Source organism: Pangasianodon hypophthalmus, chromosome 23 (assembly GCF_027358585.1).
Source record: "Pangasianodon hypophthalmus isolate fPanHyp1 chromosome 23, fPanHyp1.pri, whole genome shotgun sequence".
Classification (NCBI taxonomy): domain Eukaryota; kingdom Metazoa; phylum Chordata; class Actinopteri; order Siluriformes; family Pangasiidae; genus Pangasianodon; species Pangasianodon hypophthalmus.
Window position 1 is genome coordinate 8118450 of NC_069732.1, and position 72089 is coordinate 8190538.

Below are 72089 nucleotides of genomic sequence, written 5' to 3' on the forward strand. Positions count from 1 at the left end.
TGTAGAGGGTAGAATTGCCGTCTCCCAGCTCCACTGTCCCCAGTTTGATCCTGAGCTCGGGTTACACACCCAGAGTTCCCGGCTCCAGCACGACCCTGGCCAGGACAGAGTGATTACTGAACTTAAATAATGAATACAGCAACAGAGTGAGAAGTAAGAATTCTTTTGTTTATTCTGTTTCCATTTTGAACCTTATTATTTTTACCCCATAAAGTATAGTGATTGTGGATGGTCATCATGGTCCTGGCTATTATCTTACTACTCAGGGAAATCTCTAGCTGGTCTAGTGGTGAAAAATAATGACCATTCTAAGCCTACATCTCAAAGATTACCCACAATCCTTTTCAGCTGTCTGAATATCTTTCATCTATACAATATGGATTTAAAGAAGATTTGGGTCCCAGAGCAATATTCTTTCAGTGGACACAGAATTCCCAGCTACACCCCGTCTCCTCGTACTCTCCTGCTGTTTTCCTATCTTATACCTTACATCCAGGAACCGAGATGTGAGAAGATTTATGAGAAATGATCTCCGAATGCAATATGGCATTAGAGGAGACGTTCTTACTTACTCTCTACCCCACCTATATGTGCACAACTAGGTCAGCTTTCATCAGGCATGAGCTGGAGCAAATATAATAAGGGCTGCTCTAGAACTTTGGCTAATGCTATCTAATAGATGGGGAAGATGAACAAAACATATTGTTTACTTCATAAATAGGTTTCTTTTGATGGCTGATGACATCCTGTTTCATCATTGCACATACTCATTTGTCCTCATTTTAATGCTTTTTTCCCCTCCTAACATATGTAACAAAGCTATAGGGAATAAATTGCATCATGTGCTCTCTATGTGCTTTGTGCCCTTGGTGTTAGCTTTTTAAGGGACATGAAGAGCGTGCTTACTAAGGGCCGTGTCTGCCATCTGCACTCAGGCTGTTTTTAATTCACAGCAGTCAGCAGACCGTCTGAACCAGCCACACTTACACTCACACTTGCAAGGACACTCGTCTTTAAATCATCAGCATCCAACTAATTATGCAACCAAAACTGCATCCATGCTATTTCCTAGTGAACATGACTTCATTTCCTTAATGAAGACTTCATTAAACAGCAGTGTGGCATACAGTACAGTCTGTGTACTATTTCTTGGCAATCTGTGATGCAGGACCAAACTTAAACCTGTAATCCTTTAATACTCCTGATGTAAGGTATATAGGATACTTGCCATGTTACAGACACAACCCAAATGAATGGTAAGGGATGCTGGTACGTGGTTGTAAATACACAGAAAATATATCATTGGTAACTGGTAATAAACCTCACTACCAAATATCAGGTAGCCTTGAGTTTGTAAGTAGGAATTCCAAGTTGAGGGGGTATTGTCTTTGTCTTTTTTCCCCAAAGAAGTTGTCAAAAAGAATTGAGTTTTAGCTCAATGCAGCAAGACTCTGGATCCACCTTACTGAAGATGAATGTATTTCCATCCCTCCCTCCTTCTTTACATACACATATTCATTTAAGATAATGTCTTAGAATTTTATAAAACCTATTCTGTCCAAATAATAAAACACTCCAGCAAATATTTTTGTAGTACACATTGTAGCAAAGAGAAGGGGAGAAGTAATGGATTTTTTTTTTATTGCTATAAATGCATTATGGATAAATAAGTGTTTTTAAAAGTTGTGTGTTTATAAATGTAGTATTCCTGGCTAAAAATCTCTCGTTCTAAAAATTACTTGCATTCAAAATTCAACTTTTTGAAATGTGGATGCCAGCACAGCATTCAACCAGTTCTAAGCTGTGTCATCACGTGTGGTGTGCAGATCGGACAGAAACCTAACCAGCATGAACATGTACAAGGGCAAGTGACAATCAAGCAAGCTGCTTGGGACTTACTCCTTCACACTCTTTGACTCAGGAATAAGAGTCGTAAACACCTACTAAAAGTCATATGACGGGTTATATAAAAATGTTCCAGGAATAAGAAGAGGTGTTAATCCAGGCAAGTAATACATGGGGTGTAGTTCTCGTCTCCTTAATCCTGCTTACTCCACCTGTGAACCAGAACCTTCAAGCGTGCATCCACTCTTCAACTACAACCACACAGAGCCATATGAGCGGTCAGGTGATGTTACACTTTTACAGGTATTGTTACAGACACAGTATTATTTTAATAAGGTTAGTCCAGTGTGTATTCACTGTTCTATTCTGTTAAACCAAATGTCTTCAAATAAGGGATTTTACTTTTACCGCTGTTGAGTGACACTTCTGTGTGATGTCTCCTTTGGAAAACATTTCTTTTCCTTGCTTTCTTCAGAGTGAGGAGCCAAGGAGCGATGAGGGGCAATTAAAGCACCCATGGAAGAATCATTAACTATATGTGTATAATGAGTGCAAATAAACACCAAAACATGACCATTTTAACCACATTTATTTATAACAACTTTCAGGAAAAATGGCTCTACTTCTCGCCCTGCTGTTGGTCCGGCATGCTTCTGATGATGTCTGAATCGCCTGTGAAGAGAAGATGCAGATCAAAACTTAGTTAAATCTTTGGACTTAGATTCGACTTTGAGTGAACATTACCTAACAGTAACTACTAAAAGCAAGTACCACGTAGTTGTGACTGGTCACTGAAAAAACTATGACCAACAGGGAGTGGGTTAGGAATAGGCTCCCTACAAAATTACTGCGCCAAACTGTAGATGCTGCTGCTGCAGCTGAAAACAAGTGTTTCAGATTACTGTGAATGAGGTGACATTTACGTACCGGGGTCAATGATGGCCAGCGTGCACACCCTGTAGTATTTACCACAGGCTGTGCCAAGCTCAATGTTGTTTCCACTGTAGTGGTGGACACCAGTCTTGGCCAACATGGCGTAGTATTCGATTTCTGATTTCCTGTAAGAAAAAAAACCAAAAAGACAGTTAATCTCAACTCCAAACTGATACTCTGACTTTAAACTTGTACTGAACTCAGAGGCCATATTGTCTACAGCTACTTATTCCACACATGTACAACAATCTAAAATACAACTACAACGCCAAAATCATCTGCAACTTGCATATCCTGTTGACACTACCAATTTCTCAGCCAACTGAAAGCTAGAGGCATGACCCATAAAACACAAAAAAAAATTAAATGCACTTATTTAAATTTCCTGAATTTCCTGAAATGAAGTTTCCTGAAACTTCTTTATTCCAACGTCAATTCACATGACACAAATTCTAGGTAGTCTGATTACTGTTAGTGTTCATTCATATATATATATGAATAAACACTAACAGTAATCAGACTACCTAGAATTTGTGGCATATATGCATATATATATATATATATATATATATATATATATATATATATATATATATATATATATATATATATATATATATATATATATATATAAAAAACTAGCTTTTCCGAGCCATCTTCAAACTCGGGAGTTTATATAAACATGTTAGCTGCATGAATACAACTACAAAAGGGTTTTAACGTGAAAGCTGGTGGTGAGATTGTAACACCTGGTTTAGTCTCGTATCTGATCTTTAGTCCTGGCTTTCATTTATTAAATCCAATCATAACCTGAATCATTCAAGACAGAGGAACACTCAAATCAAATAATACCCAGACTAGTAGCCTGATACTTTAAATCTTCCTATGTACACAAATACATGACACTGTGTGTCTGTGTGTGTTTGACCAGCGGACAGGGGGAAGATGTCTAAGTAGTAGTTCCTATCCTGCAAATCCTTATTTCATAAGATATTTTATCTTTCCTTTCATGATTTTAAAAAGGAAACATCAGGAATAAAGATACTGATATTTCAGGTTAAGATCAAATTGGCTGAGATTAGGCCACACGTAATCTATAGTCACACAGCACAACAAATCACTTTCACTCAGGGAAAAGCTTTAACTAAGTCACAATAGACAAATTCGCTGCCAGAAACGGTTCAGATGTGTGAATTCTGCATTCATGATCGTCTGTAGGCTAACTTCATCCAAACCCTGGAAAATTTCACCATGTCTCATCGAGTGTATTGCAAAAATAGAGAACTACAGTGATGAATCTGTTCGTGTGTACACTTAATTTAATCAGGGTCTATCAATATCCAGGCTATGTTTTCACATCTAATCAATTTCCAGGTTAGATTTCAGACATTATGGTCTAAGACTGTGTTGTGCTCCGAATTTGCTGTCAGTACATCAGTGTGTCACAAGTGCCTTAACTGATTGACAGTTGGTCATCCACATTGCTAAAATAATGGTGTAGGAACCATTCATATGACTATGACTTGGTAAAGTACACACACCGTGTATGTGTGAAAAAAAAAGGTAGAGTACGAAGTGTGAGTGTATTTGGAGACGTGATGCCACTTTGATACTTGTTTCTCAATATAGTTTTACTTTGCAACCTCTGATCTACAGCAGGCATTCTCAAAATAAATCTCCACAGTACAGATTTATATTTTTATTTTAAAAATAAACCCACATCGACATCTCTGATGAATAATGTGTGTAGGTACCTCAGAGCAGGGCAGTTGTTGGCCAGGATGACCAGCTTGGCTTTGCCCTGGCGAATCATCTTCTGTGACTGTTTGTATCCCAGGACATATTTACCACTCTTCATCACCAGCTGCAGTCTGGAGTTGATGGACTCCAAGGACTTTTTCTGTGGTGGAATTAACAGGGCGCGTTACGATGACTGACACACACACACACACACACACACACACACACACACACACAGAGCCATCCTCATCCTGTAGAACACAGATTCCCAAACCCTGGTCCTGCACATTTCCTTAATCAAACTCAGGAAGGGTTGTTGATACATTTGAGCAGGGAAAAAAACTACAATGTGTAGGACCAGGGTTGGAAATCTGTGCTGTGGAGGATTTATTCACATCAACAACACAATAAAGGTTCATTCAAAATGACTATCCATGTAACTAAAGTTAATCTGATTAAAGAACCTGACACGTTAGTCTGTACCACACACAACTGACTCACTACTTAAAACTGAAATGTGGCTTTTTAAAAAGTGTATAAGTTATTCATTTTAACATTGACTGGAGCACAAAGCCGGGCTGATCAGCGACTAAACCTGACCATCAGTCTCAAACTCGCACATAAGCTAGCGCTGTATCCACACTGCTAGCTGGTTTACTGCTGTTTTCAGCAGTTTTAATTTAACCAAGTTTAAATTTTACTGCAAAACATACATAATTTCATGTCTCACTCATCCCCCTAAAGCTTATAATAACGCTAAAGTGTTTTTAAACGCTGTAAATACAGCTCAAGGCCTCGGCGTGTCACTTCCACGTGAAACCAGGCGCCATGCACTAGCGGCTCTCCGACTCACCGTCTTCTTTGCGGCCACCATTTTAGCTCCAGTCCGTTCCGGGAGACCTGTACACAAAAATACCACTAATAAACTCTTTCCTTTTCGAAATATAATAAAAACAAGTCACAACGCGCGCCTCAAAATGGATTATTTTCTCAATTTGAAGTAGAGCCACACTTACTACCTAGTTAACTCCAAGATGGCCTCGTAGAAAAAGGATTTCCCAGAGTGCACCGCGCTCGTAAACCACACGCCCTCATCGCGAGAATACTGCTAACATCAGGTCGAAGCCCAAATAACTCACTACGCCCTCTTTCAGTGCACTATGTAGAATAAAGGATGCTGGCGTCTGCTTCGTCCTATGTAGCCAAATAAGCGGCATTTGGGATTGAGTTCAATGTGCTTTACAGGCGAGAATACTAGATACAAGATACTCCCTACTGCAGTGAGAATGTGAGCTGAAATGATGTACCCTCTGTAGTGCACTACATATCATTATATTAGGAAACCTAGTATAATTAATAAAATGTAATTGCAGTCATGTATGCAGAGTAGTCTATCTGACATCCTCTACAGCAGCAGTTCTCAAAAAAGCACAGAATTGTTTTATGAACATATTTTATTCAATTATTAGTCTTTTTATTTTTAAATGTGTACATTAATATTTTTGGCTTTTTATTAGAGTCACCTAGAGCTTTTTATTCATGAACTTTCCACTCAAGATGGGAAGTTTAGCCTCAAGGTGCCATTATTTATAGTTTAGAGGTCTATTTGTTTTTGTGTTAAGGGATCCGTCAAACAGGTTAATGACTAGAAGAGCTCAGTGAGTAGAATAACTTTGGTGCCTTGTGATTTTCACCACTGTAACAAAATTCAAAAACAAAATGCAGGATTTCTGCAAATAATTCAGGGTTTGTGTACGAAATGGTGCCCTACTGCCTATTCCCTACTCCCTGCTACTTATTCCCTATTCCCTATTCCCTATTGCCTATTCCCTACTCCCTATTCCCTACTCCCTGCTACTTATTCCCTATTCCCTATTCCCTATTGCCTATTCCCTACTCCCTATTCCCTACTCCCTGCTCCTTATTCCCTACTCCCTATTCCCCATTCCCTATTCCCTACTCCCTATTCCCCATTCCCTATTCCCTACTCCCTATTCCCCATTCCCTATTCCCTACTGCCTATTCCCCATTCCCTACTCCCTACTCTCTATTCCCTACATACAACAACAAACTGAATTGTGCACTATATATTAAATAGGACACGGTTTCAGAAACACCTCCTGAATTAAACAGAGCATGCATTAGAAAAGGTACCTAATGACTGAAATGACTAAAATAAAATGATTAAAATGAAGAATTGATGACGGTGTCTAATAAACAGCCATCTTCCTGAAATGCTCGGTATTTTCTAGAAATGGCCTCCAGAGGTCGCTGTTTTAAAGGCAGCTTGCGCCCCCTGCTGGACAATCACTGCCTCTTTTCATGAACCAACCCTCAGAACCTCCATTTGGGGCTATCTTCAGTTAGTACATATCTCCGTTTAGTACATCTCTCCATACAGCTGTTTCAAGTCCTTTCACACAGCTCGGATCCTACATGAGCGTATCGTGTACACCTGTCTGTGTGTTTGGAGCTCGTGCTGTCGTGCTGATGGAGACACACACACACACGCTTCACTGCTGAGGCGAATTCCGCCTCTGTTCAGTGAGTCACACAAGTGAGTCGACTCTTTCGGCTCCCAAATGCCTCGTTACCATTTTACTTCTAAACCGGACAGAATTTGTGATATTATTGTTTATCTTTGCTTAACTAAAGCTGAATTGTTTCATACAATCTTATGCTACCTTCTAATGAACAAAATAACATGCATTGCGTTTTATAACATTTATTTAAATAACTGTAGCATAAACATGGTACTGTAAAGAAGCATCCCTGCATTGTTATTGCTCCTGTTTCTGAGCTTCATGTAGAAGATTCATTTACTTTTCTTTTAGTAACTGATCTCTTTCCCCTACACTACATACAGTAGCCTTCAACACTCAGCAGGAGCAGATGGAGAATTCTGATTAAATTACACTGCAAGAGAAGTCAAAGAAAAAAAAAAAAAAAGAAAGAAAAGAAAGAAAGAAAAAGAAAAACATCAAACCGCTCATATATGGGAGTCGACTCTTAAGGTTCGCTTAAAAGAGCCGACTCAAAGAGCCGACTCGTCGGGGATCGACACATCACTCTTTTAAATCTCACCTACAGAGTCCGTGTGTGTTTCTGAGTTAGAAAGGCAGGATGGGATGCAACTCCAGCACACACACCACGGCACAAGACACAACACAGTCAAACTCCAAATCAGACTCCAATGGAGCCAGTACAGTTGGTGAGTGTTTTATCTTATAATCTGAATGCAGAGTAATTTACTGTCATATTTGTTGTGGTTTTAACTATTTTAGCTCCTACTCATGGCCATACCCTGTAAACTTTCTATCTTGGATAAAGAGTTAATAGTTATTAATCTTTGTGGAAGATTATAGTCAGTCACTGAATAGTTACCTGTATGTACACATTGTGTACTAGATGGCTGAAGTGTCAGGTCTGAATTACTTCTTTAGGATTAAAAAAAATCCCATTACATTGCTTTCTCATTCTTAGCTTTGTAAAGTGGGTCTGCTTGGAAGCCTGTCTGAAAGGTGAAACACTTTGTTGTAGAGTTCTACATAGGGTTCCCCCAGAGACACAACCAAAAACCCCTTAATGGTTTGAGATTTCACCCTTTTTTAAATAAAAAAAGAATGTAGTTGTTTTAAAATACTCTGTTGACCAGAGTATTTTAAAACACCTACAGAGAGCCACCACTGAGCCCCTGAGAAAAACCTGTAAGCCTTCACAAAACCCTTAATAATCCTTGAAGAACACTTTTTGTTAAAAAAAAAAAAAAAAAGTATATTTAAATTGCATTGTGCCTGACTTGCACATCATATCACTTCACTTTGGATTAAAATTCTCTTCCAGCTGAATAGCAGGATTATCTTCTTCTCAGGACCTCCCTATTTGCACTTTCGAAGGCTCTTTGCTTGTTATCCGGATATAAAAGAGTCAATACTTCTACATCCATGAAAGTAAAATGTGGTCTCAGGATGGTATTTCATGCAAATATTGTAGATATAAGTAGGTGAGGTGCCATGTTACCGCATCATCAGGTTTTCATCTAGAAAGAGCTAGAAAGTTTTTCTCACCAGGTTGATGTAAAAAAAAAAAAAAAGGAGAGCTTATAAAATACAGTCTAAAATAAACTAAAAAGTCATTTTGACTTAGTATCATCCTGTGATCTTTCCTGACAGCCATGATTTGTCTAACCATAAATATTTTTAGTTCAGCTGTGTCAGATACACTTTTTGGACTGAAATGCTGATCACTCAGCACTGTGTCTATGATTTTGTTAGAAGTTAGTGTATCACCAAGAACCTGCAATGTCCTTTAATCATTAACAAAGACCTCCAACAAAGTATGCTATAGTAACCATCAACACATTATGTTTGTTATGAATGAGGAAACTGTTAGTGGTGTTAAAAGGCTTCTTGCTACACTGTATATATAAAATTATTCACTGTCTTATTTTGTGGAAAGGATATGCCAAATTGAGAAGGTGGAAAAAACTTAGGCTACAATTTTCACTGGAAAGAGAGTATAGCCTTCAATTTCACCTCCTGTTGCTGAGGTTTCCTGATTCATGCTTTACCAATTCACTGACTTCCTGTTTGTATTTAACTTTAGCCACCTCTCTGTGTTGCTGAGGTGAAAAACATTCATACTTTGTTACTAAATTTAAATCTGATTTTAGAGGGTTTATACTTTACCAGAATATATATGAAAATGAATACTTGTGCTCTTTACTCTTAATTTATACCTTCAAAGTACTTTTTTTTCCTGCCCCATACCAATCCAGTCAGTTACGCTTCTGTACATTTTCATTTTATTTATTGAGTACATTTAAAATATATTAAAAAAAAATTCAGACCAGTTTGTTTGGATACCACAATCATCTAGCAACTTCCACTTAAAAAGTTTGACTCAATATAGTCCATACTTCTACTAAAATAACAAATTTTTCTCTACCATTGCCTCAGTAAATGTCATAAACCTTTAAAAAATCATTTATAAAAGTATATAAGTATCTTGAAATCATGTTTTCTAATCTCAATGTTTAAAGGAACAGCTGTAGAAAAGGCAGAGAATGATCTGGATATTGATTGTGGCGCAGAAGCAGGTGAGAGCTCGGAGGCTCCAGAGGCCAAGTCCGAGTCCAACACACTACACACTGCGACAGAACCAACACCAGCGGAAGACCAAGGTACATGACACACAGTCCTCTACTCATACTCATGCAAATACACCTGCCAATTAAAAATCTCCACATGTAAAACAAGTCACATTTATCATTTAGTGGCCTTGCAGTAGTAGAAATGATCTACAGGTTTACATAAGCCTGAGTACACAACCATAGCTCTCTGCCATGCTAGAGATTACAAATGTAAATGCTGATTTGGTCACTAATGCAAATGTGTGCTTTGGACATGTGAATAAACCAGAAAGCATGACAAGAAGTGATAAAAAGATCAACTTTAATAGCTAGTAAACATTGGATAACTTTACTGTATCATACATCCACTTGCGAAGGTTTGCATCTCCCATGCCCTGTGGGAATACTTCTACTTTACAATTTATGTGCAAAACATATAATTCTAAGAAGCAAAAAAATATCCAAAAAGTCTACAGGAAAAATGAGGTTTTGCCACAGCGCTCTTGGACTTTTGGCCTCATTTGAAAAAGTAAGTGTACGACATTTGGCAGAGTTTTAACAGATATAACAGGAGGAAATTATGCTAACATGCTGTAGGGAATGTACTGTGCATTCAACTTATCTTTAGGAAGTAATGCTTTTGGCATAATACTCCTAATTATTACCATTATTAGAGTGAAACTGGACATATTTCTTCCATTCAGTTAGAGTGGGTTAGTGGAATTTTATGAACGAGTATAAACCAGTAAACACATGTCATTTTTCATCCTTCAGCAGCTGAAGCTCCAGCAGCAGGCCAGCCTGAAGAAACTGGACTAGAGGAGGCACCGGGTCAGTGAGATTTCTGCAGGCGAATCAAATGCATTATTTCTGATCTTGTTTCCATTGGTAACTCCTGTCTTTCATATTCAGGCCCTAGAAATGAACTCTGAAGCTCACAGACAGCATAGCTTTATTATTGGAAAACCTGGAAAATGTCACATTCACTACACACAGGCAAACTAAAATATTGTAGCTGTATGTATTTAAGCAAAATGCCAAGAGAATGGAAAATTGTTTGTAAATCTCCCTACACCTTTATATGTAAGGAATAAAATACTTGGGGGGTGTGCTGTTATAGGAAAATAATCACTGATGGGGGTGTGTGATGTGGCCTGATGCTTGGATTGGATTATTACCATTACCATCCTGATAACAACATATCCCAAAGTGTTTTATTCCTTCTATACAACAATGATTACATCTGTGCAACAGGTTCCTATTATCACCTGTTATAGCCGCTATAAACAGCTGTTCCTTCACCTGCCTCTTTTTTTTAATCTCTTGAAGTTAATAAGACAAAAAAAAAAAAAAACGCAGCTTGTCATGTTACCAAGAAACCAGAAAGTCCTTTCCCATGGCGGAAAACTGTTACAAAGTGCGGAGACTCCTTGCTGGGACTGGAGACTCCTTACATAAATGTTTAGTAAACTTTTCTGTACAAAAAGCTTAATAAACGATGTTGCTTGTATATGCTTGTGTTTGTTAAATAATGTTTTTGGTTCATTTATTATTAGGTTTAACTTACATGGAGTGTTTGCCACACAAGTCTCTGTGAATGAGCTGTTATTATGGAAATGATAACGTATTAGAATAAATCACATTAACCGGTGATTTCAATGGCAGCCTACTACTGTGAGAGCTGCTGTTAAAGAAAAGTAGTTCAGACCTTCTGACCAATCAGATTGGAGAATTTAACAGAGCTTTGGTGTAAATGACCATCAGAGTTGCCACACTGGATTGATTTTTTTTTTCCCCCAATATAATCACAATATAAAACTTTTCCAGTGGACTACAAACCATCTCCCACTATGGTCAAAATTTTTCTAAATTACATCCATCACCACAGGACTATGTAATTTATTTCCTGAATAATAGGTTTGAGAATAGCCCAATTTGGGAGGCACAATCTGGCAACCCTGGTGGCCATGTAAATCCCCATTAAAAAACTAACCATTTTCTGTTCACATTTAAAAAAAGCAACAGTTTCAAAATAGGGTTTTACAATTTATTTATGTGTTAGTACTGTAGTGTGAGAAACAATGAGAAATACAGATCACTTAGTGACACTGTTGATTTAAAAAAAATTATATTTTAGCAAGACAGTAATACTTTATTGTAAAGCAAATTTAATTAGAACTATAAACCCACATTACTCTGTATTATGGAATAGATGAAGTTGATGTAGTGATGCAAAGCCAAATCATGGAAAGTACAAACAGGAAAAAAACATCCAACAGTAATTTGGAAAGTGCACAATGAAATATAAAGTCAATAGAATATTGCATTATTGCTGTGTATAAACTATTAAGGCATGTCAGGATGAAGGCTGGCAGTGATCTGGTTCCAATCATATTCTAGCTTTACAGTTTGTGCATGTTTGCAGCGGTTAGTCAGGATGCGTCTGTTATGGGTCCTAACACAGCAACTGCCTCAATCTCAACAAGGCCATCCTTTAGAGAGAAGAATATATACAAAATTAAAATAAGAAACAAATTGAGGCTGTGCAAAACATTTCAAACAGCTTAAACTGTGCTTGTGCCTAAACTTTAGCAGGAACATTTATGTATTAAGGTAGAAGCAATGCAAAATGTACCAGTAGAAATTACAGTAGTGTTCTTTAAGGTCCTGTTATGTGTCTTTATGATGTTATTTGTCTACATTAATGTTCCTCAAACTACAGGTGCAAAAGACATCCTTTGGCTGCCATCCCAGTGACATGTTTGTCTTTTAAATCCCTGGTTCAGTATAAATGTGAAGACTATAAAGGGAACTGAACTGTCACATTTCATTTACAATGCAAATGATCTTGTCTTGAGACAGGATACATGGCTGACAGTTCCCTTGGTCTAAAACCTGCTCTTGTGTCGTGTTGATGAAAAAAGGGAAGTGAGCAGTTCTATTAAACAAGTATTAAACAAGTATTCAGGTATGTATGGCCAAGGATTTAAAGAAAATGGCATAGTAAATTATATATTCACCATTGTCATAAACCAGTGTACTTACTCGGGGCAGGGCAGCAACTTGATAAGCAGCTCTAGCTGGGAAGTTGCTACTGAAGACTATTGAAGGAAAAAGAGATGAATACATGTATATAATTAATAATTTAATAACTAAACCCATGGTTGTAGGTAAAGTGATGGCACAAGCTCATGTTGGTAAAACAGCGCCACCGTGTGTGCCTCTGAGAAAGCCACACAAACTTTCTGTAGCTGGCAGTTGTGTACTTACATTGCTTATAAACATCATTGACATTGTTGAAGTCCTTCATGTCTGCCAAGAGTACAGTTGTCTTAACAACTGCCAAAAGAGACAACATTATGCATGATTTATGAATAATAGTAAATCAAATACAAGACACCTCTCTATTTACTTCCATAGGGTGGTCTTTTTAGAGAAAATGATTAATATGCATGAATATGATTACATTCACATTTCACTATTTTCTGCTGTTTACAAAGTTTGAAATGTGCAAAATTAAAATTACATTACAATTCTAACATCAAATGCTTAACAAAAGTAATTAAAAACACATATATAATATACATTATACTATATATATAAAATGTTCCATTAACATTTATCTTTACTATAGAGTTAATACCATATTAATATATAAGTTTTAAAAAAAAATTGCCAGAGTATTGCATTTCTATTTTATGTCTTTGACCCATGTCATTGACCTACCATTTTCATATCCACATCCAGCTGCTTTCAGAATCTCTCCCATGTTAATAAGGGCCTTTGAATTAAGAACAAAATGTAATAAAATAACACATGTTAAAAAAAAAAAAAAAAATATATATATATATATATCTATATATATATATATATATATATAGATATATATATATATACACACACAGATAGAGATATATAGATATGTGTGTGTGTGTGTGTGTGTGTGTGTGTGTGTGTGTGCAAACATATATAAATATATAAAAAAAAACATTCAAATATGTTTAATATTTAACAGTGTCTTAGAACTGAGCTCAGTGGGACACTGAATTTCTATACTTAACTAAAAGGGCTTTTATCCATCGCTCTCTGTCTCACCTGTTTGGCCTGGGCCTGGACGCCTCCTGCAACTAACTGTCCTGTTGCTGCGTCCATTCCCAGCTGCCCAGAGATGTACATAGTGCGATCCACCACCACGGCCTGGCTGAATTAATAAGCAATATTCATTCATTTAATAATCAAAGATATGCCAAGGGTTTTGCATATGCAGTAATGTGACAGTAGAGAATTCCATGACTAGACTTTGTACTTTCTCACCTCCTGTTGTTGTCAGGCTGAATGTACTATTATATGCACCTACACTGCATTTATTTCTGCTACTGTAGATCATCTTAAGTATTAAGATTCAGATAATCTTTATAAATAATAATCCAATTGAAAAACACAAAAATGTAGGAAGGTGCTAAGTAGGAAAAAAAAATAGAACAAATTCCAAAAGTCACATAAAACCTGATGGCCGCCCTTACTGTCTATTGGCTGAGACGGTGCCGCCCCCAAATGCCAACCATGACAGTGTCCAGAATAAACCACAATTCCACATTTCATTTAAAGTGATCACAGATAGCTTTCAAGGAGGAAGTTAATGTGTGTTGCAAGAAATAGTAATGGTGGTGTTATGAATCCTGCTGTGAAATCTTAACACAAGAATAAAAAGTGTCCTTGCATTTTTAGGGACATGTGCACCTGTTTATCTAAAAAAAAAAAAAAAAAAAAACACTCAGAGGCAAATTCATCTCCAATATGCCATGAATGTGTCACCTACCTGTATATGCCCTGTCTGATTGGGGCTTTAGGTGTATAAGGTATATGTCTTGTAACTGAATCCATCTTCTGAGGAAAGAGAAGGAATCTCCCCACAGCTGCAGTGCTGTATATCTACACTCTCTACAGACCCGCCCCTGAACAAACACCTTACTGATAATTAACTAGAGCTGATCATGACGGACAGGTAGAGATGCGTGTGCGATTAAGTGTCCTAATTAACAGATATGATTTTTAATAATGGAGGAGATTCTCTGTCCACTTGCATGATGATTCAAACCCGGTATAAATACTGTACTTTTTCTGACCTGTAAGGTCCGATTGCAGCCGGAGCAGCAGCAGTGTTGATAATCCTCCGAATTACTGCAGACATTTTGTCCGAGGCTCCGATGAAAACTTTCAGTGGAGTATGACAGAAGGACTCACGCTGGAGCTTGTAGTTATGGCCACTGTCAGATTACCCGGTGCGCATGCGCAGCATTTTACTAGGCCCAGAAACGTGAGCGTGTTACGCATGCACAGTACAAATCGAGCAACGGCGCCGGATATGACGTTTTATTTATGTTTTAATAATTTTTTTTTAAATGCAACAACTGTACAAAAGTTATAAATAGCAGAAAAACGAGGTATGACAAATACATTCTATAAACTAATTAAAACAAATGTCTTAATTATACATTTTAACAGTTTTAATGTTTTTTTTATTAGCCTAATTATGTTATTTTCTATTTTATTGATCTAAAAAAGATTTGCCTATCAAGCTTATAATATTCACAGTGTACTCAATCATTATACTCACTAGTGAGTATCTGATGCCCTTGAAAAGGTTTATTGCATTTTAATTTTTCTAAAATAAAATGCACTGACCACATTTAATAAAACACATTTAATCCCAAATCCTTCCCAGCTGTGTGGGGATATTCATTTCACTCCCTGGACAGAGCTACGTGACAAAATGTTTCCTTTAGTGACAGTTAGTGAAAATAAAAGTTTCATTTATGGTCACAAAAGGTTTATGTGAAACATTTCATTTAAAGCTACTTTAATACAGATTAAAAAGATAAAAAAAAGATAGCTGAGGTTGATTGGTTGTAACAGTTTAACTGCAATTGCCATTAGTCTCACAGGCCTCTAAAATGTTTTATTATTTTTTTTTTTAAAAAGCTACTTTAATAAACAAGTCTATGGTCATTTTGTGTATTAGCCATGGTTTAGTGAAAGTGAAGTGACGTGTGGCCAAGTATAGTGACCCATACTTGGAATTCGTGCTCTGCATTTAACCCATCCAAGTGCACACACACACATAGTAGTGAACACACACCCGGAGCAGTGGGCAGCCTTTTTTGCTGCGGCACCCGGGAAACAGTTGGGGGTTCAGTGCCTTGCTCAAGGATCTCACCTCAGTCGTGGTATTGTGGGTGGAAGAGAGCGCTGGTCATTCACTCCCCCCACCTACAATCTCTGCCGGACCTGAGACTCGAACCCACAACCTTCGGGTTACAAGTCCAACTCTCTAACCCTTAGGCTTTCTTTATTAAGTTGATATACTATAGATATTTAAAATATATAATAACCCAATAATCACCATTTTACAGCTTTTCTGAAACTGGAAAAACTGAATTGACCCTAAGAGTAACATCGGCACTTTATTACACAGCAGTATCTTCTGGATTGCACCACTCAGGGTTTTGTCTGTAATCCTCCTTGAGACGACATTAGGAAGGGACTCGAAATGGAAGCCCCCCTCATATGGGCACCATCAGATAGTGGGATTATAAATCAGCTGTAGAAGAGTCAAACAGTATCAAGTGTGCTGAAAGGATGTTCAGTGTGAGCATACTGTCAGTACGAGTTCTGGGATGAGCACAGGACAGTCTTTATGATTTACATCAGCAGTTCTTAGATACAAGTCTACATTATCCAGGTGAGATTATCCACTGAAGAAAGGGTGAGACTTGGGCATAAACAGGTCCATCCCAATGCTGTTCATGTTGTTCTTTGCATTTATTACATACTATTGTTCCCTGTACTGTCCTCTGTATTTATCTTAGTGCCCTGTACTTTTTTCCCCTTTTTGTATTGTCTTCAGTGTTCCAGGATGCAAGCTATTTCGTCCCATTATAAATGTGGGTATTGATGGGACAACAGTTCTGAGGAGTTACACACTGCTGGATGAATCAATTTTGGTATAAACGATAAAAAAAAAATTTAAGTGACAAGAAAGTGACTTTTATTAAAGACTTCACTCTCGGAGGAGAGAGTGACAAACTTCTACCGCAAGAAAACCTTTCTCCAAAATATCAATATCAATATTTTCAGGTGAGATGAAAACTAGAAAACATCACTTTGTTTTTAACCATTCACAGATGTGATGCATGTGGGGAATTCAAAAACTTTCAAACTATGTTATGTTTAAGAAAGGTTTTCATGCAACAGCAGCTATAAATGGATATAAAAATGCACAATAAATTAGAATAGAGTGGAATTTTATAATACATGTCAGAAAGTATGAAATTGATATAACTGATCAAAGACAAAAGTAAGGCATTTTAAGCACAACCAAACGCATTTCATAAGCAAGTTCTTGTAAAATCAATTCACCAAACAAGCTATGTGTCACATAATTTTAAGACAATATTAGCAAAATGTCCACAACAGGCCTCAAACTGGTAATGATTATAAAGATCCATGTACTACATCGCATAGCTGTACTATATCACTGCCTTGTATGTAACAGTTTCCTCCTCTATGACAATATTGTTATAGCCATTTTTTTCAGAGTATGTTTGTGGTATTGCTTAAGTACCAGTAACAGACAGACCAAATAATAATGCTGGTCCCACAGACACAGAGGTCAGACATCAGAAATGTCATTTCAAAACAATCAATTCAATCAAGACAAAGTACTGTTCATCAACCCCTGAGATAAAGTGACAGTCCGAGGGTGTGTGATTTGCACTTCTTTACAGGAGTGTTTACAGAGCTTAGGATTCAAAATGGAAATATCAATGTGAAAAAAAGACAATTTCAAAAACAAGAAAGATGACATTCAATATAGGAATCAAACATGAAACTTAAATACTCCATGCATATTTACAGAGATAGGGTGGTGTCCATAAGCAAAAGCTTAACTGTAAGGAGTACAATTATAATAACTGCTTCAATTACTACTACAAAGAGGATATTTCAAGCTTCATTCAAATCCACAGTCTACTAAAACCTGGTCCCACAGCAGTAGAAACCTCACTCAGAGCAATTCCAGACGAAGTAAGGGAAGCCCTTTTAAGACTGCAAGTTTGGGCTGACTAATGAAAGCTCTCTTTGATGTTCCACTACTTTGATTGTCTTTGGTTTACTTTAATAAGTCCAACCATATCTCATGTGGTAATTCATCCAAATAGTCACATGATTACAGAGGCAGAGGTGCCAATATCTATAGTTTAGACCAGGCGTTCCCAAAATTTTTAGGCGAACAATCCCAAATGAATTTTATGAATTCCAAACCTTGACCACTCTACATTTTGTTTTTAAATTCTAGATTTATATAGGACTACTGCAACATTTGAACATTTTATGATGTTAGTAACATAAGTATGTGTAATGTAAGTGACTAAAAAAAAACAAAACAAAAAAACAAAACAAAAAAAAAAACAAAAAAAAACTAAGGAATATTCCTTGCACTGATTTACCGGTCAGTTCTGTTGTTACAGGAAATCAATCCAATGTGAAGCACAGGAGTCTGGTTTATACTTGACCCAAGATTTTGTGTGTACGTGCAGAAGCAGTGGTAATGCAAGCAGCATTATTATTCACACACCCGGTGTGTATATTATGCACATCTGGAAGATTTAAATGCAACATTCTCTAGATGGCACATCAGAGCCAAAACACCCATGTCCATCAGGTTTCCAAATTGAACTGTAAAATATTTAGTGATTTTATACACAGTGATGTTAAACACACTGATCAGCTCTGTCTCTTTTTAAAACTTTCCACTGTCATCATGATTATTGTCATGGGCTGTATCTTAAATCGAAAACTCTGACCTTACACTGAAAAGTATTTACTGATCTAGAAAAATCCTGAAAACTGGTACACAAAACAGAGCTTTCAGTAGATCTGAAGGTGAGGTTTTTAAAATTCAAACACTAAGAGTAACAGGAAAACTGGTTAGTGTTAGTCTAGAACAGTACACAAGTATGTGATTTGAGACATAATGCTAGTTTGTTTCATAGAAGCAGATGGACGGGGAAATTTGCTCATTTTTATTGCTGAACTACGCTAATGCAGCATGTCATTATAGTGAAAAAGACTAAAATAACATGTACCTTGTTAATGTAAATGTGCCTCCTCTTCGATATTTCTGACATTAATTTGTAAAATAAACAAATGAAACAAAAGAGGAGGTTGTGAGTTTCTCTTGTGACCCCGTTGGTAAATCAAGTGATCCCCATGTGGAGTTGTGACACCTTGTTTGGGAATGCCTGGTTCAGACATAGCATTTTCAGTTTGTGACTCCTTGCTATGGTGATATGAGAGTTACCTGGAAACTACGTTGTTCTGCTTTTACAGATAAAGCAGTGGTCTGACCAAACGTGAGTAAAATTCACCCAGCAGAAAAACCAATTTACTGAAGGGAAAGGACTTGGGATGTGAAATGTTGAAGATACACATTTGCTTCTGGTGGTGGATACTTTCTCATTGGACCAGCATTACCTAGGTGAACTCTGACCTGTGAATTCACAACCCTTGGACTTAGAAAACAAATCGGTGACATTGTCTCGTTTGTTGTTTAAGATGAAGCAGCTGTTTATTTTTAAGTAGCTGCTCCACCAGCTGTTTTCTTACTGTTGCTCGTTTCACTTCTGAAATTAAAAAGTTTCATGTTAGAAATGTTGGCACCTCTGCAGAGGTTTTAGTCGTGTTTTAATCATGTTTCAAACCTAATCTAACACTCCTGCTCCAGATAAAAACCGATTAGTTATCCTGTACCAGATTGGGTCTGCTGTTTGGTTTAACCTATTGGAGTGCACTGTAGTTTACAATGAGCATAATGACTATTTTCTGCTATTGGTTTAGACAAGAGCAAAACACCTAAATCAGTGCACTACATAGTGAACAAGATGTGATTTCAGTCATAAGGTTGATGATCATGACTCCAGACGGCAGCCATGCTGAGAAACAGTGTGGCATTACATGATGTCATGGCTAAAGAAATATGTGAGGAAAGAGGACATTAACACCTCCTGTCCTCATTCAGATTTGAATAAGTGTACAGATTTGTAGATCAATTAGATTTGAGTCTGCTAAATGAAAACCTTCACTACCTTACACAGAAATTTCAGCTCACTGGTCCTTGTGAATGTTTCATCCTATCAAATGACTATCCTGATTTGCTGCCATTTCTTCCCCTTTACACTTTTATCTTAAATGTTGCTGTACTTGTGTTAGTGTACACAGAGCAACCTTTGAAAACAAGGCTCAGGCCTCAGATAAATTCCCTAGAAATAAAGTAAAACAGCATTCTAATACTTAGCCAGATGCTCCTGTGGCTAATCAGCAGCTGAGTGCTTACAGTAAGAGGCTCAGCGTCAGGAGTGAAACTGAATATAAGACTATAAGAGGGGAAATAATCTGGCCTGCCAGTTCTTTTTTTCTGAATTTACTTGCTTTCTTTCTGGGGTCAGTCTTAGAAGTTTTGTTGCCGGCGCTTCTTGGCATCCATGGCATCGAGAATGGGCTGCCTCTTGGCTGTGTAGCGCTGCCGCAGCTCCTCGATTTCCCGCTCCATCATGGGGTCCAGAGCACTGAGGCGCATCTGCAGCTCCTCAAAGTCGAGGTTTTTCAGCTGCACACACAAACATACCGAGTGAGCATGCAAAAAAAAAAAAAAAACACTATAAAAGAAAATCTTAACAAACAATTACTAGCGATGAGCATGAGTAATCATCAAGTATTGCACATAAAACAGGTACTAACGGCTCCCCTGCTAAACACGATGATCTTTATTGGGCATGTACTACATAATGTGAGTTCTACAACTCTGTCACATTATATCTTATACAGTAAACACATATATAGTGAATAGGACAGTATTTGAGTCCTTGACTACAAAACTACTCAAAATGCCCATCACTATTTCACTTCTACTCACAAAATCGAAGTCTCCATCTTGTGGTACTTTCCAGTTGTCTGGGAAAGCAGTCTTGGGCATATGGTAAGGGTCCTGCTGGTTGTGATTGTAACTCTCCTGTGCTTTGTTTGAGTCCTGCTTATCAAAGTAATCCATGAAAGATGGGCGCTGTGCTTGTGGCACTGTTGGGTTTCCTATACATGGAATGGAAAAAAAGACACATTTTATAATGAATGCAGTAAATAGCAAATCAGGCTGTAAATCTTTCATGACAGTTTAACACCCACTCCTCATTGAGCCCACATCTTCATCTTCGTCTTCCTCATCGCTGTTGATGACCATGGTGCCCAGGTCTGACTCCAGCATGGTGCTGCCGTGCTCGATCATGGTCTGAGCGCCGTCACTCATAGTGCCTGTTGCTCTCATGGTGCCAGCGCTTTCTGAGCCAGACTTCACCATGGTGTGTGAGTCCACCTCCACCTCCTCCTCCTGTAACACACAGACAAACAACACAGACCTGAACATCCACAGCATGGGCTATATAATAAAGGGTAAGAACAGTCAAAGCAAAGTACAGAAATAGAAACACTAAACCTACCGAGTTGTCATCCTCCTCTTCCAGCTCACGCTGCTGCTCCTGTTGTCTTTTTGCCTTCATCTCCATCGCTTCTGTGATCAGGTCCCTCAGAATGGTCACCGGTTTAGCACTCGTTATGAAGGGATGCTATAAAACCAAACAGAATGAAAAAAGCTTCAAAATAAGATTCCATGTAATTATAATTAATGTAATTATGACACATTCATCTGAAGGTGGTGATCTGACAGCATTGGATTTTGAATGGAACCGATTGTAATATAATTTAATAAAGTAAGTGCTCATTTTTAAAATTCTGCAGAATTCTAGCAAATCAGCACTAAAAGCGGTTTTTGAACCCAAAGGCCAATTTCTGGTCCACTTTAGCCTGATTGTTGGTTCTCTTCAAGTTTAATGTTACAATTTGCTTCAAGTTTAAATGTTCACATGATGTGTGAAAGCAAACTGTCTCCAGAGCAGGCCACAGAATAACGTGATTGGTTGAACTTATCACACTACTTCCTGTTTCATGTTTCAGTGACTGGGGAAAAAGGCATAGTGCTCTACAGATGAAACAGAAGGCCTTTTCTGAGCTTTGACTGATAGGCTTTACCTGAAATGTTGATTTGTGTCAAACAAAAGTAAAGTAACATTACTGAAACAAATCTCAAATCAAATGAACAAAAACAGGACTATTAAAAACGATTAAAAAGAACCATAAAAGTAATGTATTTCATCTCTTAAAAAAAGGGCTTATTATTATCTAAATTCCACAACTGTGTAAACTGTTCCACAAGTCACATTCATGTATTCATTTTTCTGAATCATAATACAATAAATTGTTTCCTAAAGTATTGTGATCAAATTGTTGTGAGGGCAGAGATCCACTTAATAGTTTAATCAATTAATAGTTTTAATATTTTTTATTATTATATTACCTATGGCACTACAGATTAAATGTATTTTTCTAATTTAAGCACTTGTTAACAAAAAGGGCTTTTGAAAAGCTAAATTCCTTTCAAGCACCTTGTAAAAGCACTGAACTACAGCCAGGAAATATAACAGAAATATATCAGACCTAGATATGTGTAGATAACAAGCCTTCAAAAAGCATAAGAATTTGTAGCATGGCTGCATTTAGGAAATGACACTTAAAGCTCCAAGTGAGAAGTGAAACCATTTTGATGAATTTCTTGAATTAGAAAACAGTATTCAAGAAAACAGTATATGCCTGAAATTATGTACTGTGCTCCATTTACGACAGCACACACACACACACTTATTTTTGACAGTATGCACTTTACACACCTGTAACAGTTGAGTAGCTGTGGCTCTCTGATCTGGGTTCTTCACTAAACATTTCTTTACAAAGTCTGTGAAATCGTCACTCCACAGTTCAGGTTTCCGGAATGTTGGTGGTGGATTCGTTGGAATCATAAAAATCGCCTAATCAAGAAAAAAGGCAAGGCACAAAACAGTTACTAACAGCTTCTCATTACTATTAGACTAAATGATCAAAATCTGTAGATTTCACTCACTCTCATTGGATGAATGTCTGCATAAGGAGGTTTGCCCTCTGCCATTTCTATAGAAGTGATGCCCAGAGACCAGATATCTGCCACACAATTATACCCAATCTCCTGAATCACCTCCGGAGCCATCCAGAACGGTGTGCCAATCACAGTGTTCCTCTTAGCCATCGTGTCCTTTAGCAGACAAGTGAACACATCTGTGATAAATCACTGATCACATCCTCTGCCCTAAAGCAGATATAATCCATAAACCTGAAGCTCTAATTGGTAAAAACTTACAGTAAGCTGCCCAGCTACTCCGAAGTCTGCCAGTTTAGCATGTCCCTCAGTATTAAGAAGAATATTCCCAGCTTTGATGTCTCTATGGATCTTTCTCATGAAGTGCAAATACTCAAGACCTTTCAATGTGGATTTAAGGATAGTAGCAATCTCGTCTTCTGTGAGCTGGACAAAACGTGAGAAAAATATTATCATTATACTTGACATTAAAACAAAAGTGTTATTTCACTCTTCCCAACGGCCACCCTTCATTGTACTTACTGTTTTGTTACGTAACCGAATGATATCAGATACAGAGCCAGCGCCACAGTACTCCATCACGATCCACAGGTCTGTGTTTTTAAAATAACTGCCATAGTATTTCACCACATAGGGACTAGAAAGAGAGACAACCGATATACTGAATATTATTAATGACACTACTCAGGTGAATGACATTAGAGCAGGGGTTCCTCAAACTTTTTTAATAACATGGACCAGACTGGTGCCTATAACATTTCTGACAACCTGCAGTGTGGGTCACTGAGAGGAGGCAGGGTCAGAATCAGTGAGTGGATTTGTCAGCTTTTTTTTTTTTTTTTTTTAAATAAATAAAATGAAATACTTATGTTGTGTTGGTCTTTATAATCTGTCGATCATCTGGATTTCATATTCAGTGGAACAGCGTTGTGTGTGTGGTTTGCATGTGGTATGCTGAATTTGCTGTCACTACACCACAGACATCTTAAGGGCGCTTAGACATTTGCCTTTTTTTTTCTCTGTCGCCAGCCCATGTTTTTTATGCAATATTACTGGAAGTACTGTTTCAAACAGAAAGACGATGTTCCCTGATAGTGCTATGTCAGTGATGAATTTGTTAAGCAGCAGTCTTTGCCTTCTAATACCCCCACTGCTGCATTTCTTTCACCCAGTACTGATTTGGGGAACCTCTGCTACAGAGTAGCTCAATTATACAGAAAAGTGTCACAGAGATAACATACTGCTCTTGTACCTGTCACATTGCTGCATAATGGAGATCTCCTTGATGATCTCCTGCAGGTCCGACTCCACAGGAACCTGCTTAATGGCCACCACTTGGCCTGATTCTTTATGGATTGCTTTGAACACACTTCCATAGGACCTGAACACACAGTTTCATCAGGAGTAATTAGAATACACTATAGACACCTACATAATCTCTAAGAATTTCATTAAAATTTCATGTTACCCTTCACCAAGTTTTTCAAGGACATCAAAAACTTCCTCTGGTTGCTTGGTTAGACTGTCTTCACTGAGCTTCTTCAATTTACTGCAGGAACACATGTGAGGCGTTAAAACATGACATTTCATTCAAGACCGCTCACAAACAGATTATTATTCTTGCTATGCAGGCAAGTATCTGATAAGTTCGGCAAAAATATCATATATCAATATAATCATGTTTGGGATACACAACATTTACTTTTACTAACAAAACAAAACAAAAAATTGTAAATTAAAATATTGTTTTTTTTTTATTGTTTTTTTTTTTTTTTATCTTTTACAAAAGAAAAGTATCAAAGTATTCAATGAGGAAAAATATTTAATGGTTAAACTGAGTAACAATGAGGGGACTAAAACACTGACATCTGATGATACCCACAATACATAAGGCACTTTGAAACAACAATTTTGGTCATGTTAATCATTTTTCAGATCTGTAACATGTCTTCTCTTACACTGTAGTAATAAAACGAGAAAGAATGTTAATTTTACTGTTTTCGTCCACTCGCAATCTGAATTTCCACCTACTTCATGCCATATATCCCTGAATATATAGCTTGTTTCCTGATGTCAATTTATGCATCATTATGATATACATGTCAATTTATTTGTCATAACGATATACATATCAATTTGTGTCATTACAATATACATGTCAATTTACATGTCATTATGATATACATGTCAATTTGTGTCATTACAATATACATGTCAATTTACATGTCATTATGATATACATGTCAATTTCCTTTATAAACTTTACACACCACACCAACTAGAGTGGAAACACTTTAAACCACAGTTTTGTTTTGTTTTTTTGTTTTGTTTTTTAAATATTCAAAACCAAACCTCTGTTTCTAGATGATTTCTATTCATGACATATTACATGTTCATTTCTAGTCCTCATTAGTGGACATTACAGAGGAATTCCCCAGAATGCTGATTACTGCTGGCTTTAGGACGGAACAGTGCGTTGTGTTTTTCCGAGTTAACAATAAAGAAATAATTTCCCAAAGGACTTTTCTCTTTCTCTTGAGTGTCTTTACAGTGATATGAATATTTTGATATCAAAAGACTAAAGTTTTGGTTTTATTTAGCAGTCAGAGTCATATCTATTTAATTAGACGAAGCCTCATCTTCATAAATAAATGTTCTAACTACAAAACATTTCTAAGAAAACTAGCTGGTAAAGACTGATTATGATATTTATTTTTAATCACTCTATTCACCTGAAGTGGTGCTTTAGAGTGTATCATGATTAAATGAATGCAATATCCATACAGTTGTCACGTCACCGCGCTCTGAATTACTGTAAACACTGACTGACGAGCTCGCACTAGCGTTAGCATGCTAAACCACTAAACACAGCTTAGCAATAAACTGACTAGCAGCTAATACTATGCGTTTAACTCAACTAGTTTGTTAGCTCTCTAGTTCATTATTTGCCTAAAGACCTTAGCTAACTAAAAGGCTAAACATAATATTATTATTATTATTATTATTATTATTATTATTTGGACCCCCATTAGCCTGTAGCTAGCCTGTTTGCTAACAGTAGCGGCAGTTTGTATTGAACTCTGTGATGTACAGCTGCTGTGGCGCGGCCTGTACACAGTCATAGCCGTTAGCAGTTAGCAGTTAGCATGCTGAATAATAACAGCTCTTACTTTTTAGGCACCGGCTGCTCCATCGCGCTGAAAAAAAAGACTAAATAAAGTACCTCTGCTGTTCCTCAACAAATACAAACTCTAAAAACCTAGCGAAAATAGTCAGAAATCATGGCTTGTCTCTTCTTTTCAGTACTTCCGTTCGCTTTTCATTTCATCGCCTTTCCTTACAGCCGTGTTAACGACACTACTGTCACCATTTACAGACTACAATATAAAAGTCCCCGAGGCCCATGAAAACCATTTAGTACTAAATAGGTGTAAATATTTAATGACATTTTATATTTTAGAGCTAAAATAAATAGCTTCTCTAAACAGTTTAACATTGAATAAAGTAACATAAAAGAAATTTAATACATTAATTTAAAAAATAATAATATTAATAATAAATCATAGTACTTTTGAAACATCCAGCCTAGTCTTGGCAAAGCACAGGCCGAGCGGTCAAACCTGTAGACCACCTTTGCCATCTGGAAAGTGCTGGGAGAAAGGTACGAGTTTCAGAATCATCGCTACGAATGCAACAGGAAAGTTGTTCTTAATAATAATAACAATAATAATAATAATAATAATACTGATCAATTTATTCAGGTAATAAGGAAGCTGGAAAATAACCTCCAGCTGGCAGGGGTGGTGTACCAGCTTGAGCAGCTCGGTCCTGTGTTTAAGACCAAGCTGGATTTTGCAGCAGGTATGTCCTTACAGTCATATCATATACCCTAAAGATTTGCACTTCCAAGACTCACTCAGGCTTCAGAGGATAATATCCCTGGATATCAACTATCCTGGATAGACCTGTAAAAAAAATCCAGTTTGGTCTAAACAACTACCAGGTGCCAAAACATTGGTGAAGCTGATAGACCCGCTTCTAGCTGCTAAGCTGTTTTCCAGCTTTACTTCTATTTACTTGTCTAAACTGATGAATAAATGTTTGAGATTTTCTAATTGTCTTACATGCTAGTTTCTTTAAAACAACCTGTCCAGGATGTTGCATTAGTAAGCGTAGTTCAGAAACTCTTTATATTTACCAGCTTCACCAGCTTGGCCAGTTGGTAGCTCGCTGGATTTTTCTGCTTTGTAAGAACTGCTATAATCATAAAGACTGCCTTCTTATTCCCAATCTGCTCATGATGAACACCATTTCAAAACCCTAAGCATTGTTTGATGTTACAGTATAAAGTTTAGAACAGTAATGATTTCAAATCCTGCTATCCGGTGTCACCCAGAAAAGGATCGGTTCTCTTTTGAGTCTGATTCCTCTCAAGGTTTCTTCCCCATGTTGTCTCAGGGAGATTTTCTTAGCCACTGTCACCTCTGGTAATCACAGAAGGTTTAAAATGTTGTCTCTTTGTATGAATAAATTGATTAACTGTTCATTAATTAACTGGTTCATACTGAAAGTATCACATTTAAATGCAATAAAATTGGTAGACATTAAATACTAAATACAAATAAATTCACCACAGCAGTTTAGTCAATATTAATTCATTAATTATTTAATTATCTGTTTGCTTGTTTGTTTATGAATAAATGCTGTACTGTACCATGAGTTTTGCCCTATGCAGATGGAGACAGAGATAGCATGTAAGTGGATCTCTATATGGACGAGTGTGTGTGAGAGTGAGAGGGAGGGAGAGGCCCAGGGGGTGGAAATCAACATGACTCACAAGTAGCACATTGCGGACACCGCATCAGAGAAGAGGAGACACAAAACACAACCAGCTGGCAGGAGCAGATCCAGTGAATCCACAGCAGCAGCACTTTAGGCTACTAATAATACTAGCAGGCTTCTCTATGCTGGAGCTACACACAGAGGCTGTGTTTATGAGTGTGTATCAGGAGAACAGTGTCGTATGAGAAAGGATAGCTTGGAGCAGTGGTTAATGAGTGCAGGTGAGAAGGATGAGTCTTGACCCTGTGCAGGTCATGAAGGGACAGGACCCCATGTCCCTCGGCCCCTTGTCAGGCTCAAACGGTGACAGCAAAGCCTCTTGGAATGACAACGAGGGCTTCTGTGATAGTGTGGGTTCTACTAAAAAGTCCCAAACTGTAAGTCTAGGTCTCTTTTTATCTCTCAACTAACTTCATCTCCACAGTGAACTTTATTAATCACTGTTTTGCTTGACTTTTTCCTCTCACATTAACGTTCCAGACAATATACCATGTTGGCATGTTAGATGTTTACATTGCACACGTGTTTCACAGGTCATCTCTCTCCTCTCTGTCTATTTTTATCTCCCTCCCAGTACCAATAGTTAGTGGATTAGCACTTCAATCTCCATTGTTAGATAGTTTGATACTTCTAATGCAAGTGAATGTATTGCCTTAATAGTCCCTGCATGATGGGGACCAATTTATGTATTGGATGAGAAACAGGCAGCAGACAGGTTAGCCTTTTATGTTTTGTCATGTGGTTACTTAACTCTGTTTGTGTCAAACATGATAAAAGAGTGATGGGGCAGACAGACACCTTTACAGATGGGGAGGGCATGAAAGAGAAAGATAGAGAGAGAGCGATTGAGAGAGAGAGCTGCTAAGTAATGGAGCTAAAAGTGGAGGGATAATTCCATCTGAGCTGCAGCAGGTGCGGGTCACGTCACATGGGCTATTCCTGATATCAAGCACACTACTGTAAGGGTATCACTATGCAAATATGAACATGATAAAACTGTGAAAATGCTGACAAAGAGAAGATTGTAGGATCGTCTGGCTTGATGTACAATAAATACATATAGTGATACAATGCACAATATAATATAATGTAATATTTATGTACAATATAAACTCAGACGTCCACCTTATTAGGTACTTTGTGTCTACACTGATTATACATTTTAATAGCTCTTTATAAATATATATTTACTGATTGTAGTCCATCTGTTATAAATATATTTATATTTACTGACTGTAGTCCATCTGTTGCCATGAACAATTTGTCAGTGAGTCCAGTGTACCCCATCTATTAGCTCTTTCTGTTTGGTCAGAAGATATTGATTAATTTTCGATAAAAGCACATTCCACATAACCAAAGCCTAATAATAAATGGATTAAAAAGTATTGTTATTTAACAAAAAAAAAATTCATGTAGTTGTTGAAGCTTTCTGGAAAGAGATATTTATTTAACATTTATGGAAGGAGTCTCCAGTGTCAGAGCTTTGTAACAGTCAACGATAAAGCTGTTCGTTTAAATTTTCTGCTATGGCAAAGTCTTCACTTTTTCATTATAGTTTTTGGAATTCTATTTTTGTACATCTTTTGTAAAATAGACAGACATTTCCTTTTTTAAATTCAGAAACCGTGGGGATGCAAACTTTTGCACTTGCCTGCATGTGGAGCATGTGAACTGTTGGTTGGTCATTCTGCACAATCTGTGTTTCATTCTTCTCTGGGTTCAATGTTAATAGCTTTTAAAATTAGCCATCATCCTTTCTCTGTACAAGTGATGAACTGGTGTGTGTAACCTAATTGCATGGATGTAGCTGTTAGAGTTAAGCATGCAATTTGTACATTTCTTAATGTTAAACTCCATGACACACATTATGTGCTGTGTGATGTGTGTTCTGTGACTTGATATTGAAGGAGCTGGATATTAGTGACTTAGTGACTTTGGACATATTCAGTATAGATTTTCCAAAAATCGAGATCAGTTTTAATGTTGATTTTTAATCTTTTCCCCAATTTTTGACTTGGAATGATAAAGTGTCTTCATGGGATGATAAAAGTTTAGAGCGAGTTTTAATTAGGTTTATGTTTGTTAATTCTTTCTCTGGCGGATATTCTATGAAATTATTATTGCATTCTTAGCTGAATATAAAAAGACAGAAAAAGTATTACTTTTGATGAATTTATACCCAATAAGGTGGAACAAGTGAAGTGTATTAGACATAATGCACTATAACCATTCCACTCTATCTTACACAGGCAATTATTTATATACTTAAGGAACTTTTCACGAAATTTCCATACATGTTTAGATAAAAACCCCATGGGCCATTAACACATCCTGGAGTCCTGGTATATATAGAAGTAACTACCGCCTGTGTGTAATTAAAGAGTCTCTATTAAAAGGACAAAGAGTTTGCACTATGAATATCATTAAACAACAGACAACAACACTAGATTCATATAAAATATCACCACAGGACTTTTCTGTTCTTTCACTATAATATGAACATGGCATGGCTACAACAGTTAATCCTCTCTGCCTTAAGTTAATCCTCTATGCCTTAATGCTGACTTTCCATCTTACAGATATCCTAGCTGTAAGTACGAATAAGGTACATAACATAGCATATCACCTAAAAATGTTGCTTAAATCTGTGTTGGTGAGTTATAATTTTTCCTCAATTAATGATTATTCAATTGAATGGCCAATTGAATTGAAAGACAACAGTGTCTACCTCTCAATCTGTGATTTTACTTTTAACATGGTTGCTAAACCCTTTCTCTTTGTTTCTGTAGAGTGTGATCATATTACAAGCTCCCTAGACAAAAAGTTACTATTTATTAAACTTATTTCTATTCTAGTCTATTTAGACTGACATGAAATGTGCTTTTATAAAGGGACCAGTAAGAAGAGCCAGGAAGGTGGAGGGAGGCATTTTCTTTGTAAGTATATTCAAATCAGATCAAACATTATGAAGTCTTTGTCTTTATTCTTTCATTAACCTTGCACTAAATGCACAGTAGGTCCTTTGGTGAATCATACTAACAATCTACATACTCAAGCTTTATGAGACAAATTAGAACAGATTTGTGTGAAAATTGTGCTGTTTAAACAATTCCAGTCTTTTTATTAAGGACAAGCAAAAAAAAAAAAAAAAAAAAAAAAGATCCTCAATGCTAGTATGGATATCGGTGTCTTTGGTAGTGAATCTGGTCCTCTTTGGAAAAGTTATCTTTTGGAACTTTTGTGATATCTATTGTGATAATTATTTAAATAAATTTAAAAAATTTATTTGGCAAATCCTATTTGCTATTTATATAGACTATCAATTGAAATCTACCCTTAGTGTTATAAATATGTAATGCCGAGGAAGCAGCATTATAAGCTTACAGTGCTTTTATTGGGTTTAATCCAAGAATCACACACAGCAAGAGCTGAAACATGAGCAGGCTGTGTACTCATAAGCAAATCCACGATCAGAGAACATAAAACATCTTGGTTATAACTGTAGATTATTGAAAAAAGTTCATTGTAGTTATATCACATTCTCAATTCTAATTGGTCAGAAGGTTAACTCATTTTCTATAACAGCAGCTCTGACAGTAGTTCCAGGTGCAAGGCAAAATCACAGGTTAATATTAATCATCATCAACTCATTCTAATATATTATCATTTCTATAATAATGACTAAAAATGACACGTTATGACACGTTATGTGTGAAAGTTATAGATGGTAATTTCCTTGACTAGGCTAATTCTGTTTTAATAAAATCATCCTCTGTGTCCACCATCAGCTATATTATCATGTACTTTTCTTACAGTCTGATGTTCTTTGAAAGTAAATCTTAGGTCAGCATATTCATGCTGAGATTTTAAATGCCACCCCTTTGGCAGTTAAAATCTCCTATGGTATTATCATACCTACAGCTAAAGCCAACCAAGATGATCTAAGTCGTTATGGCCACTTTAGTAACCCCTCGAACTATAATGATATGCCATTATTAATCTAACAGTCCCTTGACCCTGCTATGAACCCAGCAGTTCTCCCCAGTGTAAGTGATTCAGGATACTGCTTAACGAATGCCACACTGGTCTCCCGTTTCTCTGATGTGTTCTTGGGGGAGGAGCTGCAGTTTTTCAACCTGTCACATATAGTCTCATGTTATGTGGTCTGTCCTGTTCACATTTCAAATCCTTGGCAACACACAGACGCTGGATGTTGTGAGGGTCATGTTGTGCTGGGTCACATAGCGCAATCTCTTCCCTTCTGTTCCCACATAGCCTTCTGTTTCTGGTCCACATGGCATCTCCAGTGACGTGACTCACCACACGTGTGCTGGCGTACATTATGTGCTGGTGTCATTATTTACACCACCAAGCTCCATTTGCCAGCACAAAATTTACAGGCATTTACGGGGAAAATTTACTGGTCTAGTAGTGAGATCTTTGGAAATGTGACCCATTCATTGATACTAGCATGAGCACTCCTAGGAGAGCACTTTGGCATGAGGGTGTATCACAGAGAGTTCTCAGTAGTAAAAGTCAGTAGTGCTCACAGGAATAATAACTAAGATACCATACCCATGGCGTTGCACGGCGAATTTGGAAACTCACTATGTCACTTAATCCAAATTCTCAAACTTATGCTTTGCTCATCACCTTCTCCTGATCACCTGAACTTTTGGAACACTGGCAGCTGATGTCGTTACACTATGTACTTTAAACAACCAAATTTGAAACCATCTTGTTGAGTGGCTCTATGCTAAACGTCTAATTTAATCCTACTGGAGTACCTGGGGGAGTTTAAGACCATTTTAAATAAGAGACTTCACTACCACCACACATTTTGCATGTCTAAAATATGATAAAACCATATATTAATTCTAAACAATGGTACTGTGGATAATTAAGAGTTCTTAGCTTCCTCTGTGTCCTTTTCTCTGCTTGGAACTCTCTCTGATGTTGTAGGTTTATATATAGAACCTTTAAGGGTTTACTCAGAGGAAAAAACTCTTTAGGATTATAGATTTTAACCTTATTACTACAAGTGTATATGCTGTTAATTGGCTTAAATGTAATAGGATATTACACTCTTCATTCCCCATTCAGCCAAAGCCAGAGAATGCAGTAACCATAGCCGTGTCTTCTCGGGTGCTGTTCCGCACAGAGAAAGAGCAGAAGGTGTTTGAAGAGAAAGGAGTGGAGGAGTACCTCAAGTACCAGGTGGAACACGAGAATGAGCCTTTAGCCCCTGGACCAGCATTTCCATTTGTTAAGGTAACAGACAAAGACACCTTAGAACCCAATTACTCTATATAAACTATTCCTATGCAATCTATTCATTAATTAATTGTTTATTTTCCTTAAAATGTATGTATTGTATGTCATGTATATTACAATTTATTCCATTTAAATTTAGAAAAATATTTTATTTCTATATGGGTCAAAATCATGAAATAGGGTAGGCTGAGACCTGAAGAAATTTGCCATATCAAAAATGCAAAGTCACCACTTTTTGCATCGCTTTTAAGAGGTAAAAAAAGGGCCATGTGGTCATGTTTCATGTTAAAAAAAGCCATCAGTGCATCATATGAGTCATATGACATTCTGATGACAAAAGACTTTTTTAACTTCCTTATAATCTGAGCACTGTCATTCTCGTGACTGCACACGTTTTCATATTAGTTTCACCGTATTTACTGAAAAATTTAGTAGTTTCTATTAGTAGTGATTAAAATGAATAATGAATATCCTTAAATGTAAAAGTAAATTACAAAAATTGTAAAATGTCAATCGTACATGTGTCTTCATTAAGAAATTGTGTATTAAGGCCCTACAGACTGATAGGACCTCAACCTGTGTGTTTTTTCAGGCCCTGGAGGCGGTTAATGCACAATTGCGAGAGCTGTACCCTGACAGTGAGGAGCTTTTTGACATTGTGCTGGTGACCTATAATCATGCCCATGTAGGAATAAGATTAATTAACACCATCAACCACCACAGTGAGTGTCCTTTCTTCTACCCTTGTCCTCAATTAGTTAATACTTCACCAAAAGCCTATATAACATCATTAAAGTAAATATTACAAAACTACACAAAACAGTATAAACCTGGCAGAATGTGACAATTCTAACCTCAGTGTTGGGCACAAAATATATACATTATATTATTGTATAAACATAGTATATTGATTGGTATCACAACGCTGTTGAATGCTCAAATCCAATTGGTCAGAAAGTGTTGATTAATTTTCTACAACAGCATCTCTGGCAGTCATGGGTGTAATTCAAATCACAGGTTTATATTCATGAGCTTTTTCTAATATGTTAGTGTTTCTATAGTAACAACTCGTTCACCGGGACTTGTATGATGGATGCTCTGCATAATCTAAGGCTACTAAATGGATTAAAAATATTTAGCAAAGAAAAACATAAAATTGTTGATATGGAGAACGTTTTAGTAAGGAGACATTTGAATTAGTCTCTAGTGTCTGCGCTTTGTAGCAGTAGCTGTGTTTTTTTTTTTGGTCTTATTAACTTCAAAAAAGAAAAAAAAGAGATGTGTGAGGGGGTGATTGTTTATAGCAGTTATATCGTAAGTGCTAACAGGAACTAACTTGTGTTCCAGATGTTCCACAATATTGCATGTAACAGATAAATATACAACTTGTTCAACTTGTTAAGTTGAAAAATTGTAATTGTTGGCAAATTGCTGTGGTATAAGAGGAATTCAACACTTTAGGATGTGCTGTTATTGGAAAATAATCAACTTTGGGGTGGTAGCAGTAACTTCGCTTCACTTCAGCCCACATCACACCATTATTCTCCTATAACAGCATGCCTTGTCACATTTCTTTTTTACATATGTTATTGTAAAGATGATGGAAGTGATTCTGGTTTTGATGCACCTGGTTTGATGTAACTATTTTGTCCTCTGTGTCTGTGGCACCTCTATGCTAATTACTGCTTATGACCTGTGCAAACTTCAGTATTATTTCAACTGCAGCTGCTTAGCACCGTCTTCAAAGATGCAACCCACTCAGCTACAACTAAACATCACCTTACTCACAAAGTCCTTATAATCTGCTCACATGAAGGACAGGAATCACTGAATGAAATTATGAGCTCATTCACATATTCCCTGAAATTTGTACACAGCACTTCTGGATGCTTTTCATGTTTGTTAGCAAAACACAATGAAGCTCCCAGACCTCCCAGCTGCGTCATCTCTGCCGACCTTAGCTCAGTTTCAGATACACTGGTAGGATGTGGTGAAATGGGAACGACCCTTTGTGTCCTGCATAAATAAATTGTTTAACAGCAGGACTCAAAGTACTCAGTGCACCCTGTGTTGAGAACCAGCTTGAGAACCAGGAAAGAGCTTAGCAAAGACGTTCACACACACATGCGTTTCAAGGCATGTTAGTGGCAGTTGCATATATAAAGTGTTCAAGAGAAACGTCTAAATATGTTTTGAGGTGAAGGGAGCATCAGAAAGCATGGAAGCTTTAAAATATTGCTCTGTTACGTTAGTAATAAAACTGAATTCACTACAAGTTTAAAGCTTTTTCAGTTTATATTTGCTGTAAAATGTAAATGAAATTAAGGCATAGCAGGAAGGCAGTGCCTCAGAGGAACCATTGTGTTCGATGAGGAAACTGTAAAAATGTAATATTGTGGCAAAATCACACTAAAGCATTGTCAGGATTTGAGCTTCAGCTCTCCAGACAAGAGAGCGAACCTTTTTCTGTTACGCCACACAGGAGCCCATGCAAAACCATATTGCATGTTGTTTCCTCACCCAACTTTTGCAGGAAAAGACATTTACTTGATTATTCTGTACTCGTAATTTATCAGATTACACATGCAGATTAGTGCTCTTCATCTAGAAGGTGGTAAATTAGGGCCAGATTAAACTATATTTATACCAGTCAGTATATAAATTCTATCACTATAATTTTGATTTATTTTTTTTGATATTTGATATTTGATATTTAGGCTACTCTCCATATACAGTAAAGGGCAAATGATCCTCAATGTTACTGAATGCAAAAAAATTCACTTGAACCTTGAAATTCAGTGATGGTAAAAATGACATGTGGGTGTACCTGGCAAAAACCCAGTTCAAAGATAGCTTTGTCATGATCCTTTCAACCAAAAAGATCTAACTTGTATGATGGCATGGTGGTGCAGTGGGTAGCGTTGCTGCCTCACAGCTCCAGAATCCCTGATTCAATCCAGAGCTCAGGTTGCTGTCTGTGTGTGTGTGTGTGTGGAGTTTTGCATGGTCTTTCCATGTTGTTCTGGGTTTTGTCCAAGTTCTCTTGTTTCCTCCCTCTTCTCAAAAACATATATATAGGTGGATTGGTGACTCTAAATTGCTCCTGGTTGTGAATGTGTGTGGTGTTCCACTCAGGGTGTCTTTCCCCCTCATGCTCAGTGTTCCCAGGATAGCCACGGGGTTCACTGTGAACAGGATAAAGCAGTTACTTAATATGAATGAATGAATGAATGAACTGTTGGTTCATTGTGAATCATTGATTCTAGCTGTTGACTGGCTTCTTCATTTTGTCCTTGGGAAAATCTTTTGCAAACCTGTGACTGTATTTATTAAACTTAGAATGAAAACATGACCTGCATATACATTCAGGTCAAGGATATCAATCAATTACCATACACCATATGTGCACTGGATGAAACAGGTAGGTCTGAGATAAGGATATATGGATCAAAGCTCAACAGTTCCTGCTGTTTTTCTGGACATAAGTTTTACTGGAGGTTATATGCCCAGCTGGCCAATAATATCTTCCCACAGAGACATAGTGGAACATCTAGCATGTGTGTCAGAAGCCAGCCACTTCCTGCTCCAGTCCCCACTGCGACAGAGCTGAAAAGGCTCTGATCTTCCTGGTGGCTAATTCACAAAGCCAACAAGCAGCATGCTGTCCTGGCCTTGTTTTTAACAAACCCAATAAATATGTACACACTTATCGACATCCCCCATGTTTTAGATGTTTTTTTAAATATTATTTTCATGTGTTTTATATTTTATACCAGGGCTGATAAAGTTTATTTGAAGCCAAAGGTATTTGAAGCAAACCCATAAAATAAAATGCTTCCCAGTAAACAAGAACAAAATGTTTTCCTTGTATATTGCAAGAAACAAATATCAGATTGTTCTTATGCTGCTATTAAGTCAGCAAACCAGAATCAGTCCACAGATGAGCTGCCTGAATTTACTGAATGAATATTTTAACTGAAACATCAAGGAGAATGTTAGAAAGACTCCCACGCTCTACTGTTTATCTCATGGGGAAATGTGTGCTTTAAGCTTCTTCCTGTAGCCCTCACTCAAAATAAATCACTCAGCTGCGGAGACAGTCCTTCTATAAAGTCTTTCTCTAAAGCCCCTATGCATAAATCATTATAACCATATGCTTATTTTCTTTGTAAGTTGGTAATGATTTGTTGTAAACTCGATGCCCTATAAAGCTCTAATAATGTGCTAGAAATTATTCATTAATAGCTTACAATTATGTTGTCACTATTCATGATAATACCCTGTAATGTTCTGTACATTTATAACTAATAATAATGACCTGTGCATAATTATAAAGCAACTGTAATATTTATTAAAACATTATAAACATTTAAAATATCAGCACTGAGTGCTTCAATTAAAGTGAATATGTTCAATTTTTCCTCATTATAAGATTTAAGACATTATTAACTTTATTTTTGTAATATAATATGGAAACACTTAATTCCAAAAATTCCAAAATTAATTACAAAAACACTTACAGACACAAACATTAATGGTTTATAATCATTTATGAATATTGAAACTTCATAGAAAAGTTCTACATTTTCACCCTCTCAAATCCATAATGTTTGATCTAATTTATTTTTCATTTTAAGAGTTCTGTCATTGCTTCTTCATGTTTCTTTATTTTTTTATTTGCTTCTCATTTTATAGAATCAATAAAAGTAAAACTGTATAAGTTAAGCCTAGTTTCTCTGTAGCTGTCATGCTCACTCTGTATGCAATCAGAAGTCTGACGCAATGATGTATTTGATTCTATACGCCCATGATTTTAAATCTAACTTGGAACACAAACCACTTCACTTGTCAGTGATACCTGCTGATGACTTCTCCTCATGTGTGTTTGGACACCATGTAAAGTACCGTTAGCTAAAGAGGAAACCTTCCCACAAGTATCTATCACTCAGACTAGATTTTTTTGGCAGGACATTAAACAGAAAAGGAATGTATATACATGCTTAAATTATTTCCTTAAACTAATTTCATTAGTTTGTGGGTTTCAGAAATTGAAAAATATGTGCATCACATAGTGGCTACTGACTGCTGGCTGTGGTTTCACACTTTCTGTGCTCTTACACTTACAAATACGTAACAATTTGAATGACTCTAGTCATATAAGAAGATACAAAGTTTGAGATTAGGGTTAAGAACAGGGTTAGCAATCATACCCTTTTCTTATAACTTCATATATAATCAAATGAACTCATTAATGAACTGCACTACCTTTGCTCAATCAGCTTTGTTCAAATTTGTTAAGAAGTCAGATTGAATAAACCCATTCCTGAGTGTTATGAAGGAGTATTGGGAAACCCTCAGTATAACATTGTGTTCACAGCCCCTCTTCTGTGTTCATATGCGCACAGAAACGGAAGAATAGTCTCTTAACTTAGTGACCTAGAGTAAGTTATGATCTAGTTACAAACAGAACAGAGCAGCTAACGATCTCAGATAATCATATCAAAAACTGACCTAACTTTCCGTTGTCCTAAGTACAGTATGAATGCAGTATATGCTTTTATCTGATTTTTACAGATCTGTTCATTGAGCGGTTCTGCATGACAGGAGGCAGTAGTCCGATTGGCTACCTGAAAGCATGGCACACAAACCTGTACCTGTCAGCTGACCCAAAAAAGGTGCAGGAGGCACTGGCTGAAGGTGAGAAGGACAAACTGGACCAAAGAATCAGAGAATATACGTTGACTGCATAGTTCAATATATCCAAAAGTTTTTGAGATTCACATTAGTAATATTTACAGAGCCAGTATAATAATTGATCTTAATGAATAGCAGGAGGCAATTATAGAGTACTTAGGAGTTAGGAATTTGGGAATATAACTGTCACTGTCACTGTCGAGCATTCGCACAAGATTCACATGACTGTTCAGTAATCTGTAATGTCTGATAAACAGAGCTTGTTACAGATAACCATGGTATAACACATAAATGTTTTTTTTTGCAGTCTGGATGTTAATTATTTTATACTCAAAGTAATCCACACTTAGAAAAAAGGGGTTTCTTTAAGGGTCATATAATTTATGATACTTAGCTTGGAACACTTTCTGATAGAGTTCTACATATAACCTTTTAAAATTTCCCCAGTGGGACTACCGAAGAACCCTTAAATCTTCTAAATTTTCTAGGAGTGTAGAATTAATTTCCTATAGCTTATAAACATGTTATTTCTTATATATATATATTCTTATCCCCAGCAGAGGTTGAAAGCTGTAGTGAGGGACAGTATGATACACAGGCAGAGTAAATAAGTTGCAGTGGTATATTTAGGTTGTAATTGGAGAGGTAACCTGTCAATGATTTTGAAATGAAACTCCACATAGCCAGTTGGTCAAGGTTATCCCACAGGCTTTGCTAATGTGATATCAGAGTAAAAAGAAAGTGCTTTGTTTGTGTGCACAAACAATTTGATTTCTGGGAAAAAACCTAAACAAGTCCTAGACAAGTCACTTCAGTCTATATTATATATAACTTCAATTTATAAACAGACATTGAAAATGATTTCATATGAAATAATATTAAATTAAGAAGATAAATGTTAGTCTGTACTAAGTGCTGAGTGTTTCTGTATGTGTGACAATCCAGTGACCTATTTGTTATGTAGTTCTCTAATGGGTGCCTTTCATTAAAGGCTTTTAAGTGTCATAGATCCTAAAGGCTTACACTCCATATTGGCCTGCAGCCAGCAATATTCTCTCTGTCTTGTTTTGCTTTCCTCTCAGGCATTGCAGCGGCCACCATGTTTATGCCCGAGAAGCAGACAGACGTGTCGGAGACACAGCTAAGAGTGGCATTTGATGGCGATGCTGTTCTCTTCTCGGATGAGTCTGAACGAATATTCAAAGCTCATGGCCTGGACAAGTTCTTTGAGCATGAGAAGGAAAATGAGAACACGCTACTAGATCATGTAATCAATTCAATTCAACTATATTGTTCTTATATACAGTATATACACACAAGTGTGCAGTGTAAGGAAATGCATTTTTGATAACAAACATCACATGCAAAAATCACATTTATGTATTGTTTACCCTCTCACATTTGCATGTGACATAATCTCAAGCAGTTATTCTGCATTTACAAACACACAAACTAACTGCACACTTTACTGAGCTCGCAATTTATCCTTTTGAACATGAAAATTAGGGCTTGTTACTTCGGATTCTAGTAAATCAGGGCCTCAGTTACCATTGCCTCGCAGTTGCTGGCCATTTTATCAGGTAAATATATTATATATGTCACGTTATAGTAGTGCAATTACTGACTGTAGCCCATCTACAGTTTCTCTCACTTCTACTTTGTCCATCAGTGAAGGTGATGCTGGATCATTCAGTGCAACAGTAACACTGACATAGTAGTGTGTATGAGGTACAGCAGTGTTATATCTAGTGAACACAGGTGCAGTGGTCAAATACTGACACAGAGGAAGGGTAGATGATGATTAACACACACTGCACATGGAAAAAGATGAACTTTAGTCTTTTAACTGCACCAGTATGGTAGTTGTGTATAATTAAGTGGCTGGGACGTGAGTACAGTGTTTAAAAGCCCCAGCCAAGGAGCTACACCTGATACACTAATACCAGCACCACACACACTACCGACTCAGTATCATAGCTGTGCTGAAAATGATCCACCATCCAAATAATATGGTCCCTTCTTATTGATGTGCATAGTAACAGATGGACTACAGTCAGTAATTGTAGCTACAAAGTGACCTCTATGGTAAATTTACCTAAAAAAATGACAAATAATTGTATATTGTATATTATATGATACTGTATGCATACCCAACAAGGTGGCAACTGACTGTAAAGTAAATACGAACTCGAATATTAAATTGATTTCTCCTCTGCATGACTTATAGGGCCCACTCAAAGGTTTCCTAGAGGCCCTCGGAAAGCTCCAGAAGAAGTTCTATGCTAAAGGCCACAGGTTAGACTGCCCCATTCGCACCTATCTGGTGACTGCTCGCAGTGCAGCCAGCTCAGGCATCCGTGCTTTAAAGACTCTCCGTGCCTGGGGACTGGAAACAGATGAAGCCCTGTTTTTAGCTGGTGCTCCCAAAGGCCCCATGCTGGAGAAAATACGACCCCACATCTACTTTGATGATCAGATGTTCCATATAGAAGGTGCTGCAGAGATGGGCACGATTGCTGCACATGTACCATACGGGATAGCACAGAAGTACCCTTACAAAAAGAGTTCCAACTCTGACAAGTAAGGACAGGAATGGATGGAATGGACATTAGACATTGTACTGAGTTTCCTGCATGACTCAGTGACTCAGTGACCCAGCAGCAAGATATTTACTTTTTTTAACCAACATTATTTTACGTAAAATACTGAGCTTATGTGACCATTCACACAATGAAGACACAGTTGAAGAAAAAAACTTGTCCTAGCATTTATCTCTCTGTTGTCCTTGTTTTATTCATTGATTTGTAAATAGCTCAGTGCAGTTGGATGAATATTCATTCACTGAAATGAAAAATCTCTCTGATCAATTTTGGTGCCCTTTTATTTTTTGGATAGTATTATGATGGTAATTGTGATATACTGTATGCTACAATAGTTTTCTATCATAATAAGCTACGATGGTAGATAGTCAATACAGAATGTTGTCATATAAAACCTAAGGCAGACTATATATATTATATATTGTATAGTATATATTATATAGATTTTATACCACATATTTTCTATAACAGCAATTCTGACAGTAGTTTTGGCTACAAGATAAATCAGGTTTATATTAATGCACTCATTCTAATATAGTATTGTTACTTTAGAAACAACTTACAAAGAGACTTGTATGGCAGATGCTCCACATACACGGATTTTAAAAACATGTGTAAAGGTTGATATGATGAAGTTTTCTGTGAGGAGACATTTCTTTAACATTTATAGAAAGAGTCTCACGTGTCAGAGCTTTTCTGACACTGGAAGGACTTCAAAATGGAGGGCTTTGCAGTTTCTTGGTACCACCTGATGCATAACATCAAGAGGGAATGATTGTTTGTAGCTGCTATAATGCAAGAGATAACAGGAATTAACTTGCTTCCTCAGATGTTCTACAACACTAAATGTAACTATAAATGGATAAAACATACAATGTGTCATTTATTAACGAATAAAAATACTTTAGCATTGGCAAATTGCTGTGGAGTCAGGTTGCATCACACCACCCTGTTGCTGATTATTTTTTCTATAACAGCACACCCTGTTATGTTTTATTCCTCACATATATCATATTGTGTGTTCTATAAAGTAAAGGAGGAAACTATAAATTGGTGTACAGTGAGACTTGTATTTTTTATGAGACAGAAATGTACTATAACTTTATATGTTTGCTTATGATATGATGTTATTTGGTCTGTCCTGTACATGTTCATGTACTCACGTAAGGCTCCTTTGTAAGCAAGGCTTCTGGCCTCGGTGGTAAATATCAAATATCAAATATCAAATATGGCGTGAACTATTACAGGACCACTGCTATAAAAAAATTAAGCCATGATATAATCTAAAGACTGCATGCGAGCTGATTTTTGCCACAATTATAGCACTTATTACATGTTCTAGAAACAATAATGCTAATTTGTTTGCCTATAAAATGGGTTCATCATCCAAAACAACACGAGTCAATCAAATCAGCTCTAGAAAAATTTCAATGTTTGAAAAGAGGACTCTCAAGAGGCAATTTTAGCATCACCTAAAAAGTATGAGTAAAAGTATGAGTAAGTATAAGAGTGAGTCTACTTAGTAGTTGAAGCTAAAATTGTCCCATTTTATCTATCCTATTAAACATGTCTATAAACTGTTTTACAAGACAGTTTACAAAAAACATGCTATTTAGCAAAAAAAAAAAAAAAAAAAGTATAGTCATTAATATTGTGAAACTTTATAACTTTATGTAAGGGGACGTTTATTTAACATTTATGAAAGGAGTCTCCAGCATCAGCACTTTGTAACAGTCACATTTAGGCCAGAGAGTCTTCAGGAGAGAAAACTCTCCTGAGTGTTGTGTTTGTGTCTGTTTTATTCTTTAATTAGCTGCAACCTAAGAAAGGGAAGTTCAAGACTGTTGGAGGAGATGCTTCTTAAATGTGACAGCAGTGGGACAGTTGGGGAAGTTGGGAAGCCATTGTGGTCATGCAAGTCTTTAAAATGAGCATCTGCTGTTTTAAATATTTCAGTTATTATATAGTTAGTTATATTTTTTGTCATGCACCTCCTCAGCATCACTTTAGATGGCAGCAGTTACATTTATAAAATGTCCTTTATAACCATGAGCACTGTTAGCTGTTGTGTGACATTTTTGCTAAGGTACTTTGGAGTTATATTATTATTATTATTATTATTATTATTATTATTATAGGTTCAGAAACAGGTTTAAACATTACAAATGACATCTTTAAATGAGTGGCTATGCCCAGCAAGCTTTTCTCTAGAGACCATAAAGATAAACCTACGGCGGAAATGAACTTATTTGGTTTGAAGGCAGATATGGCTATAAAAGTGTTATTTTATATGTGAAGACAATTGGTAGCACTTGAGAACTGAGATTTTTTTTAATTACTATTATCATGCTTAGATATTTTTGTGCTTAAATATCTGAGAACTTGTGTATGGTGAGGAGTGGATATGTTGCTTAAAGTACAGTAGATTAATATTGTTACAGACACGCCCAGGATTAGATATTGAACTGGTGCACGTTATTAAGCCTCATTACTACCTTTTTTGGTTTTACCATATTTTCATAGCACTATTTAGAATATTCCTTCCAGACTTAATGCAATCACTAATTTAGACTTCAGATGAGGCTACAAGAAATAAATGCACTAAAAATCCAGTTGTTCCATAGGTGCACACAAGCTGAAGTTTACTTTCCTCTCTCTTGGCTGTGAAAAGACTATCTATGGGTATATTTTAATGTGACAGTCTAATTTCTCCAGAGTTTTAGTCCTCCAGCTAGATCATATTTTCAGTATGAGCAGAGAATTGAATTACAATGTGCAAATCAGGCTGCTGTGTATGTAGTTTCTGCAGAGCACAAAAAAGCATTATAAGTCTTGGCATCAGCATAAATTCTCTCACAAAAGTCATTTGGATGAAAGCGTAATGTTTGACTGCCCTCCAGCTAATTCTTGATAAGAGTAAGAAGTGAGTGCAAAAGACATGATGCAGCATTGCTCCTAAGGGACTTTCCTGTTTTAAAATGTTTTTTTGTCCTGTACCTCCTAAATATCACTTTAGGTGGCAGTAGTGCTGTGTGTATCGCTGCAGTTACTGGAGAAAAATGATAAAGGACTCTAAGAGAGGATTGGTTTTAGACTAAAGCCAGTGATCAAGTGACTAAATTTAACACTGTCTACACAAATAATGCAGCTTGAACATGATTCAAATGATCAACTACACTTGTATATGTAAATGTAGATGCAATAAAAAACAGTTAACTAATCATCAATAAATTGTCAGTAACCTGATAGGTGACAGTCAACAACCAGCCTATCAACTAATTTTGAACAATATGTCAACAGTGTATGTTTGTTCATATTTAGTAGATCATCTATAGACTATCAACTTTTCCCTAGACCTAACAAAATTTCAAATGAATTGAAAAAAGGTAAACATCATTTGACAAATTAGCTAGTTCATTTGACAAATTAGCTAGTTCAGTCTGTAGATGGTTTGTAGAGCACACAGTGTTTCTGTAGATTGTCTTTTGTGGAGTGGGGTAGCTAGTGATTCTACTGACCAGATTATGAATACATCCACAGTGCAGAAGAAACAGAATCCAGTGACATCTTGGACAGGACTCGATGACCTTGACATTGCTGATGATCTGACACTTCTGTACCACACACACCAGCAGATGCAGGAGAAGAACAATTCCACCTCAGAACAATGCCACCTCAGAACAAAATGAGCTTAACATTTACAGGGGGAAGAACAAGATCCTCGAGGGCAATAACAGTAATGCAGAGCCAGCCCCCCTGGAGGGCGAGGAGCTGGAAGAAGTGGAGGCATTCACTGAAAAGCAGGGAGGCATTGATGCTGACAGACTAAAGGACATCTGGGATTCCAAGGAACTGTCTCTCCACACCAAGATCAGATTGTTTAACACCAATGCCAAATAAGATTTTTTTTTAAATGTCGAATCAGTCTTACTGATTTAATAAATTACCAAAAAAACTCCAGACCTTCATCAGCACCTGTTTAAGGGAACACTTGATTCCCCAAGGCAAGGGGAAAAGAGGATGACCATGCAATGTCTGGCAAACAGACCTGGAGGAACACAAGAGAGCCAGATGAATGGAAGCACCAAGTACAGAAATGGCTGGGGGAGTCTTGTCCTCAGCCTGTGCCCTAGAAGGGGCAGAAGGCGTAAATGATGATTAAAAATGAGAGCCTAAGGCAGACTATGCTAAAGTGTCACCTAGAGCTATTAATGTGCTACATTTATATCTATATTAATAATCAATATTGGCATCAACTCTGCTGAACAGTTGATGACTTTATGCAAAAACAGATTTCAGTAAAGACTTCAGTGTTCAATCATACTGTGAGCATCAGCAGCACTATGTGAGTCTGTCAGGCTGTTGATAAACAGAAGCACCATCAACCAACTATCCCTTGCTGGCACTACATGTCATTGAAGCTTCCATCATGCTCAGTGATCAGAGCTGGTTTTCATTTTATTACTGTGGAGATGTAGCAGATAAAGAGATGAGGAACAACTGCCAGCCGTCTAATCCTTATCACAGTAACATAAAGGTCATGTTAATTAAATGCATTCAAACCACAGTATCTTAGTAATATTCTATTAATTGGTAAGAAATTATGAAATGAGAGAATTATAGCTTCATTCTCTGTATTTCTATACCAGGTGATCAGGTTCTTCTTTGTAGAGCACAATTCATACACACAGAAATGTGCTTCATATGGACAGGGATAAAAGCACACAGGACATAAAAGACAACGATATATATAATATAGAACATTGAAAAAGAAAGGGATAAAAGGAACAAATCACTGTTTAAAAAAAGAAATAGAAAGAAATAGAACAAGGATTTGTCTTGTCTACAATTGGTACAAATTAAGTCTTTAAATCATTAGCACAATGTACAGTTAATGGCGAAAATGGTGAAAAGAGGGTTTTATTGATTTCCTAGTGGGACTCAATATCCATTTCAAATGAAAAGAGAATCACAAATGCCAGGCTATATTTGAAATCAATATCAAAACTTCCTGTCTGAGCAAATGCTCCCTTATGTCAGCGTGATAAATTCCTGAGCATAGTCGCTTTATTTCAATTGTGCCACAACTTATTTTGGATTGCGCTCTGACCTTTGGGATTCATATACAAGACCTCAGCAAAGTTTAAAAAAATGATGAGTAAGAAATAAAATGGATGGGATTTGCTGTTATAGGAAAACAAGCAACAACAGGGTGGTGTGATGCAGCCTGACAAAAAGTAGAGTTATTCTTACCACCACACTGGTCGATTATTTTCTAATAATAGCACATCCCAGAGTGTTTTATTCCTCTTATACCACGGCAACACAATTTTTAGGTTATTAAAGAATGTCACATTGTACATTTTATGTTGTGGAATGTCTGAGAAACAAGTTAGCTCCTGTTATGACTTATATACTGATTATAGCAGTTATCAGTAATTACTGACTAACCAGACTCTCTTTTTTTCTCTTTTGAAGTTAATAAGACAAAAATGCAGCTTGTCCATCCTGAAGACTTTCCTGTGATGGAAAAGTTGCAGCTTGACTGCTGACTGTTACAACCACTGACACTGGAGTCTCCTTCCAAAATGCTAAATAAGCATCTCCTCACAGAAAACTTCACCATATCAACAATAACACCTGTTTTTAGTCCATTTAGTGTCCACCATACAATTCCCTGTGTAAATGCATTACTATAAACCTGTGATTTGAGCTGGCACTACTGTCAGAACTGCTGTTATAGGAAATTAATCAACACTTACTGACTAATTGCAACTGAGCATTCAACAGCACTGTGGTATTAAAAAAATGATAGTACATGTAAATTACTAATGGTAAAATTTAAATTCGATATAAATATCACATATGTATGGACAGTAGCTATAACAGAGAAAAATGCAAATGTCACTCCACAGCCATTGTTTAGAAGTGTCTGTGATTTAATAGCATAACAAAGTGTAGCTTTTATTTTTTAAGTGTTAATATTGAATGTAGCTCTGATCTGGAGCTCTCTCCAAATATATCAAATTTTATATCAAGTAAGCAATCATATCCAAGGACTTCAGTCAAGTAGTATGAGGTTTTCAGTGGCTGCACTGGTATCTGATACTGTGCCAGATCTGAAGCAGAGATGGAGAGGTGGAGAGCCAGAGCTCGGTGGAGGATTAAAGCTCATGAGCCAGAGAGTTTCAGCTTCAGTCCAGTCCAGAGACAGATGGTGAGAATCACCGAGAACTCACACGATCACTGTACCACAGTGAAGGTCACCAGCACCCTCAGCAGGGGACAGATGAGTCCCTATGCCTTCAGACTACTGCTTCTGCAGATATATTCTCTCTTCCAAATATGGCATGCTAAGCTCTGCTCACACCTAATGTTTAATATCCTGTCTGGAACTGATAGCCTTTTGCACCTCCGTTATAGGCAATGAATTGGCTGTCGTGTGAGGTAATAGTGAGGTAATTGCAACTAATAATGACAACTGTTCAATATTAGCAGCGAATTGAATAAATTAGGAAGAATTGTGGGGATTGGACGGAGTGTGCATAGCCCCAGGAAGTGAGCCTAGAAATCAGTATTAGCTCCACAATCCTGTTAGCGACATTGTGTGTGGCTATTTAGTCTCCAGTGTAGAGTTTGACTTCACCCCACTGCAGTCAGATTTCAGTATTGAACAAATACTTATCAGGATTCCTGACCCATATCCGATTACTCTGTCAAAATGCAGTAGGCTGAATACAGTGACATTTTGCTAATAACATCACCGTGGTTGAACATGGCCCCCACCACAGATGTTATGAGATCATTTTCGTGTAATTATCCGATCAGCCAATCATGTGGCACCAGTGAAATGCATAAAATCATGCAAATAGGGAGGCAAATGAGATGCCTCATTTTATATAAGTCTTGCTTGCTTACTGCAGAATACTGAAACATTTTATTAGTAAGGGCATCAGCTTTGACTTTTCTGCTGGCATATCCATCTTCAAATGCACATGGAATTAAGCGTTAAATTCATTGTGTATCATTAGAAAGTCACTGCAGATGATGAATTGGCATGATTCTTGATAGTTTTTTCTCCACTGATGAACTTAATCATCTGCTAAACTGAGCCCATTTGTTTGATATATAGCATACAGTCTTTGGCTGGATGAGAGAAGAAGAAGAACTTTGAGATTTGTAATAAGTGCTGGAGGTCTAAATAAAAATGTAACGAGTGAAAGGTAAGATTTTTCATTTCAATAACACTGTAGTAAACTATAGATACACCAAAACAATACTTAAGTATAATAATGAAGTACAGTTACTCTTGCATTATCTAATCTATGTCAGAGGTCAGTAAAAAAATCAGAATTGATTGGCAATAAAATGCAGCCATGGAGACAAAGTAAAAAAATCAGAAGTCAGTAAAAAATCTATAATTGGTTGGCAATAAAATGCAGCCATGGAGACAAAGTAAAAAAATCAGAAGTCAGTAAAAAAATTAGAATTGGTTGGCAATAAAATGCAGCCATAGAGGCACATTTAATGCAACGAGTTCCTTGTAAAAAAAATAAATACATTTGATTTTCATTTTAATTGTATGCTATGGTAAGAACCATTCCTGAGACCCTGGGAAAAAGACGTAATGAATCCTTCACAAAGCCACTACATTTACATATTACACACAGCTTTAGAGCTTTTTTTTTTAGAGCTTTTATATATATACCCTAGCGTTTTATTCCACTTGCTGAAGGTCAGAGTGGTGTATGGGAAACATCCAGGGCAATAGGTTAAAGTTGTCCCTTGAGGTGCAGAGTAAGGTGGGCAATCTATGCTCAATCTTATAGCATTTATTAAATTGGGGCCATCTTATTGCAGTCTCCATAGTAACCAGAGCCCATGTAGCATTCCTAGCGCAAACCATCCATGGCCTCAGTAGTACTTTGCATGAGAGCAGGATTCTTTAAAATCATACGTTGGTGGAAAAGGGTCCATGGAAATTATTTAATCATCTCCAGGGGTTAAATGGTAGGGGGCTTCCCCACCTTTCATTTAAGTGGACCTGAGTTCTGGTAATATAATTTGATGAAAATGTAAAACATAGCATGACATAATGACATAATGATGATGTCATATAAGTGCTTAAACTAACAAACAAAATGACCGGCTATAGTGTAGGTTAAGCACTTAGGACAGAAAAAAGTTAAATTACATTTTCTTGACATCGGTGTTGAGAACTCCATATGTTAACATAAACCAAATATTACTTAATATATCCTAATTAAATTCCTGCAAATTACCACCAGCGAGCGTCTGACATTCACTGACCTGTAGGCTTGCGTCCAACTTGCTCTCTCCAACAAAATGTTCTCTTACCCAACCTTTGCCTTTCTAACATTACATCTTCTTTATTAGATAAAATGCATTAAGTAGGTAAACACAATCCTGACACGCACTGTGGAAGCCAATGAAGATGTTTGGTCAGGCTGTGGGTGGACAGGAGAGAGGTGGGTGGCTTACAGTCTGGTTTTAGTTTCATCTGCTCTGCATTCAATCAAATACAGCAGGGAGGTTTAATAGAGCTTGAACGATACACTTGAGGTGTGCTCCATTTATTTCTCGTTAGATCAGAAGCACTCTGGTGATGCAGGGAGAATCACTTTTTAATATCATCTCATAGCCATTAAAATGCACCATACCTAGTATTTGTGCAGAATTCTTCATAAATCAAAGAGTATCAACATTTACATTTACCTTGCCTTTATTTAGACCAGTGTACACAAAGTGTTTATTAGACTCTGTAGAGAATACATCCTCTGTATATATAATCCAGGGATATTAAGCTAAAAACCCTGTTAAAAAGGAATTAGTACAGGTGCAAAAAGACAGAGTACAAACTGAAGGTTTGAGGGTTTAGCATAGTTTTAGATTTTGTGCTCATTTTATTGCTCGTTGAAGAGCTGGCTGTTTAGCCTTACTTTGGAGACAGCCAGTGACTCAGCTGTTTAGACAGCCAGCAGAAATTCATTCCACCACCTCAGAGCCAGTACAGAGATGCTTTTCTCCCTTGTTTCTTGAGGGACATTGGAGCTTGTGTCTCGAAGTGAATGTGGTACAGAGTGAGGCTTGATCAAGGTATTCTAGTAGCTGGAGGCTGGTCCATTTTTGGCTTTGTTTTACATCTGATGTGGGCAGATACAGGAAGACAGTGGAGGGAATGCAGCAATGGGGTGATGTGGGAGAACTTGGAAAGATTGAAAATAAGACACGTAATTGTATCCTGGATCAGTGACAGGGATCTGATGGCACACATGGGAAGTCCTGCCAGGACTCAAAGATGACAAGGGACTGGATAACAATCAATTCAAAGTCTTGTCCTGTGTAATGTAAATGCTTCAAGAAGACACAGACAGCAGTCACAAAGATATTATCTCTATTAGCTGTACAAGCAAATCAAAGCTCAGAAACATTATGTTTCACTTGTCTGTCTGTCTATTTGTCTGTCGGTCTGTCTGTCTATCTTTCTGCCTGCTTATCTACCTATCTATCTATCTATCTATCTATAGCAGAGACAGTAGTCTGTAATGAAGTCGATTTCAGATTTTGGCTCTGCTTGTCAAGCAGTTACATAACTTCACCCCTTTATGTGCAATTACTGTTGATTAGCAGGTTAATTTTCAATCCCCCACCCTCAACACCACCCTGAGAGAAAACATCTGATGGATAGAATTTCAGTTTATTAGTATCTGCTTAGAACAAATAATTGTATGCTTGTCATCTGCTGTTGCAAGTACACTTAATCTGATGTGAAACATGATTGTAAGATGGTATTTCATGCTGCCTGCTGGTCATGATGCTGAGCCATTAAGCACAACTATACTGTAGATGTGAGGGATCAATGCATAAATAATTAAATAATTCTAATTTTATCTGAGTCTCCAAACTCTCCCTGAAGCTAAACAAATGTAAACAGATACGTCTTGCTGAGCTTCTAATGTGAGGAAATTTTCTAAAATATGTTTATTTCCTCACTGATTATTGCATGCTCCTGGGGCGATTGAAACTGTTTGTAAATGTGAATAATACTTCTGAGTAATTGCTTATCTCTGTAATGAAACTCTTTTGGTGTCCTTTAATTCACCCAATATTTAAGTCATCAACCATGAAAAATAATAGATTGTCATCAATCCCCCTGTGGTTAGTGCTTCCAGATTCATTTGGCATCATTCAAACCTCCATATGGTGCCTTTAAACAGCCAGTTTAGTTCTACAGTGACAAAAACTTTCCAGCTTCACCATAACTGGAATATGCTGTGTTTACTTTCTGAGGTCAAGCAAATTTTACACACACTTTAAATAGTCTTGAGAGACTGAGAGCCACAACAGCTTTACACATTAAAGTGGAAGTGACAGGGTTGAGAAGGACAGTGGGTCTATTTTTGTCACATAGTATTATGCACTTGATGCTAGATAAACCAAGCCTTAACAGTTGTAGCTCTATATTTTACACAGTAAAATATAAATGCTACTGCTTTACGGAAAGTCCTTGGACACTGTTATAGTTTGGTACAGAGGCATACTGAAGGTGAAACATTTTTCTTTAAGTCTCTCATTGATTCTCTTGGCAGAAAAGGTCAGGAAGAACACAAAACCCTGACAAGGAACTCCTGCTCCCACTTTTCAAAAGTCTGGTAAAGTAGAGATGTGAACAAGCATTTTCTCTTTTATAAGCCACTGGATCACAGCAGCACTCTTGTCTCGATATCACGCTGGTGCAGATCTGTCCGCTGAAAAAAAAAAAAGAAAAAAAGAAAAAAGCCCCAGACAATAACAGATTTTGTGTGTCTAATACCTCTGAGTCAGTCCCCATGGGAGTGAAGCCATTTTGCCACTCACCATGGTAACTTGATTGGGCTTGCGCAGCATCCAACTCATGCAGTGTAGCTTTCATTCACAGAAACAGCATGTAGGGCTGGCAGATATTCATGTCAATTATGTGCCATAACCATAATAAAAAATTTGCTTCTGTGTTTTTGTATGGCTGTGACAGACTGGTGTCTAATGCAGGGTGTATTCCTGCCTGGCACCCAGTGTTCCCGGGATAGACTCTGGATCTGTGTCCCTGACCAGGGTAAAGAGGTTTCTGAAAATTAATGACAAAATGTTTACATGGAGAATGGCTAAGGGTTGCAGGGTTGTATTAGCATTGCAATTCTGATAATTGAATAATGTTTAGATGTTTTAATGTGTCTTTATATATCAAGATCTTGATATATGGAAATTATTTATTATGTAAATCTCAAACTCCTGGGCAGGAACCTATGCAGGGCTCCCCTTTCCTACCTTGCTATGCATGAAGCTCTGACCACATCGTCCTGCAACCTAACACATATTAAAAAAAGTGCATGCATTACTACATTACACATCCGTTATGAGTATTTGAGTAGTCTCGCTGATACAGAGAAGGCAGTCTAACTACTTTTTTGCATTTTGCCTTGCAAACTTATTCACTGAATCGTCAAAGTTTAACAATCTTCAACTCAATGGGCAGCAGTGACAGCATACTGAGTCTTCTCTGGCCCATTTTAGTTCAGAATTTGTTTTAAATCTGTCCCATTAGATACTTTTTTCTTCATTGACACACTTAGTAAGGGTTTATGGTTATCCATGTTATTTTTTATCGGCTTATCTAATTCCAGTTACTCCACTTGACAACTGACTGCTCGTTGGTTACAAATTCAGAATCACACACCAATAGCATTTATTTATTAATATTAATTTATTTTAGATTTTTTGACTTTACATTCATTACCTCAGGTTCTGTGAATCGTTTTGTGTGTGACAGCATAATTTTCTAATCATTCATTTCAAATCTAGTGGCCACCTGGGCATGTGGCCAGTAGGCCTGGTTGGTAATCCATCTCTGGATGAATTACATTCACTAACTCTCCCATAATCCCCAACACCAGTGCAAAAGCTTTTCATTGTGATTCATCATGAGTCAGTAAATCCAAACTGAAGAGTAAAATGTATTCTGTATAGACACACAGGTTCCAAGTTAAAGGAAAAAAATGCAGTTATGTACACACTGCTCTTGCTGACAGTCTGATCACGTCCTGTGTGGACTTTCTCAGTCACTTCAAGAACAGTTGCTCTTCTGTTTTTCCCTCCATATCCGGGCATCACGGACACTGAATGCGCAACCACAATTTTCAATCTTATTTACTAACATTTTCCCCAGAAATCTAAATACAGATCCCACTTTAGTCAGTGTTGCTGCTGAAAAACAACCAGTGTTTGTGACTGAAGCTCTTACCATCTGTGTCCTAATAATACACCTCTTTCGAAATCACTTCAACAGTGATCCAAAACTGAGTTCAACTGGGCCTGCTCAGCATTTTGTACCACAGAGCAGAGCTGCAAATTAATATTTTAATACTGATTATTCATGTGAATTGGCTTAATTGTGGCTTGTAAATGAGAAGGGCTATAACAAATATAATTTAACATGTTTGTTTATTGATCTTTTCAGCAAACAGCCCCTTACATGAGGCTATAACATCAATTTTTTAGTATATTCCACCTACCAAGCAGGAGTTCTCAGATGTATTCTTTTTAACTGCTTGTGCACCTCATCGATGCGCTGCTATGAAAGGTATTTCCTCTTTGCACATACTGCATTATTCCATGAGTTTACTTTTTTAAAATGGCAAATGATCAGCGTTTTATGTGCATGCTCAAGTTCACATGAACTCCACATTAAACCTATTTTTCGCATTCAAGCTTCTGGCTCTGTTTGGCTTCATGTTATCTAAGCAAGAATCATAGATGTAAGTGAAATCAGTTGATTTGTTTTTTTCTGATCTTTAAAATGACCTCAACAGTGTTGGGCCTGAAAACAGTTTAGTGCACAGCAATGTGTGGTGCAATAATGCTGCCTCCAGAGGCCTCACTATTGTATTACATTCTACCCAGGAATAGAGGTCTTACGTTTCCGTTGTTGGTTAAGTAAAAATGCGTTAAATTTTAATATCCATAGTGATAATTTATCGTAATCGACATTATCATTTATGTTGACTATTTGTTGCAGCCCTACCACAGAGCATGGTAAGATGTCAGTTGCTAAATTGTATCACGCAGTGTTCCTGTCTGGAAACGTCTGCACTCTTTATGATTCTCACCTCATTTATTAATTTTTCTTTTCATTTGTCATCTGTCTGTATGTGACCCCAAGTGTTGAGATTTGTATTGCCAATGAATGAAAATCCATTTGTAGTAAAATACTGCTATTACCTAAGATTGCATGAATACACCCCATCATTATAATAGTATGTGGCCATTAGTGGTGTCTTGGTTTCTCCACGGATTTATTCAGGTTTTTCCTTTAATTTGGCCCCATATGTATATTATGTATTGTCTTCATGATGTTGATTTCCCTCAGTATCCCTTTCTCATACCTAATGTCACTATTACCAGTGATTTCAAATAGATACACCAAATCAAGCCAACTGCATTCAGTTTGTATTTTGACAAATATACGGGTGTCTATATATAGTAGACATGGTCAGTCGCTCTAGCTGTGGGTGACGCTAATCACTAAACATAACCATGTAGCCATGGGTGACGAGTCTTGCCAATTAAATTAATGATATTGTTAGTGAGAACCAACAGAAAAAAAGAAAGCTCAAGACCCCATATCACAAAATAGCCCATCCCAACTTTGTTGCCATGGAAACTCATCTCTTTTAATTAAAGTGCCTGATGTGCCAAAGGGCATTAAGCGTAGGACTTGGCATGCACCGACTCGGGCGAGTCAGGTTTGCTTTGACTCAAGCACAGTATCTCTTAGTCTTATTTGCTGTCTGTCTTGCTGCAAAGTCACAGATAAGAGTGTTTGTAGACTTGGTTCACTGAGTATGATGTGTTCTGAGATGGTCTCATCATACATTTAAGATATTTTGGGACTCAGTTTATGATGCTAATGTATATAATATCTATGGCAGTTTGCTTTTGACGAACACACTGGCACCAGAGATTAGTTAAGGAACAACAATCTGTCATATCTAATTCAGTACATATGCAAATTCACTCTCATTAATGCAGCGAGAGCAGAACGGAAACATTTAACCTCTCTCTGCATAAAAATAAGGCACAGAATCCTTCAGCATGACGCTAATTTGGACTGGGGTGTCCCGGTTTTTGTCCTGGTAATTAAGACAGTCACAGAGAGGCTAATTGGAGCAATCCGGATTAATTAAATCACTCCCATGTGAAGCTGGTCTCAAATTGGACTTAAATCGAAGGATCAGTTCAAATGTGATTGATATTTTCATAGTGAGCATTAATATGTTCTTCCTACAAAATAACTGAATAGGGTATTGATTTTGATATTCTTCTAATATTCCCAAACTAATGGAAAAGTCGCACAGAAAGTTTCAGGAAGTGTTTTCATCTTTAATAGTTGCACTGTGTGTAGTACAGGCAAAGTGTGCATTACTTACTATGAATAATTGATGGATTATGTTCTCCTCAGTGACTGGCTGAGAGAAGCATGTAACGTGATATGTGCACAATTTTGAGTCCAGCAAACCCATCATCCACCACCACAGAAAATTACCTAACATTCCTATATGATAACAGCATGTCTTAATGCATACTCTGTAGCATGTATAATAATGATGAGCAGACCCAGGCGAATTCACTTTTGGGTCAATATGGCAAGATTTTCTGAAATATGGTATCTTTGGGATAAAACTAGAATTCATTTGTCATCAGTAAATATTTTGTCCCGGTCAGGGTTGCAATGAATCTGGAGCTAAGGGCAATTTAGCAGTAGGAAGAAACCCACACAAACATGGGGATAACGTGAAATTCTGCAAGGTATTACTCAAGCTTAGGTTCAAATCCAGAACTCTGGAGCTGTGAGGTGGCAAGGCTCCCTATGTAATACAAACAATGTATTACATGTTATTTTGGGTTATCATTTCCAATACTTTTTATAAAGATTTTTCTAGATAATTTCATATGTCTGTGGTTATGTGTGTTAACTTTCAGATATCAGCATTTCCAAATGAATATTACATAGGGTAATTCCATAAGAGGAAAGTTTCCGGCATAATCCCATAAATCGTACTGGTGAATCCCATCGTCACTGATTGAATATAGCAAATGATTAATGACGAGGCTACTCTGTGCCAATTCTAGTGGCAATCCGCTAAGCATAATTACTTTATCCTCACTTTCTTTTCTGCTAATTTCATCTGCTCTGGTGTGTGTGTGTGTGTGTGTGTGTGTGTGTGTGGTGGGGGTGGTTGTCGGGGGATGAGGACAAAGGAAAATTGAGTTATGTGTTTCTCTGTGAAAGATAGGACAATGAAAATGAAACACCACGTCATAACTATTTTAATCACTCACATCAAGTTTTATTAATATGTGTTTCCCCATTAATGAGATCTCAGCTTATTATTCCATTATTTGTTTTAAATCAGTAACTGTAATTACTGAAACTGTAGTCTTAGTAACTGCACAAGTGAAACTAAAATGTTTGCAGTTATGTTAGTCAGAAAAGTCTTTGTATGATTGTAGGTGTTCAAGTAGATAGGACTAAATGTTTCAATCCCCACAATTTAAAACAGTGGTAGGATGCAGTTAGATGGGCAACATAACATAAATAAAGAGAATGCACAAATAAAGAGAATGCTTCAGACCACTAATTTGGATGGCTGATAATACTGCTGAAATACTTTAAGTGAAACTATTTTATTATATTATAATTACATTATAACAACTTTAAACATTTGTTCCCTCACCAGTCTTTCTTTTTTCATTCTCTTCAAGTTAATGAGATTAAAAAAAAACACAGCTTGTCATATTACAGAGGAATTGCAAAGTGCTCTATCCTGAATACTTTCTCATGTTGGGAAACTTTAAGTTATGACTAACTATTATAAAGCATTGACACTGGAGACTCCTTCCAAAAATGCTAAATAAACATCCATACAGTCAGCTTCACCATAGCAACAATTACATTATTATTATTATTATTATTATTATTATTATTATTATTATTATTATATTATTTTTTGAATCCATTTTTGTGGACCATCTACGATACCCAGATGCCCTTCCTGAAGCAACCTTTCCCATTTCAGGGCTTGAGACCGGCACTAAAAGTGCACTGAGGGACTATTAAATTGCTTGGTGAATGAAAATATGTCTGAATGGTTAATTAAATTTGAAGTTAGATCATTTTAAAATACACCTCTTTAAATACACTTATTTTGATGTAGCCTACTTACCAGGAGCCAATTTAAAACATTTTTGCCCACTGGCAAGGCAGGGTTTATACCTTTCTCTTGGTGTGGACAACACTGGCCAAAATCACTGATTCTAGCTTTCTTACATGCATCAAGATTCTTCTCTGCCCTGGCACCAGTGGTGGTGGAATGAACTTCAGGCTGTCTGAGTCACTGCCTGAGGTTCAGTCAATGAAGACTGAAGACTTACATATTCACCGAGCACTTGAATTAGCACTTATTTAATTCATTTACCCAAAAATCCCTTGACGTGTGTGTTCTTTTTCTTGCTGTACTAACCTCCCCCTCACAGGGTTTTAGCTCAATAACTGACTCATTAACCCTTCAGTGGCTGGTTCCCTGACTGGGAATCAAACCCAGACCTCATCGATGAGAGCATCACATGCTAGTGACTAATCCACCAGGGAACCAAACAGCTACAACACTGCAAAAATGAATATAGTAAAATTTATCTAGTATTTCATATTATAAGATTATAATCAAATATATAATTATTAAACCTAGACATTCTAGACATTTGCACTAATTTCAAGCTTGAAATAATCTTGTTCTATTAAAAGATACTTTTTTTTCTAATTTGAAGCTTTTTTTTTTTTTTTTTTACAAAGTAGCGTAAATTATCTGCCAATAGAATAATGTTCTCAATTATTCTCTCATTACTACAAAGGCTATAATTCATGAAGATACTTACTGAAATGTTAGGTTTATTCATTGAGAATTCTTTCAGTGCAGAGACTTGCATTGGCGTTGTGTCTGTGGAGCCAAAAAAAAAAAAAAAACAACAACAACAGATACGATAGTGGAATCTGCTGAAGGGAGAGTATGTTTTATCTATCTATCTATCTATCTATCTATCTATCTATCTATCTATCTATTTTAATATAACCCAGTGCTATCTTCTAGTGAAGCCTAGAGAGCAATCATGCAGATTCTTCATTCTTACATAACCAGATTAACTCTGCACAGTGAAATTGTACTGAATCCAGACTCGATTGTTGATAGTGGCTCTGTAAACAGTGGCTCTCATTTAACAAAAGGTATATACAATATGAAATCTGAGCCTGACCATGATTCATATTATGCCTATCTGTCCTTTTATTATACCGCTTTTTTAAACATCCCATTGTCAATGATTTATTTATCTGAAATTCTATGAGCATTACATAAACTATTACACAGTGCTTTTCATTTCATTATTTCAGTCATATTTGGGTCTGGCTCATTTGTTGTTCAAGTTGCGTTTATTTCAACTTTTTTCTTGTCCTAAGAGTTTTTCCTCAGAGTGGCTTAATTGGACACTTACGTAACCACGTTTAGTTATGGAAACACAAAGCATAGACAAAGCACAGACAAAACAGGAAACAGGAGATAAAGCATACATTAAAAAGTGTTTGAAATGATTCGAGTTATAAAGCAACATAAAAGAGCAAAGTGTCTGGAAAAATTACTTTCACTCAATTAGCTTTAATGGCTTAGAGCTAAGGTATTAAATGTGTTTATGAAGGCTGCAGACTGCATGTTTTAAACTCTGGACTATTAAATTGCTTGGTGAATGAAAATATGCCTGAATGGTTAATTAAATTTGAAGTTAGATCATTTTAAAATACACCTCTTTAAATACACTTATTTTGATGTAGCCTGCGTACCAGGAGCCAATTTAAAACATTTTTGCCCACTGGCAAGGCAGGGTTTATACCTTTCTCTTGGTGTGGACAACACTGGCCAAAATCACTGATTCTTACATGCATCAAGATTCTTCTCTGCCCTGGCACCAGTGGTGGTGGAATGCACTTCAGGCTGTCTGAGTCACTGCCTGTCTCCAAATGAAGACTGAAGACTCACATATTCACCGAGCACTTGAATTAGCACTTACTTAATTCATTTACCCAAAAATCCCTTGACGTGTGTGTTCTTTTTCTTGCTGTACTAACCTCCCCCTCACAGGGTTTTAGCTCAATAGGTCAGGGTATTCTAGGATGCTGACCCATTGAATTAGCTTGAGGATTTGTTTTTGAAAGAGGCTACAAAGCACTTGTGTAAGTTGTTTAAGTTGTTCTGGATAAGGCTGTCTGCTAAATGCTGTAAATGTACTGTAAATGATTCAAGACAACATTATGATCAGAAGCCTAAAGCTTTTTGATTGTAGCTACTGTTTGATTGGACAACACATTACCCCGGTTTAGTCTCCTTCTCAATTACCTGATGTAAAAAACAACAAACAAACAAAAAAACAAAAAAACCAACAACAATAACCTAATTAGCAGTCAGTAGCTAGGACATAATGTAATTCTTATTCTTAATTCGGGAGGCTTAACTTTCTTCATCTGGAGTTTCAATTTTTTTTTCAAAGCAGGTGCAGTTATGATCATGGCCATTCTCAAAGATCCATCTATGCAAGAGACAAAAATTACCCCACCCAAAATACCCTACCAGCAAGAACGAAGAATGGAGTAACCCTCAGTATCAAGACTACTTTGATCTGCTAGGTTAGAAATGCAAGACCTAAATGGATTCAGTAGTAAAAGGCTACACTTAACTTTAAATTCATTATAAAAATCTTTCACTGGTGCATTAACCTTAAATTCTATTCAAGAACAAAATAGCCATCTGAAAACTGTTGTTTTATTTTCCCTTTTAGCTTTTTCATTTACTTCTTTTTTTTTTCCTTTATTTTTTCCTCTGTAGGACTCAACAATGGTTTATAAGAAATGTATAATTAAAAGAGAAATATGCTTTAGCAATCATTATGAGAGCAGAATTACAGTATCCACAGACAGATATGAATGGACTGATTTGTATATGTATATTGATATGTATAGATATGGTATGGATAAGCTGTATGTTTTTCACAATACAGCACAAAATGTAAAGCTAAACTACCTTCCACACTGAAACAATTATTCAGTTGGAACTCTTCTGAAGACATGTTCACTTATTATTTACAAACAGATGGTGTCTTACCTACTGAAAAATCTCTCCATGGCACACTGTACAATGTTCAGGAGCTCAAAAGTGATTTTTTTTTTTTTCAGCTCAAACTTTCGACAGGCACTTTTATAATGGATGAATGAATAACTGACTGATTGGATGCCTTAAGAGTTTCCATCATTAAAAGTGACTCAGTGAGTCATTTACGAGTACTTTACTGCTCAGCGTTCTAACATCTGATGTGTATGTGCAGAGCTTATTCCTAGGGTGATGATAATACTCATTCAGTCCTTCTGGGAATACCTTAAATCTCATTCCTGATGGAAATGTTTTTAATTTCCCCCCATACCAATGGATAACCTAAAAACACAAACAAAGTATAAATGCTGTCACCATTCCCATGTAGCTCATTTATTAAGAGCTTTCTGGAACTGGAATTGCACTTCAAGTGGCTTTTGAAGAAACAAAACACCTGGTACTGAGTTGTTAGTTATTTTGCTAGGCTTTGCCCTGATGATGTTCCTGAAACCTCTGAAGTACCTACACACTGAAGGACACTGGCTTTCTGAAAGAGTATTTTCATATCAAGTGGCTTTTAGACGAATTGATTACACTGGTACTTCACTATTTAACACTGCGTTTGATTCTGCTTCACTTGATGGTGTGCTGAATTCTGCCCTACTAGCTGCAGCAGAGAAAATAACATTTGTTGGGAAATTTCCCAATTGGTACTTTAATGTCCAGCCATGGTCAAGACTCTGAATTCTGAGTACTTTCCAAGCATAATGTTGACGTAAGATGAAAAAAATAAACCAACTCTGAATACAGTTGTTACTTATTTAACTAGCAATTAAAACATCATTTGACCATTTTTAAGCCTGTTTAAGCCAAGACACTTTGAATGTTACCCAACTAGATGTTTTCCTCCTGCTGTAATGTTAGACGTTGAGACATAGGAAGCCACCTTAAACACTGTCCCTGCAACAGCACCTTAATATCCCTGCAAGGTACTGTTGGAGGACATTATGGTGCCACTGGTGGACATTTAGTTACCTTTGCAGGACATTAAGGTGCCATTATAGAACATTAGGTTGCAATTACAGGACATTATATTGCCATTGCAGGACACTGCAGTGCCATTGCAGGCTATTAACCTGCTACTGCAGGGCATTAAGGTACCATTATAGGAAATTAAGGTGGCATGGCTGGACATTAAGGTACCACTGCAGGACATTAAAGTGCCATTATAGGACATTAAGGTGCTACTACAGGACATGAAGCTGCCACTGACAGACAGTAAGGTGCCATTGCAGTCAATTACGATGCTATTACAGGACATTAAAATGCCATTGCAGGTGACACTGTCATTAAGGTCACAATGTCATTAAGGTGACATTGCTGGACATTCAGGTGCCATTGCTGGACAGTAAGATACCATTTCAGGTTATTAGGTTGACATTGCTGGACAGTAAGATACCATTTCAGGTTATTAGGTTGACATTGCTGGACAGTAAGATAAAATTTCAGGTCATTAAGTTGACATTGCTGGACAGTAAGATGCCATTTCAGGTCATTTAATTGACACTGCTGCATATTAAGGTGCTATTGCTGAACAGTAAGATGCCATTTCAGGTAAGTAAAGTGCCACTGCTGGACATTAAGGTGCCATTGCTGGACAGTAAGATGCCATTTCAGGTCATTAAGGTGACATTGCTGGACATTAAGGTGCCATTGCTGAACATTAAGATGCCATTTCAGGTCATTAAGGTGACATTGCTGGACATTCAGGTGCCATTGCTGGACAGTAAGATACCATTTCAGGTTATTAGGTTGACATTGCTGGACAGTAAGATGCCATTTCAGGTCATTTAATTGACACTGCTACATATTAAGGTGCTATTGCTGAACAGTAAGATGCCATTTCAGGTAAGTAAAGTGCCACTGCTGGACATTAAGGTGCCATTGCTGGACAGTAAGATGCCATTTCAGGTCATTAAGGTGACATTGCTGGACATTAAGGTGCCATTGCTGAACATTAAGATGCCATTTCAGGTCATTAAGGTGCCACTGCTGGACATTAAGGTGACATTGCTGGACAGTAAACTGCCATTTCAGGTCATTAAGGTGACATTTGCTGGACAGTAAGATGTCGTTTCAGGTCATTAAGGTGCCACTGACGGACATTATGATGCCATTGCAGGAGAGTAACATAACATATACATATATTGACATTGCACATTCAGCCAACAGAAATGAATTTGTGATCAAACTCAGTATCATTTTTTAGATTTTGAGCTGTGACTGATGAGACCAACAGAAGCATACTGCACAAGCTGTCTTTTTACGTAACATATATTCAACACATGATAATTAGTCTAATAGTAATTAGTATACTATTTCTTCAGTTCTATTTTGCCAATGAATTTACCACTCCTCTTTCACTGACTAATACAAATTATGCTAGCACCACTGGACTGAAACACCAGTCTGTTGTAAACAACACAAATAACACCCTGTTCTAGCACCAAACTAAATTGCAGTGTAATTTCTCAAACACATCTTACATTTGAGAAAGAGTCTACAGAAGCGGATTTTTTCCCCTCCTCTTTTCTGTATAGAGTTTGATATTTGAGCTGGACTCCACATTGGGTGTATGCTGTTAGATGACCTCAGAGTGTTCACGCTGGGCGGTCTTTAAGTCTAGAGCCCCTGACTAGATGAGTGTATTGCTTTTCTGCTAGCCAAGTTACCTTGTTTGAAAAGAAGACGCTCATCTTGACTGTACACATTTAATGCTTCTTCTTCTTCTTCTGTTTGATCCCAAATATTTAGTCGATGATCTGCATGCACCAATCGGAAAAGGCCAAAATCTTTATTACTCTAATTATGCATTTGTTGCACACCACATATTTATATTTTACAGTTAATACTAGCACTGTCTATGACTCTTAATGTGTTTAGTCTCCAGTAACGCACTCTTTAATAATGCAATCATGTAGAGTCATCTCACCGGTAGCATCACCACCTGGTTCGGAGGCACCACGGCCAAGGACCGGAATGTTACTGTCCAGAGTGGTGAGGGCAGCAGAGAAGACCATCAGGACTTCTCTCCCCTGCATCACACACAAATCTACAACCAGCAATGCAAGACCAGGGCCAGGAGGATCGTAAAAGACTGTCACCACCCCTGAAACAGTTTCTTCTGAGTGCTCCCATCAGGGAAGTGCTACCGGATCCTGAGGACCAACACAGAGAGACTCAGGAGGAGTTTCAACCCTCAGGCAATCTGGCTACTGAATGAGGACACTTGAGAAGTCTACATACTACTACGTCACACACAGACACACACGCACAAACAGTTGCACTATGGACAAACAAAACCTCTTGCACTCTTTTGCACACTACGTCCTCTAAAAGCTGCTAAGATTCCTCCAAGCTGCTAAACATATTTTTACATATTTTTACATATAACATCTATATTTTGTCTAATAGATTCTATTTTACTCTATTCTGTTTTATTTTTCTGTTTTATTCATTATATTCTGTTTTATTATGTATCACTGTTCCACTGTGGGACGAGGCACTAAGGAAAAACATTTCACTACATTAATACATCACATGTATGTAATGTATGTGACAAATAAAGAACCTTGACCCTTGAACCTAGAGTCACATTAGGATCTGAGAGCAACCAGGTAATAAGTTCCACAAAGATTTAGGTCCCCTTATTTAATTCCTATTCTGTAGTATTTTGTTTGGTCTGTGGCAATAATCTTCATTAAGTAAGGGAAAAAAAACATGATGGGCCATGTCATCAATTGCAATTTTGTATGATATATTATGCTTTTTAATAGTTTATAATTACATTTAATGTGGCGGAACATCTGCAGGACAAGTTAGTTACTGTTATCACTTACGTTATAACAAAAAGGTTACTGGTTCCAATTTTTTGAACCGCCAGTGGATAGGGGGACCATCACTGTTTCTTTTAAACCTCTTAAACTCTGAGGACCTGCTGACAGGTCCCGACTTAATGTTCCTAGCTCTCAGTTAACTATTATCCCAGATAATTAGCTGTTCACTATGCTTCTGAGCCACTATGTAGACAAGCCTGGGATTCCAGCTGCTCTTATACTGAGCTCATCAATATTGCATTGATGCTCTGCTCCTGCTGGTGGGCTCCACTGCCATTATTAATTTAGTTTTGTTTTCATTTTTTTATTTTTCCATCTCTTGCTGTTTAGCTACTGACCTCACAAACATCAGCATCACTCAAGTAGAGCCCGAACTGCATATTCAAACAGTCTAGCATTTAATATACTGTATGTCTTTTCATTGTCCATAGAGACAGAGGTATTTGTTAAGGAAGAATGACTTTATAAACAAGCACTCATGTTCAAATATTTACAGCCAGATGCTGCATAATTCAAAGCAAAGACACCAGTTTTATGTGGAAAAGTTTATGGGGGGAAAAGTGCTCACACTTCAGTGTGCTCAAGTATTTAAAAGTAAAAATGTATCCTGTTCAGGGTTGTGGTAGATGTGGTGGAGCACTGAGCACAAGCAGGGAATACACACAGGGAATACACAAGTCCATCCCAGTGACTAAATATTGACTATTGATTCTCAGTCTGAGAGGCTCAAAGTAAGGAGACCTTCCAAGGTCATGGAATGAAAGTATTTTTTAATGTTTACCACTTTAAAAGTGGTAGGTGGATACTGTGGATCTGTGGATGGCTAGGAGAACATTGCCTTTTTTGCATGGTATATAAGTGTGTGCAGATATAGATGAGTGACACATTAAAGGAAAACATGACATAAAATGTATTCCTAAGGTGTTGAACCATCACAAGCCTTCAGAGCAGCTTTGTGCCTACTGAGCCTTGTTACTGATTCTACAACTCTCTGGAACTGTACTGGAGGGACGAACACTGTTCTCCTAAAAAGATGTTCCCTCAATTGGTGTTTTGATGATGGTGGTGCAGAGCACTGTCAGACATGTCTAATACTTCACTCCAAAATCACCCATAAGTGTTTGGTTGGGTTGAGATCTGGTGAGTGTGAAGACCATAGCATATGATTTTCATCTTCATCAACCCATTCAGTGAGTCAATGCAGGTTAAAACTGTTTCATTATAAGATATAGGTGATAAGTTAGAAGGACTTTGTATTGAGTTGCATTGAGAATTCCTCTACATGGACAAGTGCACCCAAACCATACCAGCAAAATGCCTACATCATAACAACCACTGGTTTTTCATTTGTATTCCATTTATATGTGTACATAACTAAAGCTACTTGATAAGAAATCTAATCTTGTTTGGAAGATTAGACCACTGTGCTTAGGGCCTGATGAGTGTGGTTGAAAAAAAAAAACAAAACGAAAGGATACTGTAAGTAAGAGAAGTGAAGGATGGGACAGCAACATCCTCATGCAGAGTGGCTTCACAAAAGCAGCAAACTAATTACATTACTTACCATTTTAAGGTCAGTGGAGCCCCTGGTGGCTGCGGCCCATTCATCATTGACAGTCGCTAATCATAAATAAACTGAGGACAGAATTAGCTGCAACCTGTGGGTAAGGGCGGAAAGGACAGAATCCAGTTCTCTCTGGAAACTCACGCTACACTAATTTTCATTCAGGTCAGTTGAAACATGGTTTCTAACATGACTTCTCGAAGGATAGTGGCTTGTACTTGATGTTAGAGTTAGATCATCAGATGGATGACTGGGATAAATAATGCCATGACATCACACCAGTGTTTAGCAAATGCTGTGTACTGATGTGTCAGTCCTGAATGAGTCAACTCTTAGAGCTGACTCTTTCAGGTAAACCTTGAGAGTCAACTCACATATCTTAAGAGCCATAATAATAATAATTACTATTATACCACAACACTGCTGAATTTTTATCAACACCCCGAACTACACTGAAATTGATTTTTCTACTATAACAGCATATATATTTTCTATTATAACAGCACATCTGCTATAACAGAGTGTTTTATTCCTCTTTAAACACAGCAATGATTACCTTACCTTACCTTTAATTAAAGAACAACACATAACAACTTTGATCAGTTTATAGTTACATTTAATGTTGTGGAACATCCATAAGTTATTTCTATTGAAAAAGACAATAGAAAGTGATGGAAAACAGGTACCGCTTTACCTCTGACTGTTACAAAGCACTGACACTGGAGACTTCTTCCATAAATGCTAAATAAACATCTCCTCACAGAAAGCTTTACCATATTAACTATTTTTCTTTGTTAAGTAACAGCACTATATTACAGCATTATATTTAATCCATTTATTATTAGGTCGAGATTACGTGGAGCGTCCATACAAGTCCCCTTGAATTAGCTGTTACTATAGAAATAATAATGTATTAGAACAAGAAAATTAATCAACACCTTCTGACCAATCAGAATCAAGAATTCAACAGCACTGTTGTAAAAATTAATTATAGCAACCTTATGATATCTATAACCACTCTGTACCACTGATAGTGGTTGAACATGATCTCATCACTGCTTTAATTTTTTTCCATAAAAATATCAGACCCTCTGGCTATGCTTCATGGACCCCATTTTGTGAACCATGGCACTTTAAAATTAACTATTCACAATTAACTATACACAGGCACAATTCTGTTATTAATTGCTTTATTTTATTAAAAATTATTAAGATATTTAGACATAGGGCAAGCTTAGAAGAAATTTGCCACATACAGCATTTCTCAGATAAGGGATTGTGTGGCTATTCAATTATTATTGAAGAGATTTTTTTTTTGCTCTTTTCTATTTTAAAATATATACAGATTTGATCAATCACATTACAATGCCATGGATCATTATTAAAGTCTTTAAAATGGTCATAATGTGCAAAGGTGTCCAGATTCGATTTCTGCAAATGATGGCAGACACAAAAATACCAGAACAGGCTTTTTATAGAGGACTTCATTCGGTTGCTTTATTGATTTATCATGGCAGGATATGCACTTTGAGCTAGATAGTAGCTGATATTTAAAAATAGGATTCAACTTTTTATCTGGTCAAAATATCGGTGTGCATGTTCTTCCAGTGTCCATGTGGGTTTCCTCTGGGTTCTCCGGTTTCCTTCCATCTCCCACATACAACATGTAGGTGGAATGGCTCAGATAATCTGTCCCTTGGTGTGATGTGTGCATGGTGCTCTGCAATGGACTGGTGTTCCGTCCGGCGTGTATTCCCACTTCATGCCCACTGTTCCCGGGATAGACTCTGGATCCACCGTGACCCTAATCAGTATGAACACTTACTGAAAGTGAGCGGATAAGTGAGAATTTTGGTGTAAGAATTAAAAATTCACAACACTAGATCATCTCCTCACAGTTTAGAGATCTACATTTACATGCACAACATTCCAGAAGATGCAGAACCAGAATCATTCATAATGATAATTCAGAAAAGAATTCAGATGATTCAGAATTATTCAAAACTCTTGACAAGCCATATGTAAGCATTATACAGCCATGAAAAGTACATTAAACCAAACTGCCTTTTAACTCACAGAGACAATTGGGTAAGTTGTGTTTACCCTTAACAGCTGCCATGTAGGTATTGCTGAAGATTGTAGTTGGATTACAGGACAGCTTATTTTGTTTCCCCAGAAATAGCTCATCATGCTAATCTGCTAAAATTAAAATTCTGTGAAATCAGCTGTGTAAGGATTAGCTGACACTGACAATGACCAGGTGAAAGTGCCTTCTAGTCCCACAGAGTCAGCCAGAAACACTACACTAACAACCACTGCAGCACTTTCATTTATTATTATTATGGATACAGCATCTAAAAATAAATATAAATCTTAAATGTTTATTTTATGTCTTCTGCAGTATATAGAAGTAAGAGGCAAAGGATGCAGTAGAACAGTAGCAAGTTCTCCAGGATTCTTCAATAAGGTCTGCCTGCAAATCACTGACCACTGTTTTAGCAGCTTACAGCGGTCACGTAGCTGGACTTTTCTGGTTATTTATCTGTCCCACTAGCTGAGAGTCACACAGAGCCCTGTTGGTGAAATCCCTACTTAATATTAGTATTATGGTTCAAGATGATTAAAATACATCTTGAAACACGGTAAAGGTTGATGTACACTTGAAATACAATATTCTCTTAGCTACTTCTATTGGTAATCCTATGGGTGTTATCTTTATATACATACATATATATATATATATATATATATATATATATATATATATATATATATATATATATATATATATATATAACCACCTGCTATCAGACCCACTTGAGGTTCTTAAGTACACTTTGCTGTAAAATCAGAAATATTAAAGACACCCTGCAAGATGTGAAGGAGAACTGAGCTACTCACAAGGAATGAGAACAACTGCCTGGATGACAGAAGATGGAATCCTTCAGTGAAAGTGTAAACTGGATAATTCAATCTCTCATAGTTTACTACTTAGCAAAAGAAAGGCAGTTATGTGCAGGACAGAGGCAGAGAAAGGAAAGGAACGAGGCCCTGAGATTCAGCACAGCTAATGAAATCAGCAGTCGCTGAGTCACTGCATTGCATTGCGCATCAACTATCTTCAGCTTCCACCTGCTTGTCATCCATTTCTTTTGATTAGACCTATGGACTAAGCCTGCAAATTGTACAAAATGATACTTGTCCTAATTACAACACCGGTGAATTTAGAATAGTCTGTGTATAAACCTCTGGTTTACTCACGGCACATTGTAGGTGCTTCTGTATTTTTACTGTTTGCAGGATACATTCTGGACCATGAAACACAATGAAGACCTTATTAGTTCAATTATTATAGAGTTATGAAGACCTGGAATTCCTGGCTAATTGCTTGTCCGGTTTGATAGCTCAAACCCGTAGTAGTGGGTACATGGTAATTAGCTGATTTACTGAAGAGGCCTTGTTCTTTTTCCAGAATTTAGAATTAAAAGGTATTAAAACCTTTAAAAAAATCACAGCTGCCTTAGGACTAGTTCTGAGTTTAATACTAGACTTCATAAGGAAAAACCAATATAAAGTGTCTTTGTAAGGTGTTGGTCCACCATGAGCTGTCAGAACAGCTTCAGTGCACCTTGCTATAGATTCCAGAAGTCTCTGGAGCTATACTGTGAAAACCTTCTTTCGAAAGATATTCCCTCAATTAGTGTTTTGATGATGGTGGTAGAGAGCTCTTTCTCCAAAATCTCCCACAGGTGTTCAGCTGGGTTGAGTCTGTTGAATGTAATAGTCATAGCATATGAGTTCAACCATTTTCATTCTCATCAAACCATTCAGTGATCCCTCGTGCCCTGTGGATGGGGCGGAAAGAGACCACTCCTGACAGGATAGAAATGTTCCATCATAGGAAAAAGTTGATCAGTCAGAAAAATTTCACTGATTTGCAGTGACCCTTTTCTCTAATTTCACCCAAACCATGCAAACAAAAATACCTCTGCAGTGTAACAGAGCTACCAGACTCTTCCACAGAACAGGTCAAGCATTCAGACCTGTGCCTTTCTCTTTGTGATTGAGGTTAACTAGGCCTGCTCATTATTTTTATACATGTCATAGAGTAAGGTAGGAAGTCAATTGCATAATTTTATCATGCAGGACACCTTTCTGGAATTATCTGCCCTTGATATTTTTCTTTGGTTTGCCCCTTAGTGAGAACCCTTAAAGGTTTTTTTTTTGTCAAACTCTACAAAGGGGTTTCCCTATTAAAGAATGCTCCAAGTAGGTTAGTAGTCCTTTATGAAGCTAAGATCCACTAACTATTCAAAGAACCATTGAGGAACCCTTCTTTTTCTAACAGGTCTTATTCAAGTCAGGCAAAAGGCCTCTTCCTGTGAATATAGGCAGTTCTTGGCCATGTTTAATGATAAAAAGTGCCAGACTCTAGATGCCTGGCTTGAAAGACTAATGGATAGTGGTGTTCTAATGGATAGGAAAGAGAGGAAGTACCATCCTTTCCACTAAGATAGCAGAGCCAATTATGATATCTTGGACTGCTCTCTTAAATGGATGTGGCATCAGTGGGATCTGAATGATCTCCTGGCTTTAGGGTGAACACTTAAACAGTTGAACCACTTGGTGGATTTCAAGAAGCATATTTTAGGTGCTCTACATTTTAGTACTGAAAATGATAATAATAATCTGTTTTATTTAAGTTATTGGCATATTTAAAGAGTTTTCTGCAGTGATCTTTCTTGCCTGGACACATAAATCCAAGGATCCTTCTAGAGATCCTGTAGCCACCCGACCTTGTATCATGTTCCACTGTGACATTCATATACATTATAATCTGATCTAAATTGTATCACCTGTTCAAGCCTGTGTGAGTCTACAGTAGCACTTTCTGTTTTTTTGCCGACCCATTCAGCGTGTATTCCCGCCTCGTTCCCAGTGTTCCTGGGATAGGTTCCGGGTCCACCATGCCCCTAACCAGGATATTAAGATGAATTAATAAAATGAATGCATTTGCATACTGTTGTACATATTTGAGTAAGGTAAAAACTTCAGTAGACATTGTCAGAAATACCAAACCAAACAAAAAGTTCTTAAAAGGATTAAATCCGTCCTGCGACTCTATCTCTGTTCTATCAACTGTAGCTCTTGGCACTGCAAACTCCTTAGTGCTTCACAAGTTGCTTCAGAATAACAGCTTCTCAGGATTGAAATATATTACCAAACTGGCTGAAGGAATCACAGCATTCTCTAATCTAAATCTTTAATTTTTTAATGTCAGTTGTCATTTCTCTGCTGTGTTGTCTTACCACATTATTTCATACACAATTTGTAACATACCCCACCTAATCATAACCAACATCACAGCCATTCTTGATAAATATCCCATCCTTATTATATTATATTAAACAGTTTGCATTAATGACAGATGCTTTCAGCTTTTGGCCTGTGAACTTTATTGAGCTTTCATTTGTTAAATATGGATTAAAATACTCAGTGTTAGTCTAACAAAGTTTTTTACTGGGGTGTAAAAATTTGAATATGTTTCAGGTCTGCCTCAGTATTCACGGTAAATGGATTTTAAAACTGATTTGGCTTTCATCAATTTCGAATTACTGTATGTAATAATTGTTTTTGGTGCCCTACTAAGGACCATTGTCCCATGATTACACAATTCTGAATACAGAAATCTCAGAGGGTGATTAATGAACCATTGAGATTAAGAACAATATAGGTCAGTACATTCAGTGAAAGCCAAAAATGTGACACATTATTAGAATTCTTAGGTATCATATTACATATTGCATTTCTTCCTGAGGCTGATGAGTCATGCCATGCTGATTCCAGGTGTTTGGGGAATATCTCTTTATTCTCATTTCATTTAACAAATGCTATTATTAGGAATCTCCTCTGCTCCTCGGGGATGTGACTCACTTCCTTGACCTTTGAAATTATTAGCCTATGCCCATACTGAACTGGTTGAATCTCATTTGTTTTTGAACCATAATAAGCTTTTTTATAGGGATGAAGATGTCATCTGTAATCAGCTGCATTTGAGCTTCATCACAACCTTATAAAGTGTGCATGTATTATCAGGGGTGTGGTTACATGGGTGGCCCAGGGTAGCAGATGCCAACTTTGAAATAAGCTTTGGCACTTCAGATATGACCTCAAACTGAGGCTCTGACCAAAGGCTGATAAGTGAAGTCTATGGAAATGTCAACTATATTGTCACATCAGATTAATTGGAC

The 72089-nt window shown here is 37.1% G+C and overlaps 5 protein-coding genes across 9 annotated transcripts; 2 read left to right on the forward strand and 3 right to left on the reverse strand.

Moving 5' to 3' along the window:
* Positions 1 to 2417: 2417 nt before the first annotated feature.
* On the reverse strand, positions 2418 to 5637 carry rpl30 (ribosomal protein L30). Of its 2 annotated transcripts, none has more exons than XM_026929395.3 (5): positions 5538 to 5637; positions 5372 to 5418; positions 4533 to 4678; positions 2773 to 2903; positions 2418 to 2517 (listed from the first exon to the last, which is right to left on the reverse strand). In XM_026929395.3, the coding sequence occupies exons 2-5, from the start codon at positions 5390 to 5392 to the stop codon at positions 2465 to 2467; spliced, it is 351 nt and encodes a 116-aa protein (XP_026785196.1). In that variant the 5' UTR covers positions 5393 to 5418; positions 5538 to 5637; the 3' UTR covers positions 2418 to 2464. The 2 variants fall into 2 exon arrangements, with proteins under 2 accessions (XP_026785196.1, XP_026785197.1); XM_026929396.3 differs by having other exon boundaries at positions 5535 to 5632.
* A 1909-nt stretch (positions 5638 to 7546) lies between these two features.
* si:dkey-284p5.3 (uncharacterized protein LOC557830 homolog) lies at positions 7547 to 11159 on the forward strand. 2 transcript variants are annotated; one of them, XM_034298330.2, is made up of 3 exons: positions 7547 to 7729; positions 9560 to 9700; positions 10427 to 11159. In XM_034298330.2, exons 1-3 carry the CDS (start codon positions 7642 to 7644, stop codon positions 10486 to 10488), a joined length of 291 nt encoding a protein of 96 aa, XP_034154221.1. In that variant the 5' UTR covers positions 7547 to 7641; the 3' UTR covers positions 10489 to 11159. The 2 variants fall into 2 exon arrangements, with proteins under 2 accessions (XP_034154221.1, XP_034154219.1); XM_034298328.2 differs by having other exon boundaries at positions 7566 to 7729; positions 10424 to 11159.
* Positions 11160 to 11682: 523 nt separating this feature from the next.
* On the reverse strand, positions 11683 to 14937 carry rida (reactive intermediate imine deaminase A homolog). 2 transcript variants are annotated; one of them, XM_026929385.3, is made up of 6 exons: positions 14776 to 14937; positions 13745 to 13850; positions 13376 to 13430; positions 12920 to 12988; positions 12695 to 12750; positions 11683 to 12141 (listed from the first exon to the last, which is right to left on the reverse strand). In XM_026929385.3, the coding sequence occupies exons 1-6, from the start codon at positions 14838 to 14840 to the stop codon at positions 12082 to 12084; spliced, it is 411 nt and encodes a 136-aa protein (XP_026785186.1). In that variant the 5' UTR covers positions 14841 to 14937; the 3' UTR covers positions 11683 to 12081. The 2 variants fall into 2 exon arrangements, with proteins under 2 accessions (XP_026785186.1, XP_026785187.1); XM_026929386.3 differs by lacking the exon at positions 14776 to 14937 and adding an exon at positions 14469 to 14626.
* Positions 14938 to 16680: 1743 nt separating this feature from the next.
* stk3 (serine/threonine kinase 3 (STE20 homolog, yeast)) lies at positions 16681 to 26107 on the reverse strand. The gene is made up of 11 exons (XM_026929662.3): positions 25895 to 26107; positions 24193 to 24273; positions 23977 to 24105; positions 23247 to 23361; positions 22986 to 23150; positions 22713 to 22880; positions 22483 to 22620; positions 21199 to 21324; positions 20888 to 21089; positions 20622 to 20794; positions 16681 to 20315 (listed from the first exon to the last, which is right to left on the reverse strand). The coding sequence occupies exons 1-11, from the start codon at positions 25915 to 25917 to the stop codon at positions 20157 to 20159; spliced, it is 1479 nt and encodes a 492-aa protein (XP_026785463.1). The 5' UTR covers positions 25918 to 26107; the 3' UTR covers positions 16681 to 20156.
* Positions 26108 to 27553: 1446 nt separating this feature from the next.
* On the forward strand, positions 27554 to 42187 carry nt5c1aa (5'-nucleotidase, cytosolic IAa). Of its 2 annotated transcripts, XM_026929663.3 has the most exons (7): positions 27554 to 27943; positions 30458 to 30502; positions 32670 to 32837; positions 33433 to 33562; positions 38415 to 38537; positions 39617 to 39801; positions 40762 to 42187. In XM_026929663.3, exons 1-7 carry the CDS (start codon positions 27797 to 27799, stop codon positions 41116 to 41118), a joined length of 1155 nt encoding a protein of 384 aa, XP_026785464.2. In that variant the 5' UTR covers positions 27554 to 27796; the 3' UTR covers positions 41119 to 42187. The 2 variants fall into 2 exon arrangements, with proteins under 2 accessions (XP_026785464.2, XP_053084339.1); XM_053228364.1 differs by lacking the exon at positions 30458 to 30502.
* The last annotated feature ends 29902 nt before the right edge of the window (positions 42188 to 72089 follow it).

Coding starts and splice junctions, on each gene's coding strand:
- rpl30 (XM_026929395.3), bottom strand. CDS start 5,392: ATGGTGGCCGCAAAGAAGACG. Junction 2,904..4,532: donor AACAACTGCCCTGCTCTGAG/GTACCTACACAC, acceptor TTTTTCTTACAG/GAAATCAGAAATCGAATACT. Junction 2,518..2,772: donor GCTGGCCATCATTGACCCCG/GTACGTAAATGT, acceptor TTCTCTTCACAG/GCGATTCAGACATCATCAGA.
- si:dkey-284p5.3 (XM_034298328.2), top strand. CDS start 7,642: ATGGGATGCAACTCCAGCACACACACCACGGCACAAGACACAACACAG. Junction 7,730..9,559: donor CAATGGAGCCAGTACAGTTG/GTGAGTGTTTTA, acceptor CAATGTTTAAAG/GAACAGCTGTAGAAAAGGCA. Junction 9,701..10,423: donor AACACCAGCGGAAGACCAAG/GTACATGACACA, acceptor TTCATCCTTCAG/CAGCTGAAGCTCCAGCAGCA.
- rida (XM_026929385.3), bottom strand. CDS start 14,840: ATGTCTGCAGTAATTCGGAGGATTATCAACACTGCTGCTGCTCCGGCT. Junction 13,431..13,744: donor TCCAGGCCCAGGCCAAACAG/GTGAGACAGAGA, acceptor CTTAATTCAAAG/GCCCTTATTAACATGGGAGA. Junction 12,751..12,919: donor CAATGATGTTTATAAGCAAT/GTAAGTACACAA, acceptor TTCCTTCAATAG/TCTTCAGTAGCAACTTCCCA.
- stk3 (XM_026929662.3), bottom strand. CDS start 25,917: ATGGAGCAGCCGGTGCCTAAAAA. Junction 24,106..24,192: donor CTTGAAAAACTTGGTGAAGG/GTAACATGAAAT, acceptor CTGTGTGTTCAG/GTCCTATGGAAGTGTGTTCA. Junction 20,795..20,887: donor AGATGTGGGCTCAATGAGGA/GTGGGTGTTAAA, acceptor TTCCATGTATAG/GAAACCCAACAGTGCCACAA.
- nt5c1aa (XM_026929663.3), top strand. CDS start 27,797: ATGAGTCTTGACCCTGTGCAGGTCATGAAGGGACAGGACCCCATGTCC. Junction 32,838..33,432: donor CAGCATTTCCATTTGTTAAG/GTAACAGACAAA, acceptor GTGTTTTTTCAG/GCCCTGGAGGCGGTTAATGC. Junction 38,538..39,616: donor GCAGGAGGCACTGGCTGAAG/GTGAGAAGGACA, acceptor CTTTCCTCTCAG/GCATTGCAGCGGCCACCATG.